This window comes from Vombatus ursinus, unplaced genomic scaffold (assembly GCF_900497805.2).
Source record: "Vombatus ursinus unplaced genomic scaffold, bare-nosed wombat genome assembly UNPS02009173.1, whole genome shotgun sequence".
Taxonomy (NCBI): domain Eukaryota; kingdom Metazoa; phylum Chordata; class Mammalia; order Diprotodontia; family Vombatidae; genus Vombatus; species Vombatus ursinus.
In genome coordinates, this window is record NW_020948951.1 from 879,127 (window position 1) to 947,796 (window position 68,670).

Consider the following 68,670-nt stretch of genomic DNA (forward strand, 5'->3'; position numbering starts at 1 on the left):
ATCATTACTGTTATTGCTAAAGGTAGAAACAAGAGCAGATTTAATGGGATCAATTGATCAAGTACCTACTAAAAGATAAGCATATATAAGCTATATCAAACTGCTTGCCTTTTCAATGAGGGGGGAGGGGAGAAAAGGTGAGAATTTGGAACTCAAAAAAATTTTTAATGAATGTTAAAGATTATTTTTACATGAAATTGGAAGAAAAACAAAATATTAAATCATTAAAAAATTATAAAAGATGGGCATAACCCTGTAAAAAAAAGTATTGGGAGTCTGAAAGCTCAGAATTCTCTAAATCTAGCAACAAATACCAATGTCACCCTAGGTACCATAGAAGGGGGAGTTTTAGAGATTTGGGGGCCATGATCAAACAAGACATAGCACTGTTGTCCAGGAGGAATGGGATAATGATATTGGAAGATGGAATAATTTAACTCATTTGTTTTCTTGGCTAAGGATTTATTAAACACCCATTTATGAAGCATCTATTATGTGCCAGGCACTATGCCAGGTGCTGGGACATAAAGCAAAAGTGAAACTCCCCAACCTTCAAGGTGTTCACAGTCCATTTGGGAAGATAACATGTACATCTACAAGTACCTACACACTAGATACATGGAGTCTGGGGGAGAAGGAGCCACTAACAGCAGAGTAGGAGATCAGGGAAGGCTTCATGTAGAAGGCCAAGTTTGGGCTGAGTCTTGAAGGAAACTAGGAATTTTACGGGCATGGATGAAAAGGAGTGAAACTCAAGAATGGGGGACAGCCATTACAAAGGTACAGAGATGTAATGAAGACTTATGCATGAGGAACAGTAAGGCAGCAAGCTTGACCAGACAACAGTGTACATAAAGGCTAGTATTGAGTCATAAGGTTGGGAAAGGAGGTTGGAATCCCATGTGTGAAGGATAGAAAGGAAATGGTTAATGGGGGTGAGGTGGGGATAGAAAACCACACAGTTGCTTTTAATGAATTCAACACACTGGGTCTAGATAAACTTTATCCCAGTGTACTGGGAGGACTTTCCACACATAGATTTAGAGTTGGAAAAGACCTCTGAGGCCATCCAATCCAAACTCATTATTTTACTCATAATATAATTGCTGAGTGGGTGTCAGTGTTCTTGGGAAAATAATAGAATTTGGAGTTATGATACGAAAGTAAGGAAAATGTCTACTCTTTACCCAGAGATCACACTGCTAGATATGAACACTGGAGAAGTCAACCACAGAAAGAAAGGTCTCATATACATAAAATAATCTTAGCAGCATTATTTTGTGACAGCAAAGAACTGAACACAAAGTAGATGCCCATTGATCGGGAAACAGCTAAACAAAATGTGGCATGTAAATATAACAAAATATTACTTTGCCCTAAGAAACAAGGAAGATAAAGAATGTGAAGAATTTGGAGAAGACTTAAACGGATGTAGAGTGAAGTAAGCAGAAACAGGAAAACTATGCATTATGACTATGATGATGCAGATAGAAAACAAAACAAAACAGGATTCTGCGTAGTAACAATGACCAAGTTGGCCCAGGAAGAGATGAGAAAATATACCTTCCTTCCTTCTTAATAGAGATGGGGGATTATAGGGGTGGAACATTGCCTATACTGTCAGATGTTTTATGTGTTTGTTAAGGAATGACTTGCTGGTTGGAGTGGCTGAGTGAATAGAACACTGGATTTGGAGTCATTTGACCTGAGTCAAAAACCTGCCACAGACTGTAAAATAGGAAGACACTTCCTTTCTGTGTACCCGTCAGCAAGTCATTTAACTTTTCTCAAACTCAGTACCCTCTTCTGCAAAATATAGCTTTATCTCATAGGATGGTTGTAAGGATCAACTGAAATAATAAATGTAAAGCATTTTCTCTTGTGGAGAAAAAAAGAGGTCACAGCTTGGAGATGGGCAAATGCTCAGGTTTTCAGAAAAGGAACAAGAACAGCAATCTGGAGAGGCTGATGATTGTGACTTTGATTCCTGGCAAAATTAATTTTATTGCTCTTGTTCTGTCATTCAGTCATGTCCGACTCTTTGTGACCCCATGGGCCATAACACTCTTCTACCCTCCACTATTTAACAAAGTTATCCAACTTCATGTTTGTGGTTTCCATAATACTATCTATCCATCTCGTCCTCTGTCATCCCCTCTTCCTTTTGGCTTCAAGGTTTCCCAACATCAGGGTCTTTTCCAATGAGTTTCATCTTCCCATTACGTGGCCAAAGTATTTAAGCTTCAGCTTCAGTATTTGTCCTTCCATTGAAGAACTTGAATTAATTTCTTTAAATATTGACTGATTTGACCTCCCTGATGTCCAAGGAACTCTCAAAAGTCTTCTCCAGCACCACAATTCAAAAGTGTCGATTCTGTAGTGCTCAGCTTTCCTTATAGTCCAACTCTCACAGCCATACATTATTACTTGAAAAACATAGCTTTTACTATACAAACCTTTGTCAACAGTGATGTCTTTGCTGTCCAGCTTTGCCATAGCTTTCCTTCCAAGGAGCAAGCATCTTTTAATTTCATGGGTATAGTCATCATCTGCAGAGATCTTTGAGTCCAAGAATATAAAATCTGATACTGTTTCCATTTCTTCTTCTATTTGCCAGGAAGTGGTGGGATCAGATGCCATGATATTAGTTGTTTGTTTGTTTGTTTGTTTTTAATATTAAGCTTCAAGCCAGCTTTACATTCTCCTCTTTCACCTTCATCAAAAGGCTTCTTAAATTTTCACTTTCTGCCATCAGAGTGGTATAATCTGCATATCTGAGATGGTTGATATTTCTCCCAGCAACCTTATTTCCAGCTTTTGATTTATCCAGCCTGGCATTTTGCACGATGTACTCTGCACAAAAGTTAAATAAATAAGGTGACAATATACAGCCTTGTCATACTCCTTTTCCAATCTTAAACCAATCAGCTGTTTCATGTTCAGTTCTAACTGTTGCTTCTTGACCTGCATATAGGTTCCGCATGAGACAAGTAAGATGATCTGGTACTCCCATCTCTTTGAAAACTTGCCACAGTCTGTTGTGATCCACGCAAAGACTTTAGTATTGTCAATGAAGCAGAGGTAGATGTTTTTCTGAAACTCCCTTGCTTTCTGCATAATCCAGCAATTGTTGGCAATTTGGTTTCTAGTTCCTCTGCTTCTTTGAAAACCAGCCTGCACTTCTAGTAATTCTTGGTTGAAGCCTAGCTTACAGAATCTTAGTCATAACCTTGGTGGTATGTGGAATGAGCACAATTATTTAATAATTGGAACATTCTTTGGTATTGCCCTTCTTTAGGATTGGGAAGTAAAATGATGTTTTCCAATCCAGTAGCCTTTATTGAGTTTTCCAAATTTGCCAGCATATTGAGTGCAGCATTTTAACAGCATCATTTTTAATTAATTTATTTTGATTTATCAACAATCACTTCCATAAGCTTTTGAGTTTTAAATTTTTCTCCCCCTCCTTCCCTTCTCCTTCCTCAAGAGAGCATGCAATCTGATATAGGCTATACATATACATTCCTATTAAATATATTTTCACATTAGTCATGTTGTAAGGAAGAATTAGAAACAATAGAAGGAATCACAAGAAAGAGGAAACAAAACAGAAGAAAAAAGGAGCAAATAATACAGCATCATTTTTTTAGGATTTTAAATAGCTCAGATGGAATTCTATCACTTCCACTAGCTTTATTGTTAGTAATGTTTCCTAAGTAATGCTTCATTGGAGGGATGGTTTATGAGCATCTAGAAAGGGAAGCCACGATCATTAAAAGCCAACATGGCTTAATCAAGAAGGGGTCTTAATTTTCTTTTATTTGACATGATTACTAGACAGTTCTATCAGAAGAATGCTATGAACTCAATAGAACTAGATTTAATAAAAACTTCAGACCAAGTCTTCCAAGTGATTCTCCTATCCAAGGTGCATGGATACAGGCTGGATCATAATGAAGTTAGCTGGATTTGGAACAGGTTGAATGACTGACTCCGGAGTAGACATCAATGTCAATGTTGACTTGGAGGGGAATGCGAAGGGATCTGTCCTTGGCCCTGTGTTTTTTCATGTTTTTGTCAATGACTTAGATAAAGGCATAGATGTCAGGATTATAAAATTCACAGATGGCATAGGGAGGAAGTTAACAGGTTGAATGACAGTTAGGACCCAGAAAGTTCTCAAAAGGCTAGAATAATGGACCATATATAATAAGCTGAATTTTGAAGCTCAAGACTTGAAGTCAAAAAAATCAGATACACACCTAAAGGATGGGGGAGACATGGCTAAACAATTCAAATGGAAAAGAACTGGGTAGGGGAATAGTGTTGGAAGAATTGTGGAAAGATGGGTATATCTAATATACTGTTGGTGGAACGGTGAATTAGCCCAATCATTTTGGAAAGTGATTTGAAATTATGGAGAGAAATTAATATATGAGTGAATGAAAATAATTTAGTAAGCACTTTCTATGTACAAGCACTATGCTAAGAGCTAGGGATATAATCAGAAAAGCAAGGCAGCTCCTGCTCTTGAAGAGATAACATTCTAATTGGAGGAAGACAACACAGGTGAGTTCAGTCACAGAGCTGAAAGTGTCTAAAATATTCACACCTTTTGATCCACTTCTAGCCATATACCCCAAGGAAGTCAATGATAAAAAAAAATGTTCTCAAGTTGTCAAAATACTTGCAGCAGCACTTTTCGTAGTAGCAAGGAACCAGAACCCCTCCTCTTCATCAAATATCCCTTTCACGCCATCATCCACCATCTCCTGCTTTACTCTAGTCGCTGATGTGAGGTAGCCTTTTGATTTGTCAAGGCCAGACCTCCTTAATTCCATCCCTTCCTGTCTTCTCCAGAAGACTACCATCATTATCATCTCCACTTACTTGCTACCATCTCTCCCTGTCTACTGGCTCTTTTGCTGTTTCTTGATCACATCAAAATTTCCTCCAACCTTAAAAAAATTCATTAAGCACTGCTACGCCTACTAGCCATCTTGTTATGCCTCCCCTTCTTAGTCTGACTATTCATACACTTCATGCTCCCATTTCCTCTGAATGCTGGTTTCATTCAACTGAAACTGTTCTTTCCAAAGTCACCGGTGATCTCTTAATCTTCTCAGTGCTCATTCTTCTTGATCCCTCCATAGCATTTTCCCCAATAACTCTTGTGCATACCTTCTTCTATCCTACCTTGGCCTATGGGGATAGTGGACTCACTCTTATCACAGTTTCTATATAACATTGGTCCAACAAGTTCATTTCTGGATGAGGCATGACTGCTGGATAAGTCCTTGTCTCAGCTACTGCTGGGCAGGATACTGAAGGTCACTTCTAAAGATCATTCCTTGCTCTTTGGGGCATTGATGCTGAACTGGCAGAAGAATCCCCCTGGGACACTGGAATGCCAAAACACCTCTGTCCCTTCACTTAAAAGAGAAAAGAACAACTGCCAAGACAGGCAAATAGTCAATAAACATTTGTTAAGCACCTGCTAAGTGCTAGGCACTATGCTAAGTGCTGGGGATACAAATATGAAAAAAAAAGACAGTCCCTGCCTTCAAGGAGCTGTCAATTTAACGGGGGAAGATAAATAAAAGAAAGTTGAAAAGTGGTGATGGTATGTCCAGCATGGGGGCATGGTAGAGAAGTCTAAGAACACTGTCCTGTAATCAATCACAGGGTCACATAACTTGGGAAGGGGTGGAGTGGAGAAGAAGGCCAAGGCCTCTCTCCCTCATTGCATCGTCCAGAGAAAAAGTCCAACCACAAGTAAAACAGCCAAGAGAAAATGGCAAGGATGACTAGGCCTTTTTGAATGCCCCTGCAGAACCCCAAAGAGCCTCCCATTCACCATGTAGTTAGCCATTATAGAATGTCTACACATGCTCCAAAGTCTTTTTTTTCTATATGAGGCAATTGGGGTTAAGTGACTTGCCCAGAGTCACACAGCTAGTGAGTGTTATGTGTCTGAGGCTGGATTTGAACTCAGGTCCTCCTGATTCCAGGGCTGGTGCTCTATCCACTGTGCCACTTAGCTGCCACTCCAAAATCTTTTAAGGGCCCTTCCATTACCTGTCATCACAACTCTCCCAGAAGCAAACATCCTGGGCTCTGCATGTGGAGAGATGCCATCATTAGCACATCAGACATTCATTTCACTTGTCATCAAAATTATCCATCTTATTGTTGATCACCTCTATTCCTTGTTTGGTTAAGAATTCTGTCCCTAGCCATAGCAAAGAAACTAGAACCTGACCTGGTTTTCTTCTAATTTATGGAACTTAATAAATATTTATTACATGAATAAAAGGACAAGAAGGAAGAGGGAGAGGGAGAAAATGGAGAAAGATGAAGGAGAAGGAAAAGGAGAGAGGAGAAAAGGCAACTATTCACCATCATATTTCTCTTCTCTCCTAATCCATATCTCAAAATCTCTCTACATTTTTGCCCTTCTTCTCCTCCTTTACTTGTTCTCTGTGGACCTTCTCTTTCATTGGCTCAATAACCATCAATGAAGTAACTACTGTGTGTCAGGAAATGTGCTCAGTGCTAGAAAATACAAAGCCAAAAATGAAATAGTCTCTCCTCTTAAAGAGTTTTGCATTCTACTCCTTCTCTATAGGGGGCAAGGTAGAAGGAGAGTATGCAATACTACTAGTTAAGTCAGCACAATAGGTCCGTAACACTTTTGCTCACAGAGCAGGAACAGTTGGAGTCCCAAAGGGAAAGTGTTTCTTTGAGTCCCAAGGGGATAGTGTTTCTACTAGCACAAGCAGGTGTGACCATTGTTCATCTTGCTATATCTATATCAGCCATCAGGTGGCACTCACGTCACCAGTTTTTTCCCACTGCACACAGGCAAGTAACCTTCCAGTATGACCCAGCCTCAACACCCAGCCTAGAGCTTTCAGGGTCCCCATTCCAATCTAGAGCATAGATGAATTCCAAAAATAATTCAATTCTCAGACCTCAGTCTCATATCTCTTTTCAGCAAATTCACAAAGAATGCATGCAATTGGTATATAGACTAAATGTATATTTGCTATTGTGAAGAGACAATAGAGGCAGCTAGGTGGCCCAGTGGGAAGATTGCTGGCCCTGGAGTTGGGAAGATCTGAGTTAAAATGTTGCTTCAGGCATTTACTGCTGTGTGACTCTTGGCAAGTCACTTAACCTCTGTCTGCCTCAGTTTCCTCAGCTGCAAAATGGGGATCGTAACAGCACCTACCTCCCAGAACTGTTGTGAGGATCACATGAGATAATAGTTGTAAAGTGCTTAGTACAGTGCCTAGCACATAGTAGGCACTTATATTTCCTTCCTGTCTATGAAGATGAAAATAAAGGTCCACAAGTAAGTAGGGAAGCACAGACATTCTGCCAAAGTTTGGGTTACCAATGTGCTCCCATGCTCTTCTCTTCCCTCTTGCTTTGCTCTCACAGGGGAGGGGGAGACAGATGTACTCAAGGCCTTTGTAGAGAAATCAAGCATTCTTCATCTCAAGGTCACAGAGGGGAGAGAAAGCTGTTTACCTCTCTCACAGGAAGGAAAGGAAGGAAGGAAGGAAGAAGGAAGGAAGGAAGGAAATAAGCATTTACTGTTTACTATGTATGCCAGGCACTGTGGGAAGTGAGGGGATACAAATACAAGCAAAAAGAACATAGTCCCTGCCCTCTTACCTGTCCTGCCCTACTTACATTCTAAAGAGGTAAGAAAAAAACATAAAAAAGAGCAGAAGAAGTGATGAGGGATGGAGAGGTACCAGGCACAGGGCATAGTTCTAAGGTCCAGAAAGTTAAGAATGGGGTCAAGGGGAGAATGAAGTCAAGCTGGCTTGGGCCCTTCCACAAAATGGAGGCTCCAGGAGGAGCTCACCAATGTGAGAAGGGCACAGGTCTTGCAGAGGAATATTCCAGGGTGAGTAGGCCACAAGGGCGGTAGGCTGCTCCAGGGCAAGGAGGCCCTGGGTACTGAGGGAAGTTCTAGGATGAGCCAGCAGTAGAGAATGTATTGTTTTGAAGTCCCAAAAAGTCAGGTACGGGGTCAGGAGTAGAACAAAAGGCTGCTTGTAGAAATTGGGATTTTAGGGGCAGCTAGGTGGTGCAGTGGATAGAGCACTGGTCCTGAATTCAGGAGGACCTGAGTTCAAATCTGGCCTCAGACACATAGCACTTACTAACTGTGTGACTCTGGGCAAGTCACTTAACCCCATTGCCTAGCCAAAAAAAAAAAGAAAGAAATTGGGATTTTATCTGGGACTTGAAGGAAACTAAAGAAGCCAAGAGATAGAGATGAGAAGGAAGAGGATTCCAGGCATGGGGAACAGCTAGAGAAAATGCCTGGAATAGGAAGATGGAGCATCTTTTGCAAGGTACAGCAAGGAAGCCAGAATCACCGGATCTCAGAATAAGTGGCAGAGAGTAGGATATAAGAAGGCTGTATAGGTAGGCGCCGATGTATCACAAATGTTGTACAGATGAAGACCAAGGAAACGTCCATGAAAGGTCTCAGGAAACCCCCTCCACACCTCCCATACCCATTGATTCCCCACAGTTTCAGCCACATCAGAAGAATGATCAAAAGCAAAATTTGCAAAGCATTGTTTCCTTTCTTAAAAAAAAAAATCCTGTCATATGCTGTTGGTGGAACTGCAGATTGGTCTGATTATTCTGAAAAGCAATTTAGAATTATGCAAAAAAGGCGGAAAGGAAAAAACTAAAATGTCTGTACCCTTTGACCACACTTTGATCACACAGCTAGGCACATACCACAAAGAGGTCAGTGACAAAAAAAAGAAAGGCTGCATAAACACCAAAATATTTATATTCTAAAACACAGAGGAAAGAACTGGAGTAAAATGTATATACCTATTGATTGGGAAATAGCCAAACAAAATGTAGTACATGAATCTAATAAAATATTATTGAGCCATAAGAAACAAGGTATGCAAAGAATTCAGAAAAGTATGAAAAGACTTACATAAACTGACAGAATAAAGTAAGGAGAACCAAGAAAACAAGACACACAAAAACTGCCACAGTATAATTGGAAAGAAAAAACCCAAATATTGTATAATTATAATATCCAAGCTTGAACTAGAGAAGAATCGAGGCCTTCTCCCTTCTTTGCAGAAATAAGTGACATGTGGGCATGGAACATTTCATATCTAATGGGGGACTAGCCAATAAGCTCCCAGTCCTTAAAGAATGCACAATATAGCCTATCTAATATCAACCCACATGGAGACTTGGTGAGCCTGCTTCCTAAACCAGGTGATGGAGGGACCTTTTTCTTTCCCATTTCAGAGCGCACAAAAGTACTGTTCCATTTCCTGTTGGTTTACTTGTGATAATGGACAGCCTTCTAACTGGGTCACGAGCCTGAACTGAGTGTGCATATACAAGTTTTGAGCAAAAGAACTCTCATTTCCTTCCCTGGTGGCTTTTGAGTGAGGAGGAGGAAGAACTGCTCTGGGCTTCTGAGAGGCTGGAAGAGGGGCAGTGACAGTCACCTGCCATGGCAGATTTATCTCCCCACCAGACCAACTGCATGGCCATGAACATACCATATCTGTCTCTTTGGTCGCTTGTGTTTATCCTTTCCTATTCTGGAAATGTATCCTGGTTGTAGATGACTGAGTATTTAGAAATTACGTTGATCAGGTTACAACTCTGTGAGCACCAAAATGTTGGGAAAACCATCCAATGCCCCCTCAGCAACAGGAACCTGAAGCAGCCATATCTCCATCTGGTGAGGGATACTCTGAAGAATGCTCTGCTTGACCAACTGGGGAATGGCCAAACAAATTATGGAATATGAATGGAATGAAATATTACTGTGCCACAAAAAATGACAAAATGGAAGTCTCGTTGGAAACTGGGAAGCCCTTTATGAACTGATGTGAAGTGAACAGAACTAGGAGAGCGATCATATAGTGACAATAACATTATAGAGAAAAATATCTTTGAATGATTTGAGAACCCTATATATGCAATGATAAGCCATGAGTCCAGAAGACGGAAGATGAAACATTCTACCCACCTCCTGCCAGAGAGGAAACATACATTTTAAGGCATGGACAGTATGGGAAGCTGTTGTGCTTGCCTATCCATATCCATTATGAGGAGTTTCTTTTTCTTTTTCTAAACTGTTCAATGCACAATAGGAAAGAGATATAATAAACACTTGTACTAAATAAATAAATATTTTTAAAAGTGAAAAAATGATAACCTAAGTCCTCCTAGATCAGCATGACCTCTGACAATTGCCATTTATGGTAGTGCCTATCCTAGGGCCATTTAGTTCTGTATTTCCATCTCTCTTGGATGGATCTTGGATCTTCCCCTCTCTGGGGGGGAAACAGAAAGGAAAACAGCTACAGATTCAAGTATAAAGCTGCCTCACATATGTAAACTAAACACAAAGTCATTTTAGTGGGGGTGGGGCATAACAAGAGTGTATAAGTGGAGGGGAAGAAATCAAGAAGACTTCTAGTAGTAGGAGGTACTTGAGCAGAAACCTGAAAGAAACAAGAGATTCCAGAGGTTGGGGTGAGGAGGGAGTGCCTTCCAGGCACTGAGGGGACAGCCTGTACAGAGCCATGGTTACTAGAGATGGAATGTTTTGCATGGCAAAACGCACATATGTCAGTTTGGCTGGAATGCAGAATTAGTGAGGTGTAGTAAGGTGAAACTAGCCTGAAGATAAAGATTATGAAGAGTTTTAAATGCCAACCAGAGGTGTGCATATGTTGTTTCAGAGGCAATAAGAAGGATCTGAATTTTCTTGAATAGGAGAGTGCCATGTTCATGTCCCTTTAAGAATATTCATTGGGTAGTTATTTAGAGGGTTGGGCTGGAGAGGAGAGACACATTAGGAGAGTACTTTAATGAAAGGTGATGAAGACCAGAACTATGGCAGTGGCTGAGATTTTGTGGAAGTAGAACCAGTAAGACTTGGCAAATAATTAGAAATGGAGAGGTAAGGAAGAGTAAAGAATTGGGAACGATTCTGAAACTTTGCAATTAGAAACCTAGAATGAATGAATGAAGTGTTTATTATTCGCAGAGCAATGTGCTAAATGCTAGGGATACAAATGTGACAATGTCTGCTCTCAAGGCGCTCACATTCTAAATGGGAGAGACAGCACATACAGAAGATTTCAGGGGCAAGTCAGATAGAAAGTCCCATGGTCCTTAGGGTGCAGCAGCAAAGCAGGTGGTAATGACTCTTTAAATGTCATTCCCACTGATAAAATCATATCAGTTTCTGATGTTGAACCATTTGATGATGCCAAAGACTTTGGTGACAAGAATTTTCTTTTCTGGGTCTTCTGTGGGGAGCACCCACAGCAGTTGCTTCCCAGGATAATGGCTAAATGCACTTGCCTGGAAGTATTGCCATTCCCAAGGCTCTTGGGTTCAGGATTCTGGGCTATTTCCATCAGGGTCTGAGGGGATATTGTGGTTAAGGTAGAGAGGTAGTCTGCCCACCTGGCACATGCTGCCTCCTATCTCTCCCCAAGGGTGCCTTGCTGCTTCAGCTAGGCTGGCTTGCCTGCCTGGTGAATGACAATTGGTCAACAGTCAGTGAGGATGCCTGACACCTTCTCCACAAGAGCTGCCTCCCCAGATGATAGCTGGTCTGAAAGCAGAACCAGTAATCAGGGAGGATGCTGCCTCTTCCAGGGTTCCTGTGCTTCCAACTGACTGGAAGGATGGGCATACCCTAAGGAGAAATACAGAAGTTAAGAAGAGGAGTAAGTTTGAAAGGAAAGGTAATGAGTTCCGTTTTGGACATGTTAAGTTTGAGATTCCTATGAATGAGATTCCTCATTCCTATGAGATTCCTATGAAGATTTAGTTGAAGATGTCCAATATTCACTTGGTGAACGCAAGCCAGGAACTCGAGAAATGAAAGTTTGATATATAAATCTGGGAGTCATCTGCATGGAGATGATAGCTGAATCCACGAGAGCTGATGGGCTCCCCAAACAAGAATGTAGAGAAAAAAAAAAGGGGAGGGCCCAGGATATAGTCTTGAGGGTAAACACACAAGTAGGGGATGTGACACGGATAATGATCAGCAACAGAGATTGAGAAGAAATGATTATACAGTTAGGAAAAAATGAGAGTTCTGTTGTTGTTGTTCAGTTGTGTCTGACTCTTCATGACTCCATTTGGGGTTTTCTTGGCAAAGATACTGCAGTGGTTTGCCATTTCCTTCTTCAGGTCATTTTCCGGATGAGGAAACTAAGGCAAACTGGATTAAGTAACTTGCCCAGGGCCACACAGCTAGTGTCTGAGGACAGATTTAAACTCATGAAGATGAGTCTTCCTAACTCCAGGCCCAGTACTCTATCCACTTTGCCACCTAGCTGCCCCAGAAAGGAGAACAGGCTCATAAAAATCTAAGAGAGAGAAAATACTTGGGGGACAAAATTGCCAACAGCATCAAACACAGCAGAGAGGTCAAGAAGAATGAGGACTGAGAAAAAAGTCAATACAATGGCAACTAAGAAAACATTGATTACCTTGGAGAGAGCAATTTCCACTGAGTGATGCTGTTGGAATCCATATTGAAAGTGGTTGAGTGACAGGAAAGTAGAGAAAAGTAACATAGCTCTTTCAAGGAGTTTGACTATGAGGAGGAGAGATATACCAGAGACATTTGGACTGGTTTTTTTTTGTGTATACTGTGACAATTCCATCAATGGAGTGATATACCTGATTTGCCCACCAACCGTCATTCTCCTTGAGTTACTGGCCCAGTAGTAACCTCAGTTCCTGTCTGGGTCTGACATAGCATAGCATCCCAAAAGGTTGAAGTACCTCCATTAACCCCTAAGGGGTGTTAGACTACTCCTCACATCCCAACCAAATTACATGGTAGCACTGGCTAGGCTAGAAATTTAACCAGGGGATGAGAGGGAATATTGCCCAAAATGATTTTTTAAAAGCAAGAAATCTCTAATTCTAACATGCCCGTTTTACAACTAGAATCTCTTCTCTCTCTCCCCCATGTTCACATGGCATAAGCCAGGGGTGGGGAAGCACATAAGGGCTCAGGCTACAGGTTCTCCACCCCTGGATAAGCACTCAACATACTGTGGCTATATCACTTATTTTTAAAAATGAAAATAAAAGGGGGCAGCTAGGTAGCACAATGGATAGAGCACGGGCTCTGGAATTAGGAGGACCTGAGTTCAAATCCGACCTCAGACACTTGACACTTAACTAGCTGTGTGACCCTGGGCGAGTCACTTAACCCCAATTGGCTCACAAAAAAAAAAGAAAGAAAAAAAAGTGAAAAGAAAAATGTTGTGTTTCCTATATGGTGCCTTTGGCTGCTAACAATCTCCCCAAACTTCTCCTTCTTACCCTCCCAGTTCTTTGTATATAGTCAGGGATTCCTGAAATTCACTGACCTAAAGACCATAGAAATGGAATAAGGTGGGAGAGGCATGAGTCTAGGATTCCAGCTCAAAGTCAGAGTATAAACAAGGGGAGCATGGGAAGGGAGATCCCTTCCTCCTGGCTCACCATTCTATCCTGTTGGAAGGCTTCAGGTACTTGGTACTAACTTTCTCTCTTTCTCACCTTCTGGTCTACGATTCTACCGATAGGAACTTTAGTTATAGAAGGTATTTGTTTAATTAGGCTTGTTGTGTGTAGGAATCTCTTCATTATTTGTCCTTGTATTTCCAGGGATTTCACATAGTAGGTACTTAATAAATACTTGATTGAGAAACAAACAGGAAGATGCAGTAGAGACAAAAGATGGCGTTTAAAGATATTGGAGAACGCAAGATCAATCAATAAACGTTTATTAAGCGCCTGCTATGTGCCGGGCACTGTGTTAAGTGCTAGTTATACAAAAAGAGGCAAAATACAATCCCAGACTTCAAGGAGCTTACAATCTAATGGGGGAGACAACATGCAAATATACACAAAGCAAGCTATAAGCAGGAAAAATAGGAAATGCTTAACTGACGGAAGGCACTAGAGAAGAGACAAAGAAGAGGGAAAGAGAAAATGAATTAGTGGGGCTCCGTGACCTAGGAGAGCGCAGTAGGAGGCGCCATGGAAGACAGTGCCCCAGATAACAATCGAGACTGGAAAAACCACGTGGAGTGACCGCCCATTGGGAGCGGGGCCGGACAAACGCGGGGCTCCTCCGGCGAGCAGCCTAAGTGAACTGAGCCTAAGCCAATGGAACGTCTCCAAGAGGGAGGGATTAGCGCAGAGGAGCGCTCTGATTGGTCGCGTGTCCAGCGCGGAGGGAGGGCTGAGAGCGGGCATGGAGGCTCTGCAGCGGCTGCTGAGTCTTGGGGCAGAGGTTGACGGAGAAGGTTGTGCCGCTGGGGAAGGTAGCGGCCTTCTGCTGCGCGGGGAGCCGGGCTCCGGGAAGACGGCATTGCTGTTCGCGGTGGCCCTGGTGGCAGCGGGGGAAGGTCGGGGCCCCGTGCTGTTTGTGGCTCGGAGGGCCCTCCAGAGCCTGCCTCCAGTATGGAAGGCGGGAGCGGCTAGGGACCCGCTGAGGCTCCAGGTAACTGACAGGCGGAGCTCTAGGGGGCGGGGCCATATTGGGCCGGGGCTCTGGGCGGGGGGCGGGGCTCTGGGCTGGAGGCAGGGTTAACCTTTGAGGGACACAGCCCGTCACGCACCATTTATTAAGCTCCCAATATGTGCTAGGCATGATGCTAGTTGTTGGGAATACAAAAAGAGAAAAACCCAGCCCCTGCCTTCAAGGAGCTCCCAGGGGAAACAGGTGCCTACGTAATAGATGCAGAACAAACACAAAATAAATGAAAGGCAGTTTGGGGTGGTGGGCGCTAGCTGTTGTGGGGATCAGAAGAGACTTCTTGGAAGTATGCTTGAGCTGACTCCTGATGAAAGTATGGGATTCTCAGAGGCAGAGATGGGGAGAAAGTGCACTCCACATATGGAGGTACGGCCGTTGCAAACACACTGACAGGTTGTGTGGGGAACGGCAGGAGGAGCCTGGTTGGCTGCACTAAAGTTCCACTATGGGAGTAATGTATATTGAGGCTGGAAAAGTAGTTTGGGACTAGGTTGTGAAGGGCCGAGCAGAGCAGTTTGTAATTCTAGAGGCAACAAAGAGCCACTAGAATTTGATGAGTTGAGGAATAATGCAGGCGTTTGGCAGCTTTGTGGAAGATGAAATAAAGTGGGGAGGGCCTTGAAGCATTAGGCTCAATCAGGAAAGGAGCAGACCCTGGTCATAGTCTCCCTCCTTAATTCTCCCCCTGCCCTGTTGCTGGCAAATTGCTACCTCCTGCTTCACTAATCCCTGTGGTTCATCATTTCCACCTGATTTAGAGGAATTCTCTTTCCCCTGCTGTGTCTTCCTGAATGCTCATCCCTATACAACTGAGCCCAATTCCTTCCCCTCCTCTGCTTTCCCCTTCCATTGTGCCCTGTGGAATTTCCACTCATTTTGTTAACAAGCTCTCCTTCATCCTCCATCTCTTCCCTTCCTATTCTTTCTACCTTCAGGCAGTAACTCAAACCTGGCTTTATCCTGAGGGTAGTGTATGTCTTGTGACCACAGTCTTGGCCACTCTGTCTGGCCACTTTGAGACCCTCTCTCTGCACCGGTGCTCAGCGACCTTTCCATTTTACATTTCTGTCATCAGACCCTATCCAGATGTTTGTTGCTGTTATCTACTAAGCTCCAGATCATGTTCTCTCCTTCCTCCAGAAGTTGAGCACTTGGCTCATGGCTCATGCCAACAGACCTTATAACGCCCTGGTCTCCCAGTTCATTAATCTCTTCAACTCCCATCAACTCCGACTCTACTCTGTCAAACCGCACAGGTGCTGACACCTTAGATTTCACCATCACCTAAAACTCTTCCGTTTCCATGATTTTGGTGTATTGGAGAGATTGCTGCATTTGGAGTCAAGGGACATGGGGTCAAGCCCTGACTGGTACTTTTCTGTGTTACCTTTAACAAACAAGTCACTTCATCACCCTGGACCTCAGTTTCCCCATCTGCAAACTGAGGTTAGATGAGATGATCTGTGTGCTCTAAAATCTATGATCCTTTGATCTTAAGAACTAGATGACCTGTAAGGTCCCTCCTAACCTATTCTTCCTTCTCACCCTACCCTGCACCTCTCCACCCCACCCTTGGTCCATCTTCCCTTCTCTGACCTCACTTTCTTCCCTTTACAGCCTTGTTGTTCAGTCATTTCAGTTGTCTCTGACCGAAGCTTTATTTTGGAGATTTGTCTGGAGTAAAACTCTGGAATGGGGGCAAAACAAGCCAGAAAGATAAAATGACATTTTGGGGTTGGCCCTTCCCCCACAGGATATCACCCAGGCCTTGTTATCCAGGGGTCTTTGGGGAGGCTTCTGATCCATGGTCACACTTGAGAGCTCAGCTCAAGGGCTACCTCTTTCTGAGCCCTCCCCCAAATTAAAAAGTTACCTTGTAATTATTTTTCTTATGTTTTGTGTTGACTTCTCTATGTACCTTTTTTTTTCCTCCCAGTAGCATGTAAACTCCTTAAAGATAGGGACTTTTTTGGTTTTAGTCTCTGTATTCCTAACCCCTAGCACAGTGCCTGATTGATTGGTTGATCTTTGATCTTTCCTTATCCCCAGGCTTCTTCCCTGCAGCCTATAGATAGGTCAGTATCTCCTCCATCCTTAAAAAAACCTTCTCATGACCCTGCCATCTGCCCAAGTTATCATCTTCTATCTATATCCCCTTTGAGATGATCAAACAGACCTGTATCAGACTCCTAGAAAGGGCATTCTGCTTGAGAAGAGTCAAATTTGTGACTTGCAAACCTCCCCAGTGGGGGCTGAACCTGATTAAAATATAACTGAGAAATGTTTAACAAAATAAATTTTAAAAATACAACATAATGTGAATTTGTGATTTTCCAAGTTGACATATGGCCTTGAGTTTAACCCTGATGGTCTATAGTCCTTGACTCCATTTCTTTTCCCACTTCTCAACCCCTTTTGACCTCGTTTCCAGCCCAAACGCTTGACTGACACTGCTCTCTCCAAAAGTGTGATGAGCTCTTTTTTTTCTTAAGAAAAAATATTCTGAACTTGACAAACACCAAATAAAATGGTCATTTCTGTATATTAGAACAAAAGATGATTGTACATGAAACTAGCTTGCTTTGCTTTTTATTTCTATAATAAATTCAGCAAGTAACTTTCAAAGTGCTCTCATTTCTCTGTGATACTCTCTGACATTCCTTCTGCTGTCTTCCGTACATTTTTTAAAAAAGATATTTTAATAACCGTTTTTGGCTACCTTATTCCTCCCTCTACCACACACATAAACTCTCTCTCTCTCTCTCTCTCTCTCTCTCTCTCTCTCTCTCTCTCTCTCTCCCCCTCTCTCCCCCCCTTTCCCTCTCTTCCACTCTTTCCTTTCCCCCAATTAAAAAAATGTAAAAAAAAAATAAAAACAAAACCCTTCAAACAAATATGTATAGTGTTGGGCTTGGAGTAAGGAAGACCTGAGTTCAAATCTAGCCTCAGACACTTTCCACTGTGTGGCCCTGGGCAAGTCACTTAACCTCTGTTGCCCTCAGTTTCTTAAGAAGAAGAATAGTTAGCATTTATATAGTCCCTGCTCTGTGCCAGGCACTGTGCTAAGCACTTTCCAAATATTATCTCATATGATTCCCCATAACAACCCAGGGAGTAATAGATGTTGTATTATCCCCCATTTTACAGTTGAGGAAACTGAGATAGAGCTTAAGTGACTTGCCCAAGGTCATACAGCCAGGAAGTGTGTGAGGCTAGATTTGAACTCAGATCTCTCTATCCATCTAGCACCATCTAGCTGCCTATATGCCTTTTCTTATCTGTAAAATGAGGAAAATAATAACACCTACTTCCCAGTGTTGTTGAGGGGAATCATGTAAGATAATATTTGGAAAGCACTTTGCAAAAAGTTTTTATTAATCAAGGAAAATAAATTCCTATGTTGGCAGGGTCTGAACATGAACACTTTATTAGTGATCTCTTAACCGCTCACTCCCTCTCTGCAACTTTGGGCCCACCTCCTCTTCGCTTCTGTGACCTTGCTTTATGCCTGGCTTGCACAACCTGTGGCATCCTCTACATTTTTCTCAGGTTGCCTGAAATCCTTTGGCAGGTTGTGCAGGCCTGCTTTATGCTGATTCTTCTCCAGTCTGCTTGACTGCTCCTTTTTAGACCCCTGTGCTAGTTTATCATCATCTATCTTCTACCCACTAAGTGTGGAATATTCCCCCAGAGGTCTGTTTTGGACCCTCCTCTCTCTGCACTCTCAGTGATCTCGCCCATTTCATGGATTCACTATCCTCAGTCCTATCTGTCCAGGTCTAATCTCCCCATCCTGCATTACCAGCCACATGCTGGACATCTCCTCCTGGAGATCCCGTTTGCATCTCAAACTAAGAGTCCAAAAGAGAACTCATGACATTTCCCCTTCCTAACCCTTCTTACTCCAAACTTCCCTATTTCTGTTGAGAGAGCTGCCATCATTCCAGTCATGCTGATGTCATCTTTGACCCTTTCTTCTCCCTTACCTTCCCATATCCAATCATTGGGGAGATTTTTCTCTCCAAAACATCTCTCACATCTATCCTCTCATCTTTTTTTTTTTTTTTGCATATATCTATCCTTTTTCTCATTACCCAGTGATCACCTGACTTCAGGCCCTCATTCATTCTTGCCTAGATTAGCAGTAACTTCCTAATGGGTCTCCTTGCCTCCAATCTGTCCCCTCTCCAGTCTCCCCTACACAAAGCTGCCAAATTGACATTCCCAAGATCCCAATCTGATCATGTCATTTTCATATTCAGAAGTCTTCTCTGTCTCCCAGTTGCTTGTAGGATCAAGTACAAACTTCTCAGCCTGCCATTCAAAGCTCTGTGACCTCTGGCTCCCACTGACCATTTCAGCCTTATTTGCCAGCCAGACTGGACCACCAGCTGTTCCCCAAACTTGGTATTCCATTTCTTGGGACTTTGCTTAGGCTACTGCCTCCATGCCTGGAAATGTCCACCCTCTCCGACTCTGCTTCCCTCAAAAAGGCTTAGTTCTGGTGCTGACGTAAGGCCAGTCATTAGTGCTTTCTCCCTACTGAAGTGACTGTATTTGCTCTCTTCGTACATGCTGTATACCTTCAATAGCATCTAAGCTCCCTGTGGACTGGCATGACTTTGTTCTTTTTACCTCTATGCCCCTAGCACCTAGCAGAATGCCTTTCACAGAGTTGTAATTTAGTAAATGTTTATTGAATAAAACTCTTAAATCACCCCTTTGCTGATCACAGTCTCCTGTCCCAATACCTCCCTCATGGCCTCACGCTTGCTAACATGCTCCTCTGGCCTCACTATGAGCCCCAGTTCTTAAATCCATCCCAGTCCTCCATCCTCTGCTAGAACCCTCTCGATAGAGTCTTAAGAGGTGGAAGGGATCTCAGGCCCCACCTCGTCCATCCCACAACTGCACAAGGACCTGCTCTGGGATGTGCCCCAGAAGGGCTCATGCTGCCTTTGCATGAAGACCTCCCGTGAGGGAGAGGCCCCTCCCTCCGGAGGCAGCCTTTTCCTCTTTGGGAGAGCTCTCTTGGTCACATTTCCCTTTAGGTCTGCCCCTCTAAAACTGTCTCCTCTTTGCTCCAACTTCTAGCCCGTAGAGCTGAGGAGAACAATCTTAACTCTACTCCCATGTGACCGCTTTTTATGCACTCGAAGGTGACTCTCACGTCTACGCCCCATCCCCTGCCCCGCCCCCCTCGTCTTCTCTTCTCTGGGCTAAACGTTCCCAGCTCCTTTGCAGGATGCTCACGGCGCATGATCCCAGACCCCTGACCCATCCCTGGTCGTGCATGCCCTCTTGGGTATGTTCCTCAGCTTCTCAGTGTCCTTGCTAAAGCGTGGTGCCTAGGGCAGGGACTCAGTCTCAGGGGTAGGAGTAGTGAGTCCTCATAAAATGAAATAAAAACGACCTTACTTGTGATAAGATGAAAAAAGAGAAATTCCTAATTAAATTCAAAATAAAACTCTACTCCCCTCCACCTCCTCATTCATGCCAGCAATCGGCAGCACAGGGCCAAGAAGGGGAACCTAAAGAGTGACAGAAATACCGCTGAAACCCCCGAAGCACCAGTTCCACATAGGTTGGGCCTTTGGGTTTTTTTTTTGTTTGTTTTGGTTTTTGGTTTTTGGTGAGGTAATGGGGTTAAGTGACTTGCCTAGGGTCACACAGCTAGTAAGTGTCAAGTGTCTGAGGCCAGATTTGAACTCAGGTCCTCCTGACTCTAAGGCCGGAGCTCTAGCCACTGCGCCACCTAGCTGCCCCCTTTTATGCCTTTGGGAAGCAAGGAAGTCAAACCAATCATTCCTGCCGAATTCCTCCGGCCAGTCAAATCCCAGGCATGGCTCCCTTGCCCCTTCAAAGGGATTTCAGCCCAGTCCGTTATAAAGGGTGCTCTTACCTACACAACCACTAAAGATTGATTTTTTTTCCTTTATCTTCCCTTGGTCTACCAAAATCCCACGTTGTTGTTGCTGTTGTTTTTCCGAGTTAAGCTACCTAGCCCCTCCCCACCCCCATGTTAATAATAGCTGGCTAGTCTTTATGTAGGGCTTTAAAGTTTGCAAAGCATTTTACATATGTTATCTCATTGGATCCCTCACAATAACTTTAGGAGGTAGATGCTATTATTTTCCACCCCTTCCACCAGTGCCTTCTTCTGGTCACTCTTGCCCCCAGCCTAGCTGCTCTCCTTTGTTAGTTCCTGATCATTTATCACCTTCTCCCCCCACAGTGTTCTTCCCAACCCCCGTCCCCTGGCTCTGTGCTGGGTCCCCTTTCCTTCTCCCTTGGCAAACATCTGTGCCCATGAGTTTAATTATTGCTTCTGTGTAGAAGGCCCTCAAATCTAGATATCCAGCCCTAATCTGTGGATTCACTCCCACATCCCCAACTGCCTTCAGGACATGTCTATCTGAACATCCCACAAATGCTTCAAACTCAGCCTGTCCTAAACGAATTCATTATCTTCTCCGCTAAACCTGCCCCACCTTCCAGTGTCCCTGTTTCAGTTGCTAGCACCCCCATTCTTTCCAGTCACCTGGTCCCAAAACCTCCAAGTCACTTTTGACTCTTCTTTCTCCCCCTTCTCCCCCCAGTCAGGTGCTAAATCCTCTCAAAGCTGCTCTCAAATCCATCCCCTTGGCTCCATTCACACAGACACCACCCTAGTGCAGTGCCCCCCATCACTTCTCACTTGGACTGTTACCCCCAAATTGGTCTCTCTGCCTCCAGTCCCTGCCCCTCTCACTAATCTGTCCCCCCGACAGTGGCCAAAATCATCTTCTTTGTCACTTCCCTGCTCCGAAGGATCTCCCCCACCAGGCTTCAAACTACCCTCCCAGCCATGTGTCACATTGGTCTTGTCTGCTTAACCCCTGTTGCAGTGAAAGTGAACCACTGGCTGGCCATTCCTCTGGCTAGATGGGCTCTTTCTTCTTGCCTCTGGACGTTTTTGTGTTCTAGCCACCATTCCTGAAAGGTTTTCCCCCTCATCTTCCCTGGGACCTTTCTCCATCCTTCTAGAGCTCCCCCATCCCCACTCTTCCCCCCCAAAGTGGGAGTTTCAAAATGTTTACTTCTCTCTAGCTTTCTCTCTTTTTTTCCCCTTCCCATTCTAATTTTAATGAGACACCATCTGTGTAAAGGTAAGCTCCCTTCAGGTACTCCTTGTCATTTTTTTCTCTATATCCTCAGAACCTATTCCCATGACTTGCACATAGTAGGTATCTACCTAATGTTTGTGGAATTTAATTGACTGGATGAAGTATACATATGATGACTAATAGGTGTGTATAATAAAGGATGAGAGGTGAGAGCGCCTCAGCTTGTGAGCATATAGGGCGTATCCTTGCGGCCTGAGGCAAGGAATGAGGCCGGGTTTGTGGTCTCTGCCACGAAGAATGGGTAGGATTTGGATTACATTGGGGAAGATAAAAGAAGTTTTTCGTTGAAGGCCTGGGGTGAATCTAAATTTGTGGGAAGGGAGAGGAGGGCAGGCTGACTATTGCAGAGCTTTGGATACTGAGCTAAGCAGTTTGGGCTTGGCTTATTAGGAGATGGGGCCACTGGAAGCTCCGTGGTCAGGGCTCCCTTGCAATTCTGACATTTGGGATTTTTTTCCCCCTCTGACCTGCTTCAATTATGTTTCGTAGTGGGCACAGTGGAAGCTTCCCTGAGGCTGACGCCGGACCTGGAGTAAGGTCAAACCCTGCCTCAGGGACTTGCTAGTGGCATGGCCATCCTTACCAATGGCAATGATGGCATCAGCCACCTCCCAGGGTTGCTGTGAGGATCTGGGAGATCACCTGTGAAAGGTCTTGGCAGACCCTAAAGTGCGCATACAGGCCAGCCATTACTGTCTTGTCCCTTTGCCTCCTCTCTTTCAGAAAATCCACTTCCTGTATCCACCCTCCTTGCGGGAGCTGCTACAGCTTCTGAGCTCCATGCACGAGAGAGCAGCCCAGCCCCCCTCCCTCCTGCTGCTGGACGGGATAGACGAGTACTTGGCAGAGACCTCTGGAGCCCAGGCATGTGCCCACCTGGCAGCCCTGCTGGTGGACACGGCCGCCCACTTCTCAGGCTGCTCGGGCAGTGGCTGCGGACTCCTGGTCACCATGCAAGGCCCTGCTGAGGCTGAGCTGGAGGCAGCCGCCCTCCAACTGGCAGTGCTCCAGAGATACTTGCCCACGTGCCTCTGGCTAGAGCCTGAGCCCCCAGACCTGGCAGGAGCATGGCCTCAGCACTCTGAACAGTGCTTCAGGGCCCGCCTCTCCAGTGGGCCAGGCTTCCCCAAGCAGGAATGGTGCTTGAGTTTTGGACATGATGGCGAAATGGCCATTTCCCAAGTGAGCCGCCAACCATCCCAGCACCCACCTCAGAAAGCTGAGTCCAGCAGCCCCAGCTGAGATGGAGGCAGCCTTCATGAGACCTTGTCTCTCCCCAGCCACATTGCCTTTGTGTCTGAGAGCAGCTGTCTGGAGGTGGGCAGAGGCACTGCCGTGGGCGTAAGTCCAGTTGGATCCTGATAGCTGTGCCCTCTTGCCACCATTGGGTAAAATGCTGTGACACTGTAATATCCCCAACAAGCCTCCTAGGCTTGGGCCACGGGGGTGAGGAGGTTGTCACCATGCTCCATGTGGCTTCTTCCTCACCGGGCGGCGGGCTAGGAGTGTGGAAGGAGCTGTGGAGCCTGGGCAGTGGAGGGCATGGGGGGGGAAGGAAGGTGAGCTGACCTTGCCCTTCTTCTCACATGGAATAAATGATGTTCTGATCGGGCCTTACCACCGTCCCAGGCCGAGATGGACCCTGGAAGTTTTGGACGGGGTGAGGGTGGGTGGGAGTGGTCCTTGTTCCTGGGCCTGATACTGTCCCTCCAGCCTCATTCATCCCCACTTCTAGGATCATAACATTCTGCCCTGGAAGGTACCTGAGATCACCATCCTGCCCATTACCCTGATTTCACAGAGGAGAAAACCAAGTCCCAGAGAAAGGAAGGGACCCCATGTTACTTCCTCAGTACCCCCTCCCCTGGCTGTTCTGTCCTCCCTCCTGGAGACACCTGGCCTTCATGATTCTCCAGCCTCCCTCCCATTTACAGTCAAGTCCTCTTTTCACCTTTTTCTTCAGAAGATGTGACTCCCATGGAAAGAAAATAAATTTATTACAAAAATATATATAAAAGGGCAAAGCAGGGCCTGCTGGGCAGTGATTTCCCCCGTCCCCCCACCCCTAGTCCTCAGAGGCCATGGTGCCCTGCAGCTGTGCCAACCTCCTTCCTCCCATGTCCCTGCCCCCCATGGCCCTCTGGGAGGAATGAGGAAGGAAGGAGAAGGAAGCATGCCCCCTTCCTCCTCCCTTCCTGCAGCTGCACCTAGGAGAGCTGCCAGCCTTGGTCCTGAGGCTGCCCACTAGGAACAAGCCACATAGCTTGGGGGCAGAGGCTCTGGGCTGGGCTGGAGAAGGCTGTTCTCATAGAGGTTGGTGTAGGGGCCCTCAGGTGAACTGCCAGGGGCCCCTTGGGAGCCCGCAGAGCTGCAGTCGGCTGAGATGCCAGAGTCTGACACCATAAGATAGAGATACTTAAGGTCAGGGGGCCTAGGGGGTGGGGAGGGTGGGGAGGCTCGAGGACACAGCAGTTGAGAACTGGGATCCAGGATGGTATATTCAAAGTTGGAGGCCGACACCTGTTCTTCCTGCTCAGGCTCTAGGGCTGAGATTGAGGCCGTGGGAGAGGAAACAGACTTGGCATCTGTTTCCACAACTGGGTCCCCCTCAGTTTCCAGGACCTTGTTTTCCCTGCTGCCTGAGCCCTGAAGGCTGCAGGGGCCCAGCTCCAGCGGCCCAGCCACTGGACTGTGGGGCAGCATCCTTGTGTCCAGCACGAGGTAGTCGTCCTGGGCTCCCTGGGCCAGCTGGCTGGCCTCTGGCACCAGCAGGGGCTCCTCCTCCCGGGCTGGCTCAGCAGGGGCCACCCAGTGGCGCTCAGAGAGTACTTCCAGCTTGGCCGGTGGCTCCTCCAGGTGAGCGCCAAGTGGCCCCCACCACAAGCAGGCATTGCTCTGTCCCAGCCACAGCTGCAATAATAACACTGAGCTTAGCCCAGGGAGCCCGCTCTGGATGCTTGGCCTCAGGGCCTGGCTACAAGGAGGCTCTCAGCCCAGGAGCCTGGGATCTGGAGGCCTTGCAGGCCTACCCAAGGGGAGAGAGCAGAGTCTGGCCCAGGCTTCACCACCTACCTGGAAATTGCCTCTGTGGATGGTGAAGAGGCCCTCAAACCCATGCTCTGGACTAGGGATGCCTGGCCAAAACATCTGTTTCAGAAACCTGAGGGGAGGGAGGAAAAACAAAGCTGGAAGGGCCTGCTTGGGCCGCTGGGCCAACTCTAGACACCTTTGAGTACGATCCTCTCAACCCAGAATCTGACACCCTTCGGGTTAAATGACTTCCCCAAGGTCATGCAGGGATCAGAACTCGGGTCCTCGACTCCAGGACCATCATTCTTTTCACCACAGTGTTGCTTCCCTGGGGTGGGAGAGCAGGGAGAGGGGGCTTACCTGCGCTGGGAGAGGAGACCCAAGATGATTAGCAAGAGCAGAATGATAGTGAGTATCACAGACATGCTCAGGATCAGAGGGTCCAGTTCTGGGGAGGGAAAGAGGAGGAGTGTCAAGCCAGAATCCCTCTTCCACCCCACTGGTCACAAACTGAGACCTCACACTACTCCCTCCTTTCCTCCCTCCCCTCTCTCTCGGCTCACCGCTAGCTATCAACACTGTGACTGGCTGGGACCAGGAGCTCCAGTAGCCACTGTAGCTGGGCTCTGCCATCTTTGCCCTAACAGTAAAGGTATAGTGAGTGTGCCCACGGAGGTTGGCAATTACACAATCTGTCCTGCCTTCCTGGATGTCCACCTGCGGGATAGGGAGAGAGCCATGAGGAGGGCAGGCAAGGCAGTGGGTGGGGGTGGAGGGTAAAGGAGTCCAAAAGGCTGGGCATAGGTTCTCACCCTCTGTTCCATGGTGCCAGCTGCTTCTGAGTACTTGACCTCGTAGTGGATGTCCTTGGTCACATGGGCCATGGGGGGTGGGAGCCAGTGAAGGGACACCTGGCTGGGGGTCTCCATCTGCTCCACTGTTAAGCCAGAGGGTGGGTCCAGAAACACTGAGAGGGGCACAGGGTTAGGGGTATGAGAGATGTAGGAAACCTGCAAACAAACAAGTTGCTGGCAGCAGACTGAGGGCCCAGACCTCCCCAGGAACCAGAACCAGGGAGTTGGCATAGAGGGTATGGCCCTTCAGCCAAACCAGGAGAGCCGGATTGGTGCCCATATGGTCCTTTCTGTGCTAGAGCGTAGGGAGGGGAGTGGGGCAGGGCCCTCTGGAAGCCATACCTACTTCATTGATGTAGATGGTCCGATGGAGCTCTGTGCCGTTGGGGGTGGCTGTGACCTTCAGCTCTAGTGGGATGAAGCTGGAGGCATCAGACAGGGGGAACGGGCAAGTGTAGCGAATGGTGCCCCTTCCCGTCCAGACAACCTTCAGCATGCAGGGTTTCCAAAAATCCTGCCTGTGTAGACACAGGGACAGAGGGGAGGGACACACAGGTGCTATAGTCACCAAGAGTGGAAGCAATGTCCCCTAGGTCTCCCCTCCCCCTCTGACGAACTCCTCTGATCAGGGAGTTAAGGGTGGGAATGGGCGGGGGGGGGGCACAAAAGATGTGCTGGGACTCACTCTAACTGGTAGAAGAAACTGTAGTTCCTGGATCCCAAGCTGGCCATCTCTTCCCAGAAGCAGACCAGATCCTCCAATCTCTGTGTGAAGCATATGGGCTTCTCTTTCTCCTCAGCCAACAGCAGAGTTACTGCAGTGGGGAATGGGGGTGTCAGGGTGGTGAAAGATGGAAGGGCACATCAGTGGGCAGGCCAGAAAAAAGCAGGAGGAGGCCCTCCGCATCCCACCCCCTTCCTCTGGAGCCCAGGGAAAGAAGGCTTTCTGCTGCCAAAGTCGGGCGCTCATCTCTTATCATGCATGCTGTTGCTTTCACCCCAATTTGGTCTCCCTGCCTCCAGCCTGGAAATGCCAAACCACACAGATGACAAAGTGATTTTCGCAAAATTTAGATGACCGTATCCTCCACTGAGTAAACTCCTGTGGCTTCTGATTCCCTCTAAGATCTCTTCAGCATTTAAAGCAGTTCCTCACTTGGCCTCTTCCTAACTTTCCAGTCTTCTTACTCCCCTTCACTCCCCTCCACAGGGGCTGTAGTCTAGCCATCCCTTTGGCCTCCTTTCTGTTCCTCACACATGACACTCTTATCTGACTCATCATCTCTCATCTCTGTGCCTTTGCGTTGTCTGTCCCTCACTCTCGGAATATCCTCCCCTTCTCGAGATCCCTGGTTCTCTTCAAGACTACACGTTCCTCATGAAGCTCTTCCTTCCCCAAACTACATTGTATTCATTTTATCTGGCTTACTGCGACACTTGTTTCAAAAGCCTCTCCTACAGAGACTAGAGTTACTGTAGTTCTAAGGGCCAAAATGTAATCTTGTGGAAATAGACATTTTAACCCTCAGTTGGGAGGAAAGAGTGATGGCTTTGGAAAAGCTGAAAAGATTGTTTTCCAGTTTTTCTTTCCTTTCTTTTTTATTTTTTTTAGCAAAAGAGACCAATTGAATTACAATTATTGAAACACTTTAAAAGCATATTTATGGATCGCAGGTTAAGAACTCTTGGTTTTTTGGTTTTTTGGTAATTAATAGTATTTTATTTTTTCATGTCAGTTACATGAGACCTCTCTTGATGGAACTATTTTAACCTTTATTTTGTGAAGAGGAGGACGAGAATTCTTGAGAAGAGCCTTTGCTTGGCACCTTGAGAGAACTGAAAACTGAAAATTAAAAAATCATCTATGATTACAGTGAGGATTGGAGGTGACTGCCTGTGATATTTCTTTAAGCTGAAAATATTGTAACTATTCAAGTCTTTATGCTATTATTGATTATGTTTTAATATATCCTATGGTGAATTATTGATATTGAATTAATCCTAGGACAGTTACGGTTTTGATACAGAGATGACAATGGGGAAAGTGGTTTCTCCAGTTAATCAAATAATATCTAATAAACTGAGGTGGGGCTCTGAGTCAACTGATTAATTAATGAAGAAAAGGTTGAAATTATATTAATGAATGAAAAACTATCCAGATATACCCTCTGGATTACTCTGGAACTCAGGATGATGAGAATGAAGATGATAAGTAAGCAATTTAGAAGTCTGAAAGGCAATCAGCAGTTGATGCCGCATGACTGCATAACTCCGGTTAGATGGGCACATGTTATTTCCCTGGGTGGTGGGGAATTTTTCACTTTTTCTTCATACCCCCAGTGATTAGCACAGTTCGTGGTCCTGGGTAGATGCTTTTGATTGGTTGGTTAATTGATGGCAGCCCCTCAAGCCCTACAGTTGCTGCACAAGGCCACATTCTTCTTCCATGATCCCCACTCATTTAGCCCAAGCAGCCCTCTGTGTGTCTCATTCAGCTGCCCCCCTCCTCCAGCCCACCGTGTGACCAGGCTGATAAGAAAGCCTGGATGTAAGGACCTGTTTCCTCTCACCCCATCCCCCCTTGCTATCAGGAACATAACCATCATCTCTCCAATGCTATGAACAGTAGACCCTCTGCTCCTACACCTGGACTGTTGGACAGTAGGGGTGGGAAGCTGCAAACATCAGCAGCTGTAACCCCCTTGGGGTCCTGTCTTGGGCACTGAACTCTGCTCCTGTTATACCTCAGACTGTATGAAGCCCACCCCCCACCTTCAACATTCATAGTAGAGACCCTGGCAGACTTGTTTCCCAGACTCCCAGTGTGTCTTCAAGCCTGCTGGACCTTTGGCTGTCCCCTCTGTCTTTGTCCTTTCCCTGAGTCTAGGCAGAAAGGGAGGGCTAAGCTCAAAAATGGGCTCTCGGAGCAACAAACAAGTGAGCTTTCTTCCTGCCAAGTGCCTGGGGCTTGAGTCCTATCGCTCATCACCATCCCTTTCATGCCTCCCCCACCCCCAAAGGAAAAGCTGGAAGGGGCTTGGGAGATAGTCCATCTTCTTCACTTTGCAATGGGAAAAGCTGAGGCATTAGGCAGCTGCTTATCTAAGGTCATGCACCTAATAAATAGCAGACCAGGGTTTCCATCCCCTGGCCTGTGACCCCAAACATCGTTCTTTCCACTGCATGATAATAATAGCTCACATTGACTACGGAGTAGTGAGTGCAAGGATTCTTATCTCCCATTTTATAGAAGAGGAAACTGAGGCTCTAGGAAGAAAATTGACTTGCCCAAGGTCACATAGCTACTGGTGAAGTTGGGACTGGAGCCCAGGGCTCTCACTTTTCTTGCCAGTGCATAGGACAGCCTCTCAGAAAGCCCCAAAACTGATTCCCCCAGGCTTGAAGGGAGGAGGAGGCAGGAAGGGACCATATCAGGCCCTACAGGCACCCTTTCCACCCAGATAAGGCCAACAGCAGAGTGAGAGGAAAGGGCAACAGGGAATAAGTATGCCCATGCATGAAAACACACAGTCACTGTTTACAAATTTCATCTTCTCCTCATGCCCCTCCACCCACAAAGCCTCCTGATTCCCCTTCCCACCTCAGAAGATGAAGTCTTCTCTAGGAGATCCTGTTCAGCTCTTCCCCAGGCCAGGTGGGGGGCGGGGGGAAGTTGTGTGGAGGAGGATGGGGGTTGAGATGGCTCTGGCTCCAGCTGGGTGCTCAGATTCCTGGTTTCATTTCAAGCCCTCTAGTACCGCCCACCAAGGAGGCGATGAGGCTGGAGACAGAGGGAGGACTCCCAATGTTAGGGCTTACCTTTGCTCTCAAACAATGGACCTTCCAGCCCCGGCTCATGGTTCTGTTCCCACTGGGGTGCAGGGGTTGCCCAGGCAGCCCCTGCGCTGAGTAGGACACAGAGGGACCCAATTCCAGGCCAGTGGGGGGGCCCAGCTCGTTCCATGCTGGCCCCGGGCCTGCTTAGCACCTCCCCCCACCTCTCTCTCAGAGTTTGAGAGGAGGGGGGCTCTTCTTTCTTCCTTCCCTACCCCCAGTTGGAGGGGGAGGAGGATGCAGAAAAGTTTCTGCCAGAGGCCACAGCTGGAGCAGCAGCTGCAGCAGCCGGACACAGCTGGCAGCAGTGGGTTCTATCCCTTCAGAGGGCCTGGGAGAAGTGGCGGGTAGTGACAGGGGGTGGGGCCTTGAGGGGGAGATAAGGGGGGCCAGCAGTGGGGGAGGGGCAGGAGACCCAAGGCAGCTTCAGGCACCTTCATGGAGGAAGCGTTTGCCTCTGACACTTGACATAATCAGTTCCAATTGCTGGCCACTCAGTAGAATTTGATAAAATGCCTACTCTGTATGAGCACCTTCCTGGGCTTGGGGAAATTGTGAGGGCTGACTGTATAGGGTGGGAGGAGAGAAACAGGATGACCAATACAGATAGCTGTAGTGCACATGCTAAGTGCACAAGAAGGCTGTATAACATGTTTCAGAACCCTGTATTCTGATTCCAAGTCCAGTAAGCTTTTCATGATACCATGGCTAGTGTGGCATTCAAGGCCCTCCATAATCTAACCCAAACCTACCTCTCCAACCTTATCTCCCCTGACTTCTGCTCCACATACACTGGGTTCCCCCTCCTTATTTCCTACCTTTGTTCATGCTGTGCTTTTGTCTGGACTATCCTCTCCCTGCTTGGGACACCACTCATGGAATCCAGGAGGCTGATGCCCATGGAAGGGTGAGACCCTGGCAACCCATTAGACAGGGCAGTAGTGTTCTAAATGCTCTTTTAGACTCAGAGGCACATTAGCTCCCCAAAGCCACGGTTGGGGGGAGTTCTGCCTGTGGCACATACCATCAAGTTGCCTTCCTGGACACAAGCTTCGAGTCTTATGCCTTAGTTCAGACTTTGGAGCAAGAAGAGAAGTGACACATCAAACCGAGCATCTTACTGCTTAGATGAGGACTCAGAAGCCGAAGTGTGATATGACTTACCCAAAGACAACCAGATAAGAAGCAGTGGCAGGATTCAAACCCAGGGCTTCTGACTCCAGACTTACAGAATCACAGAATTTTTGAGTTGGAAAAGAACTCATTGGTCACCCAGTCCAATCCAAACATAAAACTAATCTACACTATCACAAGTGGTCATCCTCTCCACCCTAGTCTGATGCTTGGAAAGTTGATTTTCTGATTCGTGTAAGACTATAGGTGCATTCCTATTAAGTTTAATCTTAGCTTTAGCCCAGTGCTGATTCAATTCTATCAAATTCAGTGGTGGTGGCAGGGAGTGGGGTTAGGGGGTGGTGGTGGTGGGGGTTGCTTTGCTTTGTTTTACAAACTAAAAATTAAGACATTTGTTCACCATTAGTATAATAGTGCATGAATTCACACAATTCAGTGTTCTTCCCAAGTTGTAACCCTCTGCTACCTACCATCCAAACATCTTATTCTAATCAGTCTTCCTGCTCCCCTCATATCTCTCTTCCCCTCCACTCAGTTCAACTATCCTTTCTTTCTCCCAATAACCCCTCTTTGTCTTCATCCATCTCAACCAACTCACTTTCCACTTTCCCACTGCATCCCCTCCTTTAATCTGACTCACAGAACTAAGAGAAGGAGCAAATAAACTCCCTGTTCTCCCTCCACCCCTGCTGGATTTTGATTATTCCTCAACCACCAACCATCCTTCAGTTTTGAGGTTCCTGCAATCCATTTATACCATCTCCTCCCCATACTTGTTGCTGTCAGCCACCAACCTCCAGGACATTTACCCAACATTTTCAGTGAATTTCATGCCCAGGTCAAGTCGTGTCTTTATGCCATCTTCCACAGGCACCTCAATGTACATATCAATGACTCTTCTGCCAACCTGACCATGCAATTCCTCGGCTTCAACTTCAACAACCCCCTTCTCCTCCTCCAGACACACACAGGTATGGTCATACTTCAGCCTTCACCATCTCTCAGAAGGGCACCACCTCCAAGATTCAGAATTTTGACATTCCCCTCCCAGGAGCAGCTTCCTATTTAAAATTTTTTTAATTAATTTATTTTTTAACATTCTTTTCTTTTTAAATTTTGAGTTCCAAATTTTCTCTCTTCCTCCCACTCCTTCCCACACCCACTGATAAGACAAGCAAATGATATCAATTATTCACATGAAATCATGCAAAACATATTTCCATATTAGCCATAGTTCCCCCCAAAAGCAAGAAAAATAAAGAAAGTGAGAAAATTATGCTTCAATTTGCACTCAGAATTCATCAATTCTCTCTTTGGAGGTGGATAGCATTTTTTTCATCATGGGTCCTTTGGAATGGTCTTGGATCATTGTATCAATCAGAGAAGCCAACTCTTTTATGGTCGGTCATCATTACAACATTGCTGTTATTGTGCACAATGATCTCAATGGGGGAAATTTTTCCCCCCCATTCAATGGTATTTTATTTTTTCCAATTACATGTAAAGATAGTTTTCAACATTCACTTTTATAAGATTTTGAGTTCTAATTTTTTCTCCTTCCCTCCTTCCCCTCCCCTTCCCCCCTCCCCAAGACAGCAAGCAATCTGATGTATACCATGAATGTACAATCATATTAAACATATTTCCACATTAATCATGTTGTGAAAGAAGAATCAGAACAAAAGGGGAAGCCAAAAGAAAGAAAAAAAGAGGGAGCAAGTAGTATGCTTTCATCTGCATTCAGACTCTATGGTTCTTTCTCTGAATGTGGATGGCATTTTCCATCATGAGTCTTGGAATTGTCTTAGATCGTTACATTGCTGAGAAGAGTTAAGTCAAACAAAGTTTGAACAATGTTGCTATTACAGTGTACAATGGCCTCCTGGTTCTGCTCACTTCACTCAGCATTAGTTCATGTGAGTCTTTCCAGGTTTTTCTGAAATCCACCTGCTCATCATTGCTTTAGCACAATAGCATTACATTATGTTCATATACGACAGCTTGTTCAGCCATTCCCCAACTGATGGGCATCCCCCCAATTTCCAATTCTTTGCCACCACAAAAAGAGCTGCTACAAATAATTTTGTACATATTGGACCTTTTCCATTTTTTATGATCTCTTTGGGATACAGACCTAGTATTGGTATTGCTGGATCAAAGGCTATGCACAGTTTTATAGCCCTTTGGATATAGTTCCAAATTGCTCTCCAGAATGGTTGGACCAGTTCACAACTCCACCAACAATGCATTAGTGTTCCAATTTTCCCACATTTTCTCCAACATTTATCATTTTCCTTTTTTGGTCATATTAGCCAACCTGATAGGTGTGAGGTGGTACCTCAGAGTTGTTTTAATTTGCATTTCTGTGATCAATAGAGATTTAGAACACTTTTTTCATATGACTATAGATAGCTTTAATTTCTATCTGAAAACTCCCTGTTCTTATCCTTTCACCATTTATCAATTAGGGAATGACTTGTATTCTTATAAATTTGACTCAGTTCTCTACATATTTTAGAAATGAGGCCTTTATCAGAAACACTGGCAGCAAAAAAACATTTCCCAGCTTTCTGTTTTCCTTCTAATCTTAGTTGCATTGGCTTTGTTCATGCAAAACCTTTTCAATTTAATGTAATCAAAATTATCCATTTTGCATTTCATGATATTTTCTATCTCTTGTTTGGTTATAAATTCTTCCCTTCTCCATAGATCTGACAGGCAAACTATTCCTTGCTCTCCTGATTTGCTTTTGGTATCACCTTTTATGTCTAAATCATGTACCCATTTTGACCTTAAGATGCTGGTCTGTGCCTAATTTCTGCCATACTGTTTTCCAACAATTTCCTATTCTTTGTAAACAGTAAGGATAGTGATGAGAATTGGGATTAGACCTGTTGTCCAGTATAGGAAATTTCAGGATGAGGAAACTACCTCCATCAATGCAGGTTAGCACCTTCTCTGCAACTTGTAGTCCCTTTGGAGTTTGCTAGGGCACTGAGAGGTGGAATCATTTGCCCATGGTCACACAACCAGGAGAGTCAAGGGCAGGACTTGAAAGCAGTTCTTTTTCACTCCTGAGGTCAGTTCTCTATCCACTATACCACATGGCCTTTCATAAACTTTAAATTGGTCTATAAATAGCTATTTTTACTCTCTCACACTGAGCCGCTCTCCACCCTCATGGTGACCTCTGGTCCCTAGATCTGCCCTTACTCTCCCAGTCCATCTTCCCCATTCTAGCCTCTCCTCCTAGCTCAACCATGACCCCATGGGCTGCCACTTTAATGTTTTATTCGTGTCTATTCCCACCCCTACCCTCATCTTCAACCATTCCTGATTTGCTAATCCTCATTCCTAGAGTAACTGCTACCTTCTGATTCCACCATTCCTACCCAGAGGCTATTTTCACAGGAGAAAGTAATAGAGGTGATTTCTCACTACAAATGCAAGACTGCGACCTCGCTTAGGCCCTGGCAGCTACTCACCGATCCTTCTACTGTCCCCTCATTGACTCACAATCACAGAACTGGAGAGCGGCAAAGGTCCTCAGGCACCATCTAGTCCAACCCATGGCAGAAAGGAATCCTCACTAGAACATACCTAACAAGTGGTCATCTTCCCTCTGCTCATAGACCTCAAATGAGGGGGACACCACCATCCATTCTGGTTTTAGACGGCTCTAATTGTTAGGACGTTTTTCCTGACCTCAAGCTTAAATTTGCCACTTTGCACCAGAATTCTACCCACTGGTTCTGCCCTCTGATGTCCAACAGAACATGCCCAATTCGTCCTCCACCAATGCTTTAGGAGAGCTATCTGTCCCCTCCCCTCCTGTCCCCCTAGTCTTTTCTTTTCTTCCAAGATACACATGATCCTCATGTAACAAGGACTAAAGGCCCTTTATCATCTTTACCCTCCTCCAGATATTTCTCCAGCTTGTTTCTATCCTTCTTAAATAGTGGCATCCAAAAGTCAGCACAATACTCTTGATGAGGCCTGAGGAGGGAAGAGTACAGCAGGATTATCACCTCTTCAAAGTTCTTCAAAGTTATGAAGATTTGGAACTATGCCCAAAGGGCTATAAAAATGTGCATACCCTTTGACCCAGCAATAGCACTTCTAGGATTATATCCCAGAGAGATCATCCAAATGGGAAAAGGACCCACATGTACAAAAATATTTATAGCAGCTCTTTTTGTGGTGGCAAAAGAATTAGAAATTGAGAGGATGCCCATCAATTGGGGAATGGCTGAACAAGTTGTTGTATATGAATATAATAGAATACTATTGTGCTATAAGAAGTGATGAACAGGATGACTTCAGAAAAACCTGAAAAGGCTTGCATGGTCTGATGCTGAGTGAAGTGAGCAAAACCAGGAGAACGTTGTACACAATAACGGCCACGTTATGTGATGACTAATATTGATAGACTTAATCCCTCTCAACATCTCCAAAGGTCTCATGATGAAAAATGCTATCCACAAAGAAGAAAGAGCTATGGAGTTTGAATGCAGATGAAACATACTCTTTGCTGTTGTTTTCTTCTGCTGTGTTTTGTTTCCTCTTTCTGGTGGTTCCTCCTATTGGTTCTAATTCTTACTTACAACATCACTAATGTGAAAATATGTTTAATATACATATGTATATGTATAGCCTATATCAGATTGCATGTTGTCTTGGGGGGGAGGGGGAGAAAAATTTAAAACTCAAAAGCTTATGGAAGTAATCGTTGATAATTCAAAATAAATTAATTTAAAAAAAATTAAAAAACAAAGTTATGCAGCCCAAGATGTCACTAGGTTTTTTGGCTTCCCATCACAGTGTTGGCTCATATTGAGCTTGCAGGTCACTAACCACCTCCCCCCATCTTTTCCAGAGTTCTCTAACTCATTCCTCATAATGATTGTTCTAAACCTTTTCCTCTCTCATCTTCAATGAATGAATGAATGAAAAAGCACTAAGTGCTTACTATCCACCAAGCACTATGTTAAACATTCAAGATACAAATACAAGCTAACACGATAGTCCCTGCCCTCAAGGAACTTATATTCTAATAAGGCAAGACAACACAAAAAGAGGAGCTAGAATGGGGGGATTCGAGTGTTCACACAAAGCCATATAGTGTGGAAATGATTGGAACGTGGCATGGTGGCCAAGTTTTGGACAACATCAGGTAAAAGCTCACTTAACAGAGCACAGGCTCCCAAGGGAAGAGATGGAGTCCTGGGAGGAGGAAGATAAGGACCAGAATGCAGGAAGCATAGCCTAGAAATGGCCAGAATGGACAAGGCGCCTTCTAGTGCCTCCCAGGTCCCCGAGAATTATGGGGATTATTAGCACATGGCATGGATTCCTACTTCTCTGAGAAGATGGAGGCCATCAGCCCAAATTCCTTTAGTTCTTCTCCTCTATTCCTTAAAACTTTTCAGTATCATCATTCTTTTCCTTCCATCTGGTCACAGAAGAAGGGGTACTCGTAAGCTTTTATTGCCATTTCCTCTGGCCTCTTCATGTGTTAGCAGTCACCCCCTCCCTATCATGCATCTTGAATCTTTTTTCCTCCACTGATTCTTTCCCATCTGCCTGAAGACATGCTCATGCCTCTCCTATTCTAACATGCCTTCCTTCGACCTCCCATCCAGCTTCTGTGTCCTCCCCTTCATGGCTACACTTATTTTAAAAAGTTGTCTCCAGTCAATGCCTCCTCCCTAACCATTTTCTCCTCAATCCCTTTCAACTGGGCTTCTGCCCCATTACTCCTCAGAAACTAGTCTCCCTAAAGTCAGCAGTGGCTCCACTCACCAAAATCCAAGAACCTTTTCTCAGCCTTCATCCTCCTGGCCTTTCCTGCAGTATTTTGCCTTGTGTATTTAGTCCTTTCCTTCTGGATACTCTCTTCTCCCTTGGATCCTGAGACACAACTCTTCTGGTTCCCTCCTACCTCTCTATTATTGTTGTTCAGTTATTTTAGTCTTGTGCAACTCTCTGTGATTCCATTTGGGGTTTTCTTGGCCAAGATACTAGATCAGTTTGCCATTCCCTTCTCCAACTCATTTTACAGATGAGGAAACTGAGGTAAACAAGGTTAAGTGACTTGCCCAGGGTCATTCAGCTAGTAAGTGTCTGAAGCCAGATTTGAACTTAGGTCCTCCTAATGCTAGGCCCAATGCTCTATCCACTGCGCTACCCACTGCACCACCTATCTGTTCCTAGCTACATCTCTAACCACTCCTTTTCTGTCTCTTTATCCACTTTCTGACCTCTTGTGATGGATATTTCCTGCCTTGACTCTCTACATCTCTCCCCTGGCAATCATATTTATTCTTTTTCTTCTTTTAAATTAAAATGATACATTTTTTCCAATTAAATGTAAAAACAATTTCTACCATTTGGTTTTTTCCAGATTTTGAGCTCCAAATTCCTACATTGTCTCTCTTCCTCCAATCCTTTATACTAATAGCAGAAGTTCCTTATGAACAGAGCTGTTCACGTTAGTCTGCTCAAGACACTAAAAAGGCATTCAAGGCCCTGTACATTCTGATTTCTACCTTTCCTTTCCAAGCTCATGTTGTATTCTACCTTCTAGGCAAACTGTACTAGTTTCTGTCTTCCTCCTGTCTATTGGCCATGTCTTTACCTATGCTGGTCCTTATGCTTGGAATGTCCTCTTTCTTTCTCTTAACATTTCAAATTCCTAGCCCAACTCAAATGCCATAATTCCCATGAAGCCATTCCCCATTCACCCTAGTTGGTAATAACCTTGGCCTTCAACCCTCATGTAGTACTTCCTTTGCTTACACTTCTCAAATTCATTTATCATGTAATATCATGAGCTTTGACTGTCTGTGTATACTCTCGCCTCCCTCCACTGGGCTGAGGGCATGAAGACAAAAGGCTAAACGTTGTATTCCTTCAGAGCTCAATATCATGGAGAACCAATAGATATTTGCCGATGGAGGAAGAACAAAAGCCTCTGAAATTGAGAGTCGACCTTCTTCCACCATCTTTGTCAATGGGGACTCAAATTGCAAGTGGTTCACTTTGGGTTGTGCCATAACCAATGTCGATGTCCCTGATACTGACGGCCCTCCCTTGCTTGTAAGACATAGATTCTTGGCTGCTGTCCATTCATTTCTGGGCGGGATCAAGCAGGTCACTCCTCCAGGCTGGCTCCTTCCTGTGCACAGGTGCTTTGCTACTGGCCGACTTTGCCATGGACTATGGTTGCCGGCCCTCTAGCATCTCTTCTGACCTCTGAAAGCTCACAAGACTATATCCTGTTCTGGTCTATGTCAGATACTCACTCACCTAAGAGCAGAAAATAATAAACACAACAAAGGCAGAAGAAAGCAGTACCATGTGCTCACAACCCAGGCGTGGAAAGTAGGCAGTTGATGGCACCTCTCCCCCAACCTAGTGACTCATGGCAGTTCTTGCCCTGCTTACCACCTGGGAACAGGAAGATTTTGTCTGCTCATGACTTTTGGATGCACACTGAGTCCCAGCTCAGCAGGTCATTGTTGCTGTCCAGTTGTTTTGCAGTTGTGTCTGACTCTTTGTGACCCCATTTGGAGTTTTCTTGGCAGAGATACTGCAGTGGTTTGCCATTTCTTTCTCCAGCTCATTTTACAGATGAGGAAACTGAGGCAAACAGGGCTAAGTGACTTGCCCAAGGGTCACACAGCTCATAAATGTCTGTGGATGGATTTGAACTCAGGAAGAGGAGTCTTCCCAACGTTTTATCCACTTAGGTCATTAGAAGGTCTTTTATCACCATGAAATAGTGATAATATACTTGCACATGCTCTGAATTGGGGAGGATTCCATCATATCACACCTTCAGGAAGCAGGCTTATAAGTAGAGCATATTGAATATTGCTGAAAAGATCATTCCTCATTGGCCAGCCTCTATGTTACATGTACACACACACATGTATGTGTATATACATGTATATATGCATGTATATAACATTTATACATTATACAACACACATATACATACATAAACACATATATATTTTGTTTATGCATCTCCTACAGTTCGCCCCATCCCTCCCTCACCCTAAGAGAATCATCTTGAAACAAAGATTTTTTTTAAAGAGGAAGAGAAAAAAATTCAACAATCAACACAGTGAAAAAAATAATAACAGTAATAACAACAACATTTATATAGTGCTTACTATGTGCCAGGCATTGTGCTAAGTGCTTTACAATGATCTCATTTGATCTTCACAACATCCCTGGGAGGCAGGTGCTATTATTATTCTCATTTTACAGATAAGGAAACTGAGACAAACAGAAGTTAAGTGACTTGCACAGGATTACACAGTGAATAAGTATTTGAGGTGGGATTTTAACTCAGGTCTTCCTGAGTTCAAAAAAATTGGACATCATTTGCAATGTTCCACACCCATGGACCCCAACTTGTGCAACAGAGAGGGCAGGGGTGCCTTCTAATCATGATTACAACAACATAAATGGAGAGAACAACCATAAAGCAATTGAAATTGAATGTTGCAAAATTATAAAGAGAAAACTTGTCCTCAAAGAAGAGAGATAAGAAGGCACCCCCCTCTCCTTTGGACAAGTTGGGGTCAGCTAGGTGGCATGGTGGATAGAATGCTGAGCCAGGAGTCTAGAAGACTCATCTTCCTCAATTCAAATCTGGCCCCAGACATTTACTAGCTGTGTGACCCTGGGTAAGTCACTTCACCCTGTTTGCCTGTTTCCTCATCTGTAAAATGACCTGGAGGAAATGGCAAACCATTCTAGTATCTCTGCCAAGAAAACCCCAACGCGATCACAAAGAGTCAGACATGACTGAACAATAGTCATCATGTATATTATTTTCCTGGTTCTGCTTACCTCACTTTGCATCAATTCATATAAATCTTTCTATGCTTTTCTGTATTGATCATGTTTCTTACAGTACAGTAATATTCCATTACATTCATACACCACAATTTGTTTCACCATTCCCAATTAATGGGCATCTACATAGTTTTCACTTCTTTGCTACCACAAAAAGTGCTGCTAGAAATACTCAGATGTATTTGGGGACTTTGATCGGTGACATATTTGTGGTATACACCTGGCAGTGGGACCTCTGAGTAAGAGGTATGAACGTTTTAGTGACTTTATTTGCATAATTCCAATTTGCTTCCCAGAGTGGATACAGCATTTCACAACACAACATTCTTGGGCATTGACTGATTCCCTATTTTGCCACCTTTGCCGATTTTCTGGGTGTGAGGTAAAACCTCTGGATTGTTTTAATTGCATTTCTCATAGTATTAGTGATTCACAGAACACTTTCATAGGGTTTGCTAATAGCTGGCAATTATTTTGAAAACTATTCATATCCTTTGAATATTTATCTATTAGGGAATGACTTTGGGCCCATTCAATTTTGAATAGCTCTAATGGTTAATAATTTTTTTTTTTACATCTGGAAAAGAGGACTGCCAATGCCAGCCCAGTCCTTTGGACCATAAGCAACATGCTCTGCCTGATGCAATCTCCCACGTTGTTTGGTAAGCCTCCTCCTGTAAGTTGGTGATAATGTGGAATGAAGGGGCCCAACTCTCTGCTTCAAAGTATTGGGTATTTCCTTTCCACTTACTATTACTGTTGTTGTTGTTCAGTGTCCAACTCTCCATGGTCCCATTTGGGGTTTTCTTGGCAGAGATACTGCAGTGGTTTGCCATTTCCTTCTCCAGCTCATTTTACAGATGAGGAAACTGAGGCAAACTGGATTAAGTGACTTGCCCAGGGTCACACAGCTAGTAAATGTCTGAGGCCAGATTTGAACTCAGGAAGATGAGTCTTCCTGACTCCAGGCCCAGCACTCTATCCACTATGCCACTTAGCTGCCCATCTACCTACTAGATGGTGAAAAAAAATTTTTTATATTAACTTCTGGGCAAGAAATGAGTTATTACAAAAGACACTAATAAACCAAAATGATCTCTTCCTGGCAGTGGTTGAAGGAATGACTTCTGTAAGCCTCTGGGTACAGAGAGAAAGAGAGGTGGTACCAGCAGCCACCCCTCACTCAGCTCAATACATTATCATGTTCACAGCATAGCTATTTTTCTCTCTTTATTGGGTCTATTCTTTCCTACAAAGCAGGTGAGAGTGTATTAGAGACAGCTATATACTTATGAGCTGTAAAAGGTTAGAAGGGTGAGCCACCAGAGATCCAGGAATTGGAGTCCACACCAGAGTTTACCAGCAATCAAGCTCTTCATAGATGGGTTTTTATTGAACAGTTGATTAATGAATGCCATGGTTGCCTTCCTATGAATGCTTTCCATCTTATAACGTCCTTTCTACAACATGGTGCCCAGAATTGAATATGAGATATAGTCAGACGGGGCTGAAGGACCATTATGGCCTCATTACTGCAAGCCTTATTCTCTTAATGCAGACCAAGATTGAAATGCCCTTTTTGGGGCGACTTTCTCATCACACTGCTGATTCATTTTGGGCTTGCAGTCCACCAAAACCACCAGATCTTTTTCATATAAACTGTCTACCCATGAATTCTCTATCTTGTGCTTGTAAGATGCATTTATCCCCACTAAATTTCACCTTATTCTGCCCAATGTTCTACCCGGTCACGATCTTTTTGGATCTTGATTCTACCATCCAGTGTATTAGTTATCCTTCTCAGCTTTGTGTCATCTGTGAATTTGATAAATATGCCACCCACACCTTTGTCTAAGCCAGTGATTAAAAATATGAAACAGCACAGGACCAAATACAGCTTCCTGGGGGTATTGCAATGAGACAAGTTGAGATGGTACCATTAATAACTACTCTACAGGTCTGTCCAGACAATAATTCTGAATTCATACTAGCCATATTCACTTGGTTTAAATTCCAGCTGTGGTGGGAAAACAGGACCCCGCTGTGGGAGAATGTAGAAATCATGGGCTCCCTGGATTAGCTATGCTCTTTTTCCCACTGGCCTAGTCCAGGAGTATATGGATCCCATCCATCCCAAAGTGGGGGCTGCCATGATCTACAGCCTAAGTGAGGCCTCCCTCCTTCTGCATTCATAGCCAAGCAGGCTGGAGCACCAAGAGCAGCTGAAGAAATTATCTCTGCCTGGCCAGAATCAAGGAACCTGAGCTGGAAGGAGCATCAGAAACCATCTAATCTAACACCTACCTGGACATACACACCCCACCAGAGGTCAGCCATCCTTTTTTCGTTGTTGTTGTTTGCTAGGCAATGAGGTTAAGTGACTTGCCCAGGGTCACACAACTAGTAAGTGTCAAGTGTCTGAGGCTGGATTTGAACTCAGGTCCTCCTGACTCCAAGGCCAGAACTCTATCCACTGCACCAGTCATCCATCCTTTGCTGGAAGACCACTAATGAGAGGCAGGTAACTGTTTGCTCAAGTAGTCCATTTCTCTTTTGTATAGCGCTAATTGTTGGGAAGCTTTTCTTTAATTAAACTTAAATCTGTAGCTCAGCAATTTCCTCCCAGGGCTCTTAATTCTGCCCCCTGGGGCCATAGAAAACAAATGCAATAGAGCTCAGATGTTTGAAGACAGTTATCATGTCCTCCCTGAGCCTTCTTTTCTACAGGTCAACCACACCCAGTTCCTTGAAGAGACACTTATCCCATGTGATCTTAAACTTTTCACTTCCCTGGGATGGACTCCAACTTAATAGTATCCTTCCCCAAATGGGGCAACCAGAACTGACCCCAGTACGAAGGACTATCATCTCCCAAAGCCTGGACACTCTGCCTTTCATCACGCCCTCAAAATCACATTTGACTTTCTCTCACCTCTTCCAGCTGCTCAGAGAAGGGGGCAAAGTGTGGGCCTCCTGGACAGCCTAGTATAAAGGAGAATGCCTAGAGTGGAGTTTAAGGAATAAATACTCTGCAATCCTCTCCTTAGCCTTAGAATCCCAATTGCAAAACCAGCACTCCTGAAAGAGGGCAGGAGGTGGAAAGAAGCCTGAATGATGGGGTGGAACCCTAAATTTGGAGTCAACAGTTGGGATTTAAATCCCACTCTGCCACTTAGTAACAGTGTGCATGAGGCCTTGGGCAAGTGGTTTTAAACTCTTGATGAGGTTTCCTCCTCTATTAAAAAAGGCAGAGTAATGTTTATGCTGCCTACTTTGGTGAGGAAAGCAATATCCAAACTGTAAAATCCTATAGATATGGGAGCTATTGTTTTCTCTCTCTCATCTTCCCTTTTCCCAAACTCCTGCTGCCTCTGCCCTACCTAGTTCAGGCCCTCCTTGCTTTTTGTCTGTGTTACTGCTGTGGCCTCCACTGTCTTCCCCATCATTTACTGCCCAAGTAACTTCTATCCTCATGATAGCTAATACACAGCACTTTAAAGTTTGCAAATCACTTTCCAAATATCTCATTTTATCTTTATAACAACCCTAGGAGATAAGTGCTATTATCATCCCCCATTTCACAGATGAAGAAAGAGGGAACTGAGGCAGAAGTTAGGTGACTTGCCCAGGTTCACACATCTTGTGTCTGGGGCAGGATTGGAACAATCTTCTTCCTGACTCCAGGCCCAGCACTCTATTCACTGCACCACCTAGCTCCTATGATTATCTCCTTTCTCTACTCCAAGCCTCCTCCCAAATCAAGCATGAACTCCCAATCCTGGCATTCAAATTCTTCAGCAATTTTGTTTCAACACCCCTTTCCAGCCCTGTTGCATACTCCTCCCTTGCACTCTTAGTCACAAATGAATTGTAATAGCTAACATTTCTATAGTGCTTACTATGTGCCAGGCACTATGATAAGCACTTTACAATTATCTCATTTGAACCTACATTAAGAGTAGGTACTATCAGCATCCCCATTTTATAGATGAGGAAACTGAGGCAAACAGAGGTTAAGTGACTTGCCCAGTGGCACGCAGCTAGTAAAGTGTCAGAAATTAGATTTGAACTCAGGTCTCCCTGACTTCAGGCCCAGTGATCTATCCACTATGCTTCCCACATCTGTTGATGCTTTTTCCTTCCTTCAAAGCCAAACTCAAGTGCCACCCCCTCTAAGACCCCCTGATCACAGTTCTCTCCCTTCCCCCTCCCAATAATCTACCCCTCAAATATCTCATAACAAATTTATATTGCTCTTTAAAGATTGCACAAAGCACTTTCCTCACAACCACCTCTTGAGGTAAGTAGGGTAGGAACTAGTTCCCATGATGTTATCGGTATGAGGAATTCCTAAAGGAGGAAAAGCCCTCTACCAATGCATGTTAGCACTTTTTTCTACAGTGGACACTGAGAGGTTAAAGAATTTGTTCAGGTTCACTCAGCCTGCAAGGATCAAGAGGCAGGACTTGAAACCAGATCTCCCTGGCTTCATGGGTAGATTGCTATCCACTGAACCACATGGCTTCTAGCAGTGCAAATATTATTATTTTACAAGTGAGGGAACTGAGGCCTAGAGAACTTACGCTACTTACTCAATGTCACAAGTAAGATTTGAGCTAGGCCTCTGCTGACATCCATGCTCTTTCCACTGTCATTCCAGTGGTCTCAGGTACCTTGCCTCCCTCCTACGGTACATTATTGTCCTTCCATCCACTCGGTTGTTTCTTGAGAGTATGGTCTATGCTGTATCTATCTTTGTAACCCAGCCTCCTCAACAGAACCTTAATGTTTGAATTTGAATCCAGAAGGGCCAAAGGGGAAAGGGGAACATGGATCCAGAGCCCTGGATTATCACAGTGGGCTGGATATTCCAGGTGCCTGACATTTCTACTCTGCTCTATGGCATGGCCTTGGTGGGTATATCACCCAGGCTTTAGAAGGTAGGAAACATAGGCATGGTAACACATGCCCATGAGCCACAAACCTAAAGTTGGTGTATTGCTTGAGCTCTTGGGGAGCTGCTGGGGATTAAAGTCAATCTGGTGTCTGTCCTCTTTGTCACTAGTATGGAGAGCCATGGGAGTGTATGTGTTGGTGGTACCAAGCTGCCTGAGATCAGGCCCAGGTCAGAAGTAAAGCTTCTTTACCAATCAGCAGTGGAATCTGGCCCACGAGTGGCCATTGGACATATAACCTAGGAAATCTAGTCTCCAGAAAAAAAAATATGGAAAAGATGGATTAAGTTGGTTCTGGCCTATCAGATTTAGGGGATGGGAGGGAAATGGTGTGGTGAGTTGGAATGGGGACTGACCATTGTATGAGACTTAGAACTTGTGTGAAGCCAAGGTAAGTAGCACCCTAATCAAAGGCTCTAGGCAGACCCCATATAGAGTATTGCTTTCAGATCTGGATAGCCCATAGGACTGTAGATTTTGAGCAGGAAACTGCCTGAGAAATCATTGACTCCAACTCTATTTCATAAATGAGGGAACTGAGGCCCAGGGAGAGTAAGTAATTTGCCCAAGGTAGGGAATAGAAGAGAAGGATTTGAAAGCCAGGGACACTGCTACTGTGTCCTTTGGCTTTCTCGATTCTTAGGACATCGACAAGGTCAAGGGCATCCTAGAGGGTGACTGGGTGATGGGGCAAGGGATGGGGACAGGAGGCATGTGACAATTGACCGAAGTAACTGGGGAGGTTTATTCCAGAGAAGTGCAAACTGAGGGGGCACATGATCACTGCACATTTTGTTTGGACTGAAGGACTGGCATGTGGAAAGATTAAACTTGCCCTATCAGGCAAAATTAGGAGTGACAGAAGTCAGGCAGATTTAAACTTAATATAAAGAAAAATGCTCTCAAATTAGATCGAGAATAAAAAGCAGTAGCTTTGAGAGGGGAGTTAAGATGGGGGTTGCGTAGAGTGGAGGGTTTCTCCTCACTGGAGGACTCCCAGACAAGGCTGATCACTTTTTAGGAACACTAGGGAAGACATTGTTGCTCAGGTATACACTGGGCTAGACAGCCCCTGAAGTTCTTTGCACTGGTAACCCTTGAGCCAATTGTCTGGGAACAGAGCGCTGGGGCCTGACTCCTGGGTTAGGTTGGATGGCTGCCTGGGAGGGCACAGGAAGGCAGCAGCCTCTGACTTCTGGTCATGTCTCCCCTGGCTGATTTTCTAAACAAACCCCAAAGTCGTCTTTTTCTGCAGGGGGCTGGGATTAGAAGGTATCTGTGGCCCTGGTGGGGCCCTAAAAAGAGTGAAGGTCCAAAAAAGGGGGCTTCTGGACGCTCACAGATATAGCCCTGCCCTTCCCACCCAAAAGTGAGGACTGGCTCTGGATTTCATTGAGCCCATGCTGACCAACCCTAGACAGCCTGCCATCTAGTGGCCGGACCAAGCGCCTGCACATCATGCCATCCCCTCCCCTTCTACTTGTCCTAGCTTCCCAGAGAGGACACGGAGACAAAGGCATGGGGACACCAGGGATCTTGTTGGGATCAGTGCCTTGGCCCAGCCAGACATCCCTCTGGGATGGCCCAGGCTCTCCCTCAGCCTCAGACAGGTCCAAGCCTGGGACCCTCTCAGACAGGAGAGTCAGTCATCAGGGTGGGGACTGAGCTCCCTCCTTCTTCCGTAGCACGAAATCCCCGGGGCTGGCTGGGCTCATGGCATAGAACACATTGGCGTTGTCTGGAATCAGGAGCTCTGCGGGTGGAAGGCCCATATGGTATCAAATTGCATCAAGTTGGTATACTTAGGCTGCGTGTCTTTTCTTTCTCCGTGTATTTACTGTTTGTTTTTTTCCCCCTTATGTAGCAGGGAAGGGAGTCAGAGGATCATAGAAATTTAGAGCTGAAGGGACCTTTGACCTCTCATTTGACAGAGGAGGAAACTGAGGCGGGGGGGAATCACATGAGCAAGCTCACTAAAGTGGCGGTACCAAACTTTGAACCAGACCCCAGGTCTGGTGCACCATGCCCACCTCTGCACAAAAAGCCTTAGTGACTGGCGACTAACTCCCTTCCCCTTGTTAACCCCACCCAGTCTGAAGCAGCTTTCTGCCAGAATTGTCTGCCCTTGAATTTTCTCAATCTCGGATGGCCTCCTCAGAGGGCTACTGAGAAGGGAAAGCTGGTTGGAGTTCTGCCAGAAGCCCTGTTGGAGAGCTGAGTCCTTGCTCAGTTGGGGCCACCAGCCACCACCCCATGCCCAGGGTTCACCGGTCCCTGGAGTTACCACAGTCCCCGGGGCTCTCACACCCACTCACCCCGGTCCCCAGGCAGGACCTGGAACAGCTGATAGTCACGGGGCTGTGGCTGCTCCAGGTGCAGTTTCTGGAGGGCTCGGAGAACCACACCTGGAACTTTGTCCTGGCTAGTCAGCTGGGGGTGGGGAAAGAATTCGTGAGAAAGAGAAGCAGGGGAGGTGCTAGGAACACAGTGAGTGGAGGGAGGGAGCAGTGGTGCAGGTCAGTGAGAGGTTCAGGAGGCTGCAAATGGGGTGGGAACATCCTAAGTGTGGAGACAACCTCCCCTCCCACCTTGATTCTCCCTTTGCTGCTGGAATACAGACTGTGCTCCTTCTCCTTACCAAAATGCTCCTATAAAGGTTCCCAGGATCATGGTCAATGCTGACTCTGATGACACAGGCATCCGGGGTCCGCTGCCCTGGGTGGGAAGTTTGCGCAAGGCTCCCAAGGAAGGCTGGGGCCGCCCGGAGCTCAGAAACTTTGGTTCCCAGAGGCTGCTCCACGGTGCCCTGGGCAGAGGAAGAAGTTACAGCTATCAACAGCGTCTAGCACACCTCCTGGCTTCCGTACATATCACACATGGACACATACAACACCCCTCCCTCCCACCCACCATGTGTAAGTCACCCTCATCATATGCTGGGGAGGAGGCGCTTTCCCATTCTTTCATTTGAGCTCCTTAATACCTCCCGGCCACACTGGTGTAATACTCCTCTGTTTTACACATGAGAAATTTGAAAGCCAGACGGGAGAAATGACTTGCTCAAGGTCAAGACTAGAACCCAGGTCTCGTGACTCTCAGTCCAAGTAAGTAGTTTTCCCTGTACTCTAGCTACCTCTTCACACAAACACACAATATCGTATATAGTTGAGGTCATGCACCTTGTGGCCCAGACCAGTTGCCCCTGGGGATGGAGGAGGGCTAAGGGTCAGGGGGTCCCCATCTCCAGGGCCGGATGGGTAGGAACCTGAAGAGAGACTACAGGAGACACAGAAACCAGAGATGGTATTATTCTCTCAACTCCAGACCCTAACCTTGCCCTCCAACCTTTATCCTCTCCCGACTTGTCTTACCTGGGGCTGGGAGAGGGGAGATCCCCAGGCTGGTGGCTGGGAGAGAAGCCCCTTTCCCGAGACAACTTCCTAAGAGTTGAGAGATGTCAGATATGGCTCCAAGGGAAGCCCAGGCTCCCCCAGTCTCTCCCCCTTCCCCATAATTTCATCATTCTTCCACCCTAAGATTGAAATTGACTCACGCACTAAGTCTCTTAGTAAGACTTATCCGTCGCCGGATCCTGGGGGAGCTGGGACAGGAGGCAGCTGGGGGCTCAATAACCCGGGACAGGCGGTAACTGGGGGAAATGGGAGTGAGGAAATAGGGACCAGAGTCACATCAGAGACTGGGTTGGAATTAGAAGAATGGAGATGGGAGCCAGAGGGATGGGACCAGGTGATAAGAATGCACCAGAGGAATGAGGTTGAGAACATGAGTCAATTAATTCATTTAACAAACATCAATCATTATGTTTTGCCTCTGCCCCAAACCCTCCATGTCTCCCAGCTGCCTACCAAGTCAATAATTCAAGGGTCACTCTATACTCCAACCTAAGTAAGGAAATCTCTAACCCTGATCGACACATGCCCTATACTCCCTTCCCTTACTTTTGCTTACTATGTTTATCCTTTACCTTTTTCCTATTGAATTCCTATCTGTCCTTTAAAGCTAAGCTCAAAGGCTATGTCCTCCAAGAAGTCCTTCCTCAATCAGTAATGACTTTCTCCTTCATACCTCACATAGGACGGTACTTATATCTAACATAAACCATACTTGTTGTCTGTATTTGTGTCTCATCCCTATACGAGACTGTGAACTCAATGAGGGAAGGAAGCATGCCTTATCCAAGCTTACCCAGAACCCGGTACAGGGCTTTGCACAAAGTGGACATTTAATCAATGCTCGCTTAACTGAATTGTGTTCAGGAAGAGAAGCATTGTGGGATAGTGGAACCAGCCCAGAAGCCCAGTCTCAGAAACACACTAGCTCTGTGATCCTGGGCATTTTGTTTTACATCTCATTGCTTCCAGACAACTAACTCTTAAGATTTGTAAGTTATAGAAGAAATGCTGATCTGCATTCAAAGAGGGGTTTTCCTCACTGGAAGTTCCCTAAACCAGCGGAGTCACAGATCTGGTCAACAAAAACAAAGACCATTTAGGAAGTACCTACTTGTATGCTGGGCACTGAAGAACAGATATATGACAGAGTCCACCCTAAAGGAGCTTACAACTTAATAAGGAAAAATGCAGGGGAAGTAAGTGCACAGGAGAGGACCAGGCAGGCACAATGCTCTTTGAAATGTGAGAGGGCAAAAAACATTTTCAGCTAGAGAAATCCAAAAAGACTTCCTCAAGAAGGTAGCAGCCACTGTGCTAACCATTGAGGGAATCAGGGGATTCCCACATCCATGGAAGGGGAGAAGAGAGAATGGATCTAATCGGATAAGCAGCTGACTTGAACAAAGGCATGGAAACAGGAAGGTACAAGGCAAGAAGGCCTCAGACCAAACACTTGACACTTACTAGCTGTGTGACCCTAGGCAAGTCACTTCACCCCAATTGCCTGGAAAAAAAAAAAAAGGCAAGAAGGAGGGATAGAGAAGCCTGGTTGGAGTACCAGAAGGGGAATAGTATGAGCTACAGTTAACCAGGTAGGTTGAGCTGGGATCCAGAGTTTGGACTTAATTCAAAGGAGGTTGATTGCCTGCCCCAGGAGCTTAGTTTAGGGGTAGGTCAGAGACATCAGAGATAGGTTGTGCATCACAGGGTAGCAGAAGCAGGGATTAAACATGTCACCTCTGCTCCTCACTGAGGGGACGCTGGGCATGGAAGGCAGCAAGAACAGGTGGCCGAGATGGCAGGCTATAGCTCATACAGCGACGCTGAAGGTGCTGGATTCGGGACAGGATCTCCCACTCCTTGGAAAAGGGAGGTGAGGTTCTTTCTGCTGGACCCTTCCTCCCCCCATTCCCACCTCCCAGGCATTCCCACTCCTACCTGTCCCAGGATCTTTACCTCTCTCCCCAATTTCCCTTCATCACCCAGCACACCCTCCCTTTTCCCCTCTGCCCAGATCCCTTTACCTTCCTCCGCTTCTCAAAGTTGATAAGATCTCCCTGGGGGTGGTGGAAAGGAAGCAAGCCTGAGCACAGAACTGAACTCAGAGTCCCCAAGACAGCCCAAATCACAGGATCATAGAACTTAAAGCTAGAAGGGACCTTAGAGATCTGGTCCCACCCCCTTAAATTGACAGAGGAACCACCTGAGGCTCAATGAGTGGTCACTCCAGATGCAGTGCAGTGGGGCAGGCAGGGGATGTCGTGGGCTTCTGGAAAGGTCTCAGTAGCAAGGATGACAGTGAAAGGATGGGGGTTGGGGGGGATTGGGGAGTGGGATCAGGGGCCAAGCTTTCACCTCCAGCCGGTCAGGCAGTGCAGTGTCCAGCATGACAAGGTCAGTGAGGAAGGTGCCCAGGTAGGGAATAGGGCCAGGGGGCACTTTCTGGAATTGATCAGAAACTCAATCAGTTCCCTTGGGTATTATTGTCCCAACCTTGGTCCCACCTGTTCTATCACATCTCCCAATCCCAATCCCTCCTTCACTCCCAGAACCAACTCCTTGTAGCCTTCTTCACCAGGCCTGCTCCCTTCTCAAGTTCAATATAGCCCCTTACCAAGGGAGGGACTCCTGGAGCTGTCTCCTCTTCAGGGGAGGTCAAGGAGGCTTCTTCCTAGGATAGAAAAGGGTTAAAGAAAGAATCCAAAGGATAGAACCCTAGTCCCTTTTTCTAATAGCTAGACCAGAGCCCCCCAGAGGAAGAAAACCTGTTTTGTGGAATAAAAGTTTAGCCACAAAGGCAAAAAATGTTGGATACTGAAGGAAGAGGGTGCCCCCTTAGTGGAAAAAGCAACAATAGTTTGGAGACAGACTGAAGCTTCAAGGGTCCCATCATTAAAAAGGTCAAATGAGGCAAAAGAGAAAAACATAAGGAATGAGGTCTTGTCCACTAAGGGGTGCCAAGGCTGAGCTTCGGTGCTGGGAAATATCAACTAGAAGTCCCAAACCCTCATCACTGCTTCTAGCTAGGTTGTTTCTATTCATACACAAGACTACTGGTTAAGTACACTGCTAAGCAAGTGTCTACCACCCTAAGCATTATATGCCACCAGCCTCAAGTCAACATACGTTTACTAAGCACCTACTACGGGCCAGGCTGATAAAAGTTAAGCCCAGTATAAGGCGATAACTCTACAAGACCCTGATACCCATTGTCTTCTCTGTGTCTCCCTTCCCCATCCAGCTTGGGTACTCCCACCTCAGGGACCCCGGCATCCAAGGTCCTTCTGTACCTGGGAGAGAATCTCTCTGCTGTTAAGGTGATTGTTCTCATCCGAGAAAATATTGGAGAGTTTCCGGTATATGGACAATGGCTCCCTAGGGGAGGGGGGGGGGGGGGGAGAGAGAGAGAGAGAGAGAGAGAGAGAGAGAGAGAGAGAGAGAGAGAGAGAGGAGGAAGGGAGCAAGGTCAGGGGTGAGAGAGCACCTCTTTGAGGTCTCTGCTGGTCAGTCTCTATCTACAGCATCTCAGAAGGGATGTCAAGAGTCACCTTCATCAGCCACACCAATCTGGAAAGGTTTCAGTAGCAAGGATTCCAAAGGGGATTAATCCCCTTTACAACATCTGGGAGGTCCCTTTCTCCTCCGGTAACTCATTTCACTTTTGCATGCCTAGGATCATTGGGAAACTTCCCAAATCCTAAATCTGCCTCTTGGCAACTTCCAACCCAATGTTCCTAGTTCCATCCTCTGAGGCTACAAAGAACTACTCTGTAACAGTCTCCAATGTCTCCGCCCAATTCCATCTATTCCCATCCTTGTTATTCAGCCTATAGTCTTCGATCAAGGAAGAAGAGAATCAATCTGGTCCCTGAGGTTGCACCCTCCCTCTGGCCTCCTCCAGCTCCCTCACAGTCACTCCTGCCCTCTCACCCCTGAAGCCCTCACCGGCTCACCGCTGCCCAGCTCCTCTTGAGTCTGTATACGGGGTTGGACTGCAGCGCTGAGAGGATGGCCCGGAGGGACGAGAAGTTCCTCAACTCCCTACAGCGCTAAGTAAAGAGAGCTAGGCCATGTTAGATCCTGTTGGATTGTGTGGAAGACCCCTGGTGCCCCACCCATGGCCCGCCTGGAGGCTTTCCAACTACTATAGCCTCCCACCTGAGCAATGAAGATCCATTTCTCCAGGCGATGGGCCCTATAGGGTGGGGGCAGTCCTGGTCCCACCAGCACTGAGCTCAGGACACAACTAGTTACTGCATTGAACTGGGCCACGGTGGCTCGGACAGAGGGGGCAGTTCCACGGCCCACTGCTTTATCCCGATGAGACCACACCGAACCCAGGCACTCCCCAAGGCATACTTGAGAAAAGAGTTCCTGCGCATCGGGATAGAGGTGGAGAGAGATACAACTGAATAATAAGGACCTCCCCGCATTGTTGGCCTCCCAGCCCACCCCTCCCCCAATCTCCAATCTGCCCTGGGGCTCTAAGTTTGTGTAAGGTGGTAGTTCGGAGGTCCAAGCAAGGGTCGAAGAAGGCAAACATCCTCGTCCTATACATCAGGTATAGGTTAGGGAGGAGAGGGCCAGGGAGGTGTCCTTACTCCATCCATTGGGATCAGGGGGATGGGGACAGATGTTCCCTGCCCATCAGAGAAAGGGAGAAGTGTCCCACAGGGTTGGGGGAAGGGGCCGAGGGAGCAGGTTACAGAACCAGATGATCTCAGAATCAGAAAATACCTCAGGGGTCATCCAGTCCAACTCATACCTGAATCCCTCTACAATATACTGGTCAAGTAGTCATCTAGCCTTTGCTTGAAGGCCTCCAGTGAGAGGGAACTCACTACCTCCGGAGGCAGCCCATTACTTGGGGACAGTGCCAACTGTTAGGACAGCAAGTCAAATCTGCCTCTTTGCACATCCACCTAGTGCTCCTAATACTGCCCTCTGCAAGCAAGTAGCACATAGCTCGGCCCTCTCCCTTATGACAAATACTTCAAAGATCATAGATTCAAATACTTTAAGGATCAGAGATTTCATACTAGAAGGAACATATCCAGTAAAATCCACTCTGTCATTTTCTAGATGAGGAAACTGGAGCCCAGAGAGGTTGTGACTTGCCCACGGTGGCAGAGGTGACCAAGCTGGAATTTGAACCCGGGACCTCAAATCTAGCACTCTTTCCACTATATGCCTGAAGACAGTGACTATGTCCTTCCCTAAGTCTCCTATTCTTCAGGCTAAATCTCCCCAATTCCTTCAACTGATCTCATGTGGAACAACCTTCAGATCCTTCACCATCTTGGTTGTCCTTTCTAACTTATCAGTGTCTCCCACTTAAACAATGATTCCAAAATAGCAAGGTAACACAGTGGATGGAGCACTGGCCCTAGAGTCAGGAGGATCTGAGTTCAAATCCGGCCTCAGACATTTACTAACTGTGTGATCCTGGGCAAGTCACTTAACCCCAACTGCCTCCAAAAAAACAAAAACAAACAAACAAACAAAAAACAATGATTCCTGGAACTTAATCCAGATGTGGGATGACCAGAGTTCAAATCCTGCCTCTGCTTCTTACTCCTTAGGTGACCTCGGGCAAATCACTTCACCTACATCTAGTTCTTTCTTCCCATCTATAAAATGAAGGCGTTGGACCTTCAGGGTCCTCCAGTTGTAATCCTATGACTTGTAATCCTGGTGGAAGCTAGGTAGTGCAGTGGATAAGGTACTGGGCTCGGAGTCAGGAAGACCTGAGTTCAAATCCAGTCTTAGCCACTTACCTACCTGTGTGACACTGAGCAAGTCACTTAACCTCTCTGCCTCAGCTTCCTCAGCTGTAAAATGGGGATAATAACAGCACCTGCTTCCCAGGGTTGTTGAGGGGATGGGATAATATCTGCAAAGCATTTAGCAAACCTTACAGTGCCATATAAATGCTAGCTATTATTATCTTATGATATGCCTAGAACTCTTAAAGGACAACTGAGTGTTCTATCACACTCTTCACCCTACTTGTTCTGGATTTAAACTCCCTACAAGCCATTTCTCTTTGTCAGAATTTCATTCCCTTTGCTATGAAAACCAGAAAAGAGTTGAGTAGTTTTGCCTTCTCTGAATGAATCCATTCTTCTCCCTTTCAAGCAGCAGTCCTATCCTGTCTTTTATCCTTTTCTTTTCCCCAATGTAGAAAAAAAAAATCCCACAACCCCTAAACTCATCCAAATGTACTTAACTTTTCTCAACAGCCTCTGCTCATTCTGAATTTTTGTGCTCCAACACTATTCTTAAGTGACTTTTATATTCACTTTCTGTTACCTAGCCATGTTTCTACCTAAGGCCCTTTTTAACATCTCAATTGGACAAATAATTCCCCCATGCATCCCTTCACACCAACCTCTATGAACATCCTCTTTTCTTTTTCATTGGGTAAATACTGGTTTCTCTTTGGGTCTTCAGAATCTCATCCCTAAGAGTTTCTCACTACTACTGGGCTGATTTTCTCTGTCATTTTTTAGTCCATGGGAACCTTGCCCGGGGGTGGGGGAAGCCCCCAACCTTGTGAAATTTGCTCTCCCCAAATCTAAGATGCAGGTCAGTATCTATCCTTATTCCAAGCAGCAGGGTCAAGAGGAGCTGGCTGCTGCCCTCACCATATCCATCACGGTCAGCTGCTCAGCTACCTCATCCACACTGAAATCCAGCAGCTCTGGGCCCTCTTTCACATGTTCTTCTTCCTTCTCCAGGGGCTTTTCTGGGCCTAGAGATCCTGGGCAGGGGAAGTTAAGAATGAGGAAAAAATGGCCCTTCTCCCTCTTGGAGAGGGGCAACAGGTGTCAGAAGCGGACAGCTGTGGTGTCAAGGTTCTCCTAGAGCCATGACAGGACCAGGGGTCAGGGGAGGAGGAAGAAACCTTCCTTTAGCCAGACTTAGCCTCTGACATGGGTGTGAGCCCCAAACCTGAACCAAGTAGAGGCAAGAGAAAGGGGGACAGGGGAAGAGGAGAGAATGGTTGGGGGTTAGAAGGGAGGGCTGTGTCCCAGAATACCTCCTAGTCATGGGAAGAGGAGGTTTAGTGCTGTAGAGAAAGAGACCACTGGAAATGGAATCAGAGAAACTCAGATCCCAGCTCTGCTGCTTTGTAGCAGGGAGATGGGGCAGCTATATGGATAGAGTGCCAGCCCTGGAATCAGGAGGACCTGAGCTCAAATGCTGCCTCAGACGTGTCCTAGCTGTGTGACCCTGGGAAAGGCACTTAACCTGATTTGCCTCAGTTTCCTCATCTGTAAAATGAGCTGCAGAAGGAAATGGCAAACCACTCCAGTATCTCTGTCAAGAAAACCCCAAATGGGGTCACGAAGATTCAGATACGACTGAAAGGACTCAACAGCAAAAAGATGGGAGACCTTGGACAAGTCATTTAATCTGGGGCTCCATTTTCTTCATCTGTCTGTATAGTGCTTTAAGCATAACAGACCCTTAATACATGTTTGTTGAATTGAATCAGATCTGTAAAATGGGTGCATTGAACTACATGATCTCGAAGGTCCCTTCCAGCTCTAATGCTGGGAGCCTATGATTTCAGCCAGATTGGACGAGGGAGCCTTTATCTTTCAAATAATATTAGTAATAGTAACGTAATATTCCTGAAGTACTTTATGATGAGCAAAACCTTTTCCTCACCACAACCCTGTGAGGTAAGAAGTAAAAGGTACTGTCCTCATTTCACAGATGAGAAAGCTGAGGTTCATCAGAGATAAGGTGACTTACCTAAGGTCACACAATTAATATGTATCAGAGTTAGGATTGAAACCCCAGGTTATACGTACTACAGGACCAACATCTTCTTTCCACTACCGATTGCCTCTCACTCCACCCAGAGGCACTCCTGAAAGAGGGAAGGTCTCGCCCTGCCCTATTCAGAATAGAGGACAGAAGAGGGATGGATCCCGTCTGTTTTTTTAGTTAGCTGCCAATGCCCCCATTCCAATCTCCTAGGATGGCAACCCCAAAAGCAATGGGGCTGGTTGTGGTGGTAGGAGGGGAGGTACCATGGTGAGAAGGCTCTGCCACTTCTGGGGCCTCCTTGGCCCCCTCTTCCTCCTCCTGGAGTTTCTTGGCCACCTCCTCCTCTTCCTCCTCTTCCTCCTCTTCCTCCTCTTGGAAGTGCTTCAGCAGCCTCTCAGCTTCTTGGCTCTCTGCCCCCCCTGGGGCTGCCACACTCAGAAAGGTACAAACCCGGACCAGGTTGGGGTGGGCAGGGGGATCTTTGAAGTCCTGGGGGTGATCCAGCAGCCAGGAGCCCAACACAGATATCAATGCCCTGTAGCCAGAGTGTAGCCTCAGGCTATGATCTAGCCATGGACCCTTAAAAAACCACTAATTTCTCACAACCAACCCCTGACTTCTCAAACCTAACTTCCAACCCAATCATTGACCTCTTACCTTTCACATCTTAACCCCTGACCCAGCCATATATCTTTCATCCTTGGAGACCCAACCAGTGAATGGCTCATAGCCATGGTGGAAAAAAAAAACAAAAACAGGTACCAACCTGGACTCCTGCTCCTGGCTCTGATCCAAGTGACCTTGACCTTGTTCCTCCTGTCCTTCCCTGGAAAACAGCCCCAGGGAAGCATCAGTAAATGGAGACTGGAAGGAGGAAATAGACGGATAGTAGGAGGGAGGGAGGGAGGGAGGTTTCATGAGGATATGGAAATATCTGGATGGGAGGCCAACCTAAAAGACTTACACCGTATGTGTGTATGTGGGGGGGGGGGGGGTGTAACAGGATCAGGTCCTTAGCGTGATTGAATGGTCATTGGAGTTGGGAATGAGGGGAGTTAGAGAAGGGGAAGGTGACCTGGGAAGGAGCATCTATTATGGAACAAGAAGACAAGAATGGAAGGAAGGACAGGCAGGAGATTCTGAAAGGGGAGAGAAAAACCTGATGGACAGGCAGGGAGACACAGAGAAGATGAGGGGTGAAGTGGCCGAGGAACCTCACTAACCCTTGGGGTCTTGGGGCCTGCCGCAGCGGCAGCAGGAGACCCAGTACATGGTCTGTGGGTATGAAGGCACGGTGAGTGGCCAGGAAGGCGGGCACGAAGGCAGGGTCCTGTTCATGATCCCCTTGCACCAACTCCAGTACCAGACGCTCTATTCGAGCTGCGCGCAGTGCTCGAACTTTGCAAGTGCGATAGTGCACAAAATCTGCAGACGGCCCAGGATCTGGAGCCTTGAGGGGGCGAGCCTCAATCAGCCTCTGGCAGCAAGTACCCCAAAACCCTCTAGGCCCCCCGGCCCTGCCCCACCTAGTTCCTAGCTCCTAGCCCCCAGCCCGGGACTCTGCTCCCCACCCCTCCTCATTCCAGGCCTGGAATGTAGGACCCTCCTATCCCCTGCCCTGCTCCTCACCTGGCCCCACCTCCTGCTCCCCCAGCCCAATTCCTCACCTGGCCCCTTTCCCTCTCTCGGTCCCTACCCGGACCAGGTCGCTGACTGTGCTGCCTCCGCAGGGTGACATTGTACACGGCTCCGTCCACCTCCTCTTCGCCCCACTCCTGGAGCGGCGCCTGCGGGGACCCGGAGCCAGATTTGGGACCTGAGGTGACTTGGCGAGGAAGCCCGGGACAGGGAACTTATCTCCCTCCCGCCTCTCCGAGTCTTCTCATTCTGCCTCCCTTCCCCGTCCTGGTTACCAAGGCGAGCTCCTTTCCCGGGGGCCGCTCCATGGCTCGGACACCTGCAGCTGGCCGGGCAGCTCCTGGCTGGACTCTGGCTCCGGCTCCGGCAGCAGCGGCGGCGGAGGGACTGAGACGGAAGAGCAGACAGAGCAGCCTGAAAGCGTAGCGCTGCGGCTCCGGCAGCTACAGCAGCAGCAGCCGGGCTTCTACTCTGGTCGAGGTCGGGGTCGGGAGAGGGGTCTGCGCTGGGGGGACGATGGCGGACCGGGCAGAGGAGGGAGGCGGGGGCTGGGGGGGAGCCTTGGGGCGAGGGCCCAGCTGCGCACAGGGATAGGGGGTCACTCAGGTTCAGGCGGTTAAAACTGCGGGCGCGGGGCGGGGTTGGGTGCGCACCGCTGACCGCCTAGGTAGGTGGGTGCTGGGCGGGCTATTTCCATTACAGCCAGCATGGGGACACGGGACAGGAGGCCGGTCAGGGGGCGGGGAGTCCTGGTCACTGCCCACCTGGCCCTGGACAAACCGGGAAGTACTTTCCAAACTTCCAGGAGCCCTTTTGTGGGGGCTGGGGGGGAAGGTGCCCTTCAAATACACACACCTGGGAAGCCCTCCCCTTCCTTGCCTCCCCCCCCCAATCCCCACCAGGACCTGAAACCTAACCAGCCTTGATCTTTCTATCTTTCTTGGCCAAAGTCTCGTCCCAGGCAGTCTATTTCTCTAGATCCCTATTTATCTGTCTCTACTTATCTGTGTGACCGTGGTCGAGTCACTTAATCGCTGAACCTGTTTCCTCATCTGTAAAATGGGGATAACAATGCGTCACAAGGCTGTTGTGAGGAGCAAATGGAATAATATGAAAAACACTTTGTAAATCTCACAGTCCTATACAAATGTCAACATTTAAAGCTCTGTCTCTGCATCCCTCCCTCTACCCTTTAGGGCCCATGCCAGTGACCCTTCCTCCCAGCACCAGAGGCCCCCAGCAGGCAGACGCAGGAACACAGTTCAGGCTCCTTTGTAATTTTTTATTGCCTGAAAAAAAAAATGACTACTTGGAGGCGGGCAGTGGACCCTGAGTGTCATACAGGGCCTTTGAGACCTTCCCAGCCCCAGGAGATTTATGATTGATGGTGGGAACAGTCAGGAACTAGGTCCTACCTCCCCTAAGCTGGGCCAGCAAGGCCCTGGGCCTGCTTCCCAAGGGACAGGGACATTGCTACTCTCCCAGGCCTTAGGGGTGGAAAAGGCCTCAAACTGCTCTTGCCCAGCTATGTAGGCAAAGACTTACTCCTAGGTAGGAGGGGACCCAATCCTCTAGGGAGATCTTGAAAAAGGGGAGAGGACCCAGGTCCACCATTCAGGCCCTTGAGAAAGAACCCTGAGAAAGAAGCAGGGCCATGAGATGCTCTAACTGGCCCAGGTTGGGATCTGTGACTGCCCCCCTAGAGGGGCACTGGCAGCCAGACCAGGAGGTTGTGGCATCTATGTCCGCTTTCGAGTTCGAGACCGGCCTCTCTTCTTGCTTTTGGATTCTATGAGTTTCTGAGACTGGAACTTCAAGGATGCTCTGGTCACTATCTCCCCAGTCTCCTCCTCACTCTCTTCCTCATCTGGGGGAGACATGAGCAAGATGAAGAAGAGGGGTAGGGGACATGAGAACCTTCTCTGCCCCCAGCACACAGATTTCTTGTGCATCTCTCCTTGCCTGTTACTGGCTCCTTGCCTGATACAACCCTTTCCCTACCTACCCCAAGGTTGACTCACCAAAGAAGATGTCCTGGGCGGCAGATGTGGGCACGAAGATGCGGGTGTTGTGAGAAGGAAGCTTCCCTTCCAGGGTGGCATAGAACTGTGGGAGGAAAGGACAGAGTAAAGGGCTGCTGGGGGAAAGAGAAGCAAGGAAAGATGCATTTCTTAAGTGCCACCTTTGTACCAAGCACTGTACTAAGGCCTTTACAAATATCCCCACCGAACAGGGGGGAGGTCCGTCTAGGAATTCAATATCTAGGAGCAGGGGGTATGATGGAAAGAGAAAATCTGGAACAGTTCCCCATTTAGACCCCTTCAGGGCTCCTACCTCCCGCTCAGCAAGCTGGTGCAGTAGATCTGGCACATCGTGTCCTTCCATATCACTCTGAAGTTTGAGCAATTTCTCCTCATTCTGAGCCATGAGGTCCAGCACATAATCTAAGGTATTAGGGTTTAGCTCCTTTTTGCTTTTCTCCTAGGGAATGTGGTTGGAGGGGAACCAAGGTCTCAGGAAGTTTATAGGTGATGCCTCAAAGAGAGGGAGTGACAGGGAGCTTGGGGGTGTCTGTGAGAGACCCTGGGAAAGTGGTGGGGGGAAGGGTTAGGCATCATAGGGTAACATGTTGAAGCTGGATAAATAGGGGACTTGAAGGGGGTGGAGGAGGGATTCACATGTCTGGGACATATACCACTGGAATATGCTGCAATTTTTCGGCCAGGTGCTCCACCCCATTCTTGGCAACCTGCAGTGCCAAAATGGTATTTTGCAGCTTCTCCTTAGCTTCTGCTATTTGTTTCTCCTGGGTGTCCAGATGCTTTTGAAGCTCAGCCATGACCTGGTTGTCCCTGGGTTGGGCAGTGGGGAGAGGGAGGACCAGGTGTGAGGGGCCTTGGGATCACACCCTATCCCCTCCCCCCCAGCACCCTGCTTCCTCCCCGCCTCAGACCTGATGGCCTTGGCCTCCCCGGAGTACTTGAGCTGAGTGAGCTCCTGCTGCAGACGCTGCTTATCTTGTTTGAGCATTGCCAGCATCACTTCATTCTCTTGCTTCAGGGACTCCAGGTGTGCGGATGTCTCACTCTGGGCTAAGAATCTGCTCACCACAAACTGCCCCACCCACCCACATCCACTCACTCAGGGGTACAGATACACCTAGGAGAACCCAGACTGCTTTCCTTCCCGCCTTGTCAGAGACATGGAATAGAAATGGAGTCATTCCCACACATTGGAACATACCGGGTATCTGACCTACCTACCCCCAGAGTCAAAGGGCAAGAGAGGGACAGAGACGGAGACAGATAGAGACAGAGGAAGATCAGTGGCATGAGCCTTGCAGGCTCTTCTACATCTTGTCCAATGTGGAAGGTGCCCCTCAATTTATGGGTGCTTATTTCTTCGCGTGTCTGGGGTCGGGCCCCCAGGGAACCTCTACAGCCTCAAGTTTTCTTCCCCCCACCTGGAGTACCCTCCCTGAGTTAGGTAGGGTGAGTGGGTAACTCACGCTGGGGTCAGATATGCCAGTGGCAACCTTGAGCCTGTCAAATGCAAGCTCTGTCTGATACGTGGTCCATCGACTCTTTAGCTTGTCTGGCTTTGTCCTCTGGGCATCGGTTGAGGTTTCGTCAGAGCGAAGAGGCGCTTGATCTCGCTGCTGGGTCTGTGGATACCAGTGGGTGCCATGGAAGGTAGTGTCCCCAGTTCTGCCACCTTCCTCCCCTGCCTCTTCTGACCTGAGTCCACACACCTTCCTCTCAACCCGCTCATTCTGAAGCTTCTTCTCTTCTGTCCGCTTCCTGGCCTCCATCAGTACCCTGTCTCGCTCCTTCCGATCTTTGAATAAGTTTTCCTCCAGTTTCTGAAGTTCCCTCGGGGGGGGGGGGGAGGTGGCAAGAAGGTCAGAGAGAAGGTATAGGAAGCCCTAGGGGCCAAGCTTCAGGGTTCCTGCCCCTGCAACAGAGGAGGAGGGGCTGCTGCTGACCTACTCAAGGCCCCTGCTCCAGTACCAGCTCAGCCACCAAGAGCTCAGGAGGCTGGATCTACAGGCTTGTTGGGGCTAAGTGCGCCCAGGTGTGATCTGCAATGGCCTGGCCAGGTTGAGGTGAGGTGAGGACCAGAGTGAGGCCATGCCATACCTTGGCAGCATCCCGAGCATCTGTGGCTTGCTGACCCACATTCTGCAGTTCTGAGAACTCACGTCTTAGTCGACTGACTTCACCTTCCATTGCATCCAGTTTGTTCTCAAAGTTCAGGCTCTCCTCCTGGGAAAGAAGGGGAGGGGAGGGCCAGGCTGGAGTGTGAGAGCCAGGGAAGAGGGTCCGCTAATCTTCCCAGATTCTCACCACAGAGCCAAGCCCCCTCCTTAACTTTATCTAGATCTGCAAAGCAATTTCCTTACGATAAGTCCCTACATATAGGACCCCACCACACACATCTAACCCGTTTATATTCATTCTACCCTGCCATTCCCACACACCACACCTGCATGTAAGCCTTCAACTGCAGGTAAACTCGAGTGATGTGTTCTGCCTCATCGGCCTTCAGCCGGGCCTTCTCCAGTCGATTTTCCAGGTTGCGCATGGTCTGGGGGAGAGGTGGCAGTGATCAGTCATGATTCCTCCTCTCTCCAGGTCATTGACCAATTGTGAGCTCTCTGCTCCCATAACCCACCCTGCTTGGATTGGGCAGGGCTTCGTTCCCACCTTTGCCACCTCAGTATCAGTGTCTTGAAATTCATTTGTCTCTAGCTCTCGAAGTGAATACTGCAACTGGAGCTCTTCTATTCGCTGCCGTCTTTGTTCTGCTTCATGTCGAAGGGCATTTAATTGTTTCATCTTCTCATTCAGCCGGTGATCCATAAGGGCCAGGGCTTCCTGGGGGCCAAGATCAGAGGATAGATATAAATGTGTATGTACATATGATACACACAACTGATACATAGCTACACATATCACATATGTGTGCATATCATATGTATATGTGTATATGTGCTATATGTGTATATACAGAAATGTGTGCACATACGATTACAGACAGGTGATACATACACACATGTGTATATGTGTGTACATATGATACAGACAGCTGATACATACATGCATATATCAAATGTGTATATATAAATGTGTGTGTACATATGATACAGACAACTGATATAGACACATATCACATATGTGTATATAAATGTGCATGTACATATGATACAGGCAGCTGATACATACATGCATATAACATATGCACATATATAAATGTGTGTACATATGATTACAGCTGATACACACATACACATATCATGTGTGTATGTATATAAAATGTGTGTATACACACACATGCGTACACATTCTGAGTCAGGATCCAGGACTCAGAAAAGGAGGTTTATAATTATTAAAAGGGCCTCCTAGAAGTCTGGAGGTTGAGGGTCCTGCCATGGCTGAGGCTACCTTTGCAACCTACCTCCCCATTCTTGTTTTTCAGATAAGGCTTTTCCTCCTTCCACTCTCTGATGACCCAATGCAGCACTTTCTCATCACCCTGTGAAGTCAAGAAATCAAAAACATTCCCTACCCTACCTAACCCGCAGGCTTGTTTCCACCACCAGGGAGGGCATCAATAGCAAAGTTCCCCACACAAACACTCCCCTCTTGGAAAAGAAAGGGAAGGAGCCTTGCTTTCCTGACACAGCCTGCTCCCATGACCCAGGTGGCCTTGGTCTAGACCAGCCCAGGAGCTTTCCCCTTAAAGGTCAGTGGAGCATGGGAGTCTCCTTCCCCCCTCCTGCTTCCCCCCACCCTGTCCCCTCTTCTGCTCCCTCCACTCCAGCCCTCACACTGAACAAGTCTGACAGCTTCTGGTACGATATCTTGTTCTCCTCTCGAAGACGTTTAATAGTTTCCTTGTTCTTTTTGATGGTCCACTGAGTGCTCTCATAGAAGCACTTACGTTCGCCCTCTGGGGGCAAAGCACAGTGTGAGTACCCACTATACTGCCACATCCTACTTCCTATCTCCTCCTTTTCCCAACTATCATTCCCATCCTTCAACCTTTGTTGTCCTACCCACAAATACCCCATTTCTTACCCTCTTCCTGAATTTCTCCTTCCATCTCCCCCATCAGCCCACTATTTGCTAATCCTACTCTTCTCTTCACTCCTATGGCCCTCTCCCCAGCTGACCCTGGCTTGATTAGTGCCCTGTTTTTGATCTCTCTCTCAAACTGTGGACTCCCTAAGTTGCCTCTGGTCTGGCCATGACCTCAATATTCTGACCCCAATCTCACCACCCCTTCTTTCTTAGTTCTGGTCACAATCATTCCCTTATCTCTCCCTGAGCCCAACTTCTTTCCAACTCCTCCCCAGTGGCTTAGGCCACCTCAGCTGCCCCTTACCCCCATACACATGCTTACCCAACAACTGGATCTTCCTGTGCAGCTCAGAAATCTGCACGTGAACAGGAGGCTTCACTCCAGAGTGACTGAAATGTGGATGACTCTGTATATGTTTTGCCTGATGCTTTGAGGCTAGCCTTGAGGAGATGGAACGGAGGGAACGGAAAGAACGGGTCTTGGGAAAGGGGGAAGGAGCTGGGGAATGCAGGGGAACCATGTTTAATTTTTTGCAAGGGAGTCTCCTTAGCCTCTGGATGAAGGGTAGGATAGAGCCCTACCCTAGGGGGAAGGGAACAGAAATGACTATGACTGGGGTACAGAAAAAAGAAGATATCTGCCTGGGTTGAGGGAGCAGGTTGTGGCCAAGCCTGTGGGATTTAGAAAATGGGAAGAGTATCCTTGGGAAGTCAGAGAAGGAACTAAGGGGAGAGAAGGAAAAATAAGGATTGGAGGTCCAGGAAGAACAGAGGAGATCTGAGGGCTTATTCCCAGGGTTCAGAGGACTGTCCCAGGACGAGAGGGGACTGTGGGAAAGGCTAGCGCCTGGACATTCCTGGAGGGAGCTCTGCTGTCGCCTGCGGCTCAGATTCGAGGGTCCCTGGGACTCCCACACAGACTAGGTCCAGATGGAGCCTCTCAGCATCTGTCTCCGTTGCTAGGAAACCATCTCCCCCTCCTCCCGCCGTCCGCTACTATGGAAACCGGCCGCGTCCCACGCGATCGTTTCCATTGGCTGGTGCTACGCCACGGGATGGGAAGTGGGACCAGCCTAGAGGCTGGGCGGGGCATGCTGGGAAAGAAGGAATGAGGGAGGGGAGGAAGGTTGGGGTGAAGGGTGGCGGGGGCGGAGGCCCCAGACAACTGCCGTATGATTTCGGACTTATAGTCTCTGGAGATCGGGCCAGAACTATCACTGAAGGCAGGGGAAAAAGATAGGGGGATTTTTCATTCATTTCTGTCTTTTCAACATTAAGTCGCTCCGCTACCAAGATGGCGCCCGCAGCCGCCATTAAGCGTGAGACCCCGGCTCTGACTGTCCTACCCAAGATGGCTGTCATAGCTTGCGATTCCTTTTCGCCACTCTCAACATGGCTACCAAGAGTGGTCGCTACCGCCCCTCTTCCGGGAAGCCAGGATTGGACAGTAGACCGGAAGTTCTGGAGTTCCATGCTTCCGCTTCCTGTTCCTCGCTGGAGCCTGATCGGGCGTGTGCTGGGAAGCAGGGGTGGACAAGAGTGACTTCTGGCTTCGACCCCGGGTGGGCCCACGGGGGGGGGGGGGGGGGGGGAAGCTGATGAGGGCCTACATTTGTGGTGAGTGACCAACGTTGGCTAGGGAGGGGTGTGAGGGACTCCCTTTGACTGGGAGGTCGGGTCTCCCGTTGGTTGGGAGGGGGTGATGAAAGATTCAGAGGAGGGCAAGGGGCTCTCAGTGGCTGAGAGGGGGTTGGGAGTTCCCATTGGCTGAGAAGGGGGCTCCCATTGGCCAAGAAGTAGGTGGGCCCCATTGGCTGGGAGGCGGGTAAGTTAGTGCATGAGGACGATGATCGTCTGCTTTGTGATTGTTATTGTAGTTTGCAACGTAAGAATAGGCATCTCTTTCCTTAGACCCTCACCTCCCATGTGTTTTCTTTCCTTCGTGCCCTAGGAATTGCTGCTGCTTCCTGTACCCAGCACAATGTTTCTGCCGCTTTTACTGCTGCTGCTAAGCGTTGCTACAGCTGCCGTTGAAGTCAAAAGGCCTCGAGGTGTCTCCCTTACCAGTGAGTTCTTTGCAGGAGGCCAGAGGCTAGTTAGGAGGAGGTACCGTGGAGCCTCTAGCAACCCCCTAAAGTCAGTGGAACTGGGGGTTGTAGTGGGAACAAAACCTGGCTTTGCTGAGCATTGTCTAAATTTCCTGTTCTTGGGTGGGAGGCTGGGTAAGAAAAATATGTTTGAGTTTCAAAGCTGTAAGGTTAGTATTTGCACCTAATGTTATGCATTGGTCCACGGGAGACTGTTAGAAACCTTTTGTAGTCAGTGGAGCTTCATTGGGTCCACTGATCTTATGTGGGTAGGAAGCTAAAGTTATTTTGCTTTACTCTCTTCAGATCATCATTTCTATGATAAATCTAAGCCCTTCACCTGCCTGGATGGATCCTCCACTATCCCCTTTGATCAAGTAAATGATGACTACTGTGATTGTCAGGATGGCTCTGATGAACCAGGTGGGAATGAGGGACCCACTGGAGGAGCATAGAAGGGGCAAGAGAAGTCTCCCCTGTGTGGGCCTAACTGCATCTTCAAGTGGGAGGGTAAAGGCTATATATCAGTTGAGAAAGGGGTTCTACTTGGGCTTCCTCTTTTTCTTGTTTATCTTTTGATGTCTTTGTGTTGGTCACTCTTTTGGTCTCTATATGTCTGAGCTTGGTCTAGGCTGTCCACATGGCTGTGAGTTTAACTGTCTCTCTCTTTCTGTTCCTCTATTTCTCCATTAGCATATAAGATGTGTCTTTCTTGGTGCCCATTCATCTGTCTCAGCATCTGTTCATAGCTCCCTTCTGTTTGTATTGGCCTGTCCATTTGTCCATCTGTTGTCTATTTGTCTCTGCATCTTTTCAGATATGCCTTTCATTGTGTCTCTCTCTCTGTTTGCATCCATCCATCTGCCTCTATGTGTCTGTCTACTCATGTGTTAGTCCATCTGGGTTTTTCTGTTGCTGTCAGTTTATCTCTATGTCTGTGAGGATATCTTCCTACCTGTCTGTTTTTGTGTCCACCTGTCTCTGTTCTTTTCTGTCTATATGTCAGTCTTTGTCTGTGCATATATTTCTTAATATGCTTGTCTGTGTCTAGCCGTATGCATCTCTGTTAGTTTATCTACCTGTCCTTCAAACTGCCCATGTCCATCTTTCCATATGTCTCTGCATTTTTCTCTGTATGTCCACATGGGTCTGTCTGCCAATTTGTCTCTATCTGTGTGTCCATCTGGGTTTGTCAGTTTCTGTCTGTCAGATCAACAAGGATTTATTCAGTGTCTGCTATGTGAACCAGGTTAAGTGTTACAGATACAAAGAAAGCCAAAAAAGAAAAAAAAAACCAATCCATGCCCGTGGTCTAATAAAGGAGACGAAATGCAAACTACTACGGACAGACAAGATCTATACAAGGTATATTGGAGATATTCTCAGAGGGAAGACACTAAGTCCTGCTTCAGGAGGACTAGGAAAGATTTCTTGTTGAAAGGAATTTCAGCTGAGATTAGAAAGAAGCCAGGAGATAGAAATGAGGGTGAAGAGAATTCCAGGTATGGGAGACAGTCAGTGAAAATGCCTGGGAGTTGGTAAGTGGACAGTCTTATTTGAGTAACAACAGAAAGGAAGCCAGTGTCACTGCCTTGCAGAGTATGGGTCTGGTAAATGTAAGAAGACCAGAAAAATAGACAGGAGTCAGGTTATGAAAGGCTTTAAAAGCCAAATGGAAGTTTTTATTGTCGATCCTGAAGGCAGTTTGCACATTGATCTCCATGCTTGCTTCTCCATCCCCATATCTCTGTGTCTATCTAGGTCTGCATTTCTTTTTCCTCTGTGTCTATATTTGTGACTCTGTAGGTCTCGTATGCCTTTCTTTATTGCCTGCCTCAGTTTCCCTTTGTCTCTCCATTCTCTGTCCTACCTCTCTGCGTGTTGTTTCATTTTTCACCTTGGATCAGCTTATTTCAGTAGGATGTAATAAATAACTTCTCCCTTTCTCCATCACCGTCAGGGACTGCTGCCTGCCCGGAGGGACGCTTCCACTGTACCAATGCTGGCTATAAGCCCCACTATATCCCCTCGAGCCGTGTCAATGATGGGATCTGTGGTAAGACTCCTTTTAAAGCTGGGCTGGCTAGAGGCCAGGGCTAGGGCAGGTGCCCTGGTACCAGATCTGGTCTCAATGGCTACTCTCTGCTCCCTTCCCTTAGATTGCTGTGATGCCACAGATGAGTACAACAGTGGTGTCATCTGTGACAACACATGCAGGTACGTGGTTGGGCGTTTAGGGGGAGATTCATCTACTACCAACTCCCTTCTCCCTCAGAGGTGCCAGGCCTCCATTCCCAGTCTCAAGAGTGGGCTTAGGTCCTCAAGTATATGCACACACACAGCTATAAGCTTGGGACTGGCACACTCATCATTCTCCCCATATTCAGGATTCCTCAAAGCCAGGCTTAGAACCTACCACCCTTGATGGATGGGGAGTCAGGAAATCCCATTGGAATGCTCTGAGAGGTTTGGTTCTAGGAATTTTGCTTTCCCTTAACCCTTGTGTGATTCCTTTCCATCCACGTTGGTTGCCCACCCAGGGAAATGGGCCGGAAGGAGAAGGAGACTCTGGAACAGATGGCAGAAGTTGCCCGTGAGGGCTTCCGGCTCAAGAAGATCTTGATTGAGGAAGGAAAGAAGGGCCAGGAGGAAAAGCGGGTGAGTCAGGGTGGTGTTTCCACTCTGCTCCATAGGGATTGCCCCCCTCTGGTGAAAGGGTAGGGTTTAAGCATGACCCTTCAATCCTTGGTATCTCTGGGTGTGTCTCCTCACCTGTGAAGTGAGAGAGTTGGCAAAGATGATTCCCGAGGTCCATTTAAGCTAATTCTGGTGATCCCTGATTTTATCAGGAGCCTAGAGGTAGAGGGAGGGGATTAGGGATTATCTTTCTGATGGAAACTGTTGAGTCTCATGTTAGTGTGATCTGCAAGAAGGTCTTGTTCTCCCTCCTAGACCCCTAATCTCCTTGGCTCCTACGTCCCCTTGCTTGGCCCCAAGTTCGTGTCAGAGCAAGGCAAATAGAATTGTGTTTGAGGTGAGCAGACATAAGTCCCTTAATTCCTCCCTTCTCTTGCCTTTGATGAATTGAATCCCTGCTGCTCATCAGAGAGGTTGAATGTCTGTTCCCTTGCGCAGTTCACTTGGTGACTCTACCCTCCGTTTGATTTCTTTATTAAAGATGTAGGCGATTCCCTTTCTAATCCGGACCCATGAGTGCCCAGCCAGTGGGAAGGAGG

The 68,670-nt window shown here is 46.9% G+C and overlaps 5 protein-coding genes across 7 annotated transcripts in view; 2 read left to right on the forward strand and 3 right to left on the reverse strand.

Annotated features, from left to right (window-relative positions):
• Window positions 1–14,287: 14,287 nt before the first annotated feature.
• SWSAP1 (SWIM-type zinc finger 7 associated protein 1) lies at window positions 14,288–23,388 on the forward strand. Its single transcript, XM_027851317.1, has 2 exons — window positions 14,288–14,551; window positions 22,477–23,388. Exons 1-2 carry the CDS (start codon window positions 14,303–14,305, stop codon window positions 22,993–22,995), a joined length of 768 nt encoding a protein of 255 aa, XP_027707118.1. The 5' UTR covers window positions 14,288–14,302; the 3' UTR covers window positions 22,996–23,388.
• A 56-nt stretch (window positions 23,389–23,444) lies between these two features.
• Window positions 23,445–29,794, reverse strand: EPOR (erythropoietin receptor). 2 transcript variants are annotated; one of them, XM_027851146.1, is made up of 8 exons: window positions 29,457–29,794; window positions 26,323–26,452; window positions 25,980–26,155; window positions 25,596–25,750; window positions 25,347–25,500; window positions 25,144–25,231; window positions 24,826–24,913; window positions 23,445–24,663 (listed from the first exon to the last, which is right to left on the reverse strand). In XM_027851146.1, the coding sequence occupies exons 1-8, from the start codon at window positions 29,599–29,601 to the stop codon at window positions 23,998–24,000; spliced, it is 1,602 nt and encodes a 533-aa protein (XP_027706947.1). In that variant the 5' UTR covers window positions 29,602–29,794; the 3' UTR covers window positions 23,445–23,997. The 2 variants fall into 2 exon arrangements, with proteins under 2 accessions (XP_027706947.1, XP_027706948.1); XM_027851147.1 differs by lacking the exon at window positions 29,457–29,794 and adding an exon at window positions 29,239–29,310.
• A 15,368-nt stretch (window positions 29,795–45,162) lies between these two features.
• RGL3 (ral guanine nucleotide dissociation stimulator like 3) lies at window positions 45,163–57,607 on the reverse strand. Its single transcript, XM_027851143.1, has 19 exons — window positions 57,540–57,607; window positions 57,294–57,413; window positions 56,850–57,076; window positions 56,393–56,452; window positions 55,890–56,161; window positions 54,492–54,607; window positions 52,003–52,218; window positions 51,790–51,893; window positions 51,135–51,219; window positions 50,459–50,515; window positions 50,200–50,286; window positions 49,869–49,901; window positions 49,582–49,703; window positions 47,985–48,080; window positions 47,803–47,871; window positions 47,611–47,707; window positions 47,070–47,237; window positions 46,747–46,861; window positions 45,163–46,184 (listed from the first exon to the last, which is right to left on the reverse strand). Exons 1-19 carry the CDS (start codon window positions 57,570–57,572, stop codon window positions 46,081–46,083), a joined length of 2,181 nt encoding a protein of 726 aa, XP_027706944.1. The 5' UTR covers window positions 57,573–57,607; the 3' UTR covers window positions 45,163–46,080.
• Window positions 57,608–58,562: 955 nt separating this feature from the next.
• Window positions 58,563–64,301, reverse strand: CCDC151 (coiled-coil domain containing 151). The gene is made up of 13 exons (XM_027851250.1): window positions 63,670–64,301; window positions 63,095–63,216; window positions 62,722–62,799; window positions 61,971–62,141; window positions 61,750–61,851; window positions 61,405–61,529; window positions 61,016–61,139; window positions 60,773–60,928; window positions 60,218–60,378; window positions 59,960–60,116; window positions 59,599–59,745; window positions 59,286–59,370; window positions 58,563–59,131 (listed from the first exon to the last, which is right to left on the reverse strand). Exons 1-13 carry the CDS (start codon window positions 63,866–63,868, stop codon window positions 59,004–59,006), a joined length of 1,755 nt encoding a protein of 584 aa, XP_027707051.1. The 5' UTR covers window positions 63,869–64,301; the 3' UTR covers window positions 58,563–59,003.
• Window positions 64,302–64,798: 497 nt separating this feature from the next.
• The window catches only part of PRKCSH (protein kinase C substrate 80K-H), a 16,026-nt gene continuing 12,154 nt past the window's right edge, over window positions 64,799–68,670 (forward strand). For both annotated transcript variants that reach the window (XM_027851052.1, XM_027851053.1), the window contains exons 1-6: window positions 64,799–64,909; window positions 65,299–65,413; window positions 65,741–65,857; window positions 67,395–67,490; window positions 67,594–67,651; window positions 67,975–68,092. In XM_027851052.1, coding sequence (XP_027706853.1) covers window positions 65,329–65,413; window positions 65,741–65,857; window positions 67,395–67,490; window positions 67,594–67,651; window positions 67,975–68,092 — 474 coding nt within the window. In that variant the 5' untranslated portion in view covers window positions 64,799–64,909; window positions 65,299–65,328. The remainder of the gene's footprint in view (window positions 64,910–65,298; window positions 65,414–65,740; window positions 65,858–67,394; window positions 67,491–67,593; window positions 67,652–67,974; window positions 68,093–68,670) is intronic.

Coding starts and splice junctions, on each gene's coding strand:
- RGL3 (XM_027851143.1), bottom strand. CDS start 57,572: ATGGAGCGGCCCCCGGGAAAGGAGCTCGCCTTG. Junction 47,708..47,802: donor CTCCCCTCTCCCAGCCCCAG/GTAAGACAAGTC, acceptor TGTCTCCTGTAG/TCTCTCTTCAGGTTCCTACC. Junction 47,238..47,610: donor CAACTGGTCTGGGCCACAAG/GTGCATGACCTC, acceptor TCCTCTGCCCAG/GGCACCGTGGAGCAGCCTCT.
- CCDC151 (XM_027851250.1), bottom strand. CDS start 63,868: ATGGTTCCCCTGCATTCCCCAGCTCCTTCCCCCTTTCCCAAGACCCGT. Junction 61,140..61,404: donor GATGCTCGGGATGCTGCCAA/GGTATGGCATGG, acceptor CCCCCCCCCCCC/GAGGGAACTTCAGAAACTGG. Junction 60,379..60,772: donor CTGGCATATCTGACCCCAGC/GTGAGTTACCCA, acceptor TGGGTGGGGCAG/TTTGTGGTGAGCAGATTCTT.
- EPOR (XM_027851146.1), bottom strand. CDS start 29,601: ATGGAACGAGCTGGGCCCCCCCACTGGCCTGGAATTGGGTCCCTCTGT. Junction 24,914..25,143: donor GGTCTCCTCTCCCAGCGCAG/GTAAGCCCCCTC, acceptor CCCTCCCCTCAG/GTTTCTGAAACAGATGTTTT. Junction 24,664..24,825: donor TCCACAGAGGCAATTTCCAG/GTAGGTGGTGAA, acceptor TTATTATTGCAG/CTGTGGCTGGGACAGAGCAA.
- SWSAP1 (XM_027851317.1), top strand. CDS start 14,303: ATGGAGGCTCTGCAGCGGCTGCTGAGTCTTGGGGCAGAGGTTGACGGA. Junction 14,552..22,476: donor GGGACCCGCTGAGGCTCCAG/GTAACTGACAGG, acceptor CCTCTCTTTCAG/AAAATCCACTTCCTGTATCC.